General features: G+C 33.2%; 3 protein-coding genes and 4 pseudogenes across 5 annotated transcripts; 5 read left to right on the forward strand and 2 right to left on the reverse strand.

Moving 5' to 3' along the window:
• The first annotated feature begins 12,960 nt into the window (after window positions 1-12,960).
• On the forward strand, window positions 12,961-13,074 carry LOC112499114 (U6 spliceosomal RNA; annotated as a pseudogene).
• Window positions 13,075-15,810: 2,736 nt separating this feature from the next.
• On the reverse strand, window positions 15,811-18,849 carry LOC112499015 (uncharacterized). 2 transcript variants are annotated; one of them, XM_025101519.2, is made up of 6 exons: window positions 17,874-18,849; window positions 17,683-17,785; window positions 17,206-17,261; window positions 16,679-16,861; window positions 16,475-16,606; window positions 15,811-16,346 (listed from the first exon to the last, which is right to left on the reverse strand). In XM_025101519.2, exons 1-6 carry the CDS (start codon window positions 18,294-18,296, stop codon window positions 16,248-16,250), a joined length of 996 nt encoding a protein of 331 aa, XP_024957287.1. In that variant the 5' UTR covers window positions 18,297-18,849; the 3' UTR covers window positions 15,811-16,247. The 2 variants fall into 2 exon arrangements, with proteins under 2 accessions (XP_024957287.1, XP_052295146.1); XM_052439186.1 differs by lacking the exon at window positions 16,475-16,606 and having other exon boundaries at window positions 17,874-18,848.
• LOC112499112 (U6 spliceosomal RNA) lies at window positions 15,866-15,979 on the forward strand (annotated as a pseudogene).
• Window positions 18,850-24,934: 6,085 nt separating the features above from the next.
• On the forward strand, window positions 24,935-26,370 carry LOC112499024 (uncharacterized). The gene is made up of 4 exons (XM_025101594.2): window positions 24,935-25,362; window positions 25,465-25,524; window positions 25,604-25,687; window positions 25,780-26,370. The coding sequence occupies exons 1-4, from the start codon at window positions 25,311-25,313 to the stop codon at window positions 26,028-26,030; spliced, it is 447 nt and encodes a 148-aa protein (XP_024957362.1). The 5' UTR covers window positions 24,935-25,310; the 3' UTR covers window positions 26,031-26,370.
• Window positions 26,371-30,874: 4,504 nt separating this feature from the next.
• LOC102625555 (glucan endo-1,3-beta-glucosidase 8-like) lies at window positions 30,875-35,046 on the forward strand (annotated as a pseudogene).
• A 10,021-nt stretch (window positions 35,047-45,067) lies between these two features.
• On the forward strand, window positions 45,068-45,182 carry LOC112499111 (U6 spliceosomal RNA; annotated as a pseudogene).
• A 261-nt stretch (window positions 45,183-45,443) lies between these two features.
• LOC127901738 (uncharacterized) lies at window positions 45,444-46,145 on the reverse strand. Of its 2 annotated transcripts, XM_052439187.1 has the most exons (3): window positions 45,888-46,145; window positions 45,684-45,815; window positions 45,444-45,555 (listed from the first exon to the last, which is right to left on the reverse strand). In XM_052439187.1, the coding sequence occupies exons 1-3, from the start codon at window positions 46,050-46,052 to the stop codon at window positions 45,457-45,459; spliced, it is 396 nt and encodes a 131-aa protein (XP_052295147.1). In that variant the 5' UTR covers window positions 46,053-46,145; the 3' UTR covers window positions 45,444-45,456. The 2 variants fall into 2 exon arrangements, 1 of the variants encoding a protein (XP_052295147.1); XR_008053992.1 differs by lacking the exon at window positions 45,684-45,815.
• Window positions 46,146-72,089: the final 25,944 nt, after the last annotated feature.

A 72,089-nucleotide genomic window follows, 5' to 3' on the forward strand; every position in this document is an offset into this window, starting at 1 on the left:
CAATTGAGGAGGTACAACATATCAAAGACCTGAAGAAGAATCTATTGTCTTTAGGATAAATAGATAATCTTAGGTGCAAAACTCATGTTGAAAATAAGATTATGAAAATAGTCAAAGACGCATTTGTATTGATGAAGGCATAAAAGATCGGTGCTAATATCTTTATACTTAAAGGAGAAACACTATAGGAGGCTGATGCGTGGTCGCATCAAATGGAGAAGAGTCATCGATGATATAACATCTTAAACTTGGTCACATGTCAGAAAAAATTTGAAGATTCTCTTTGAGCGAAAGTTGCTTCCAAGCTCAAATTAGTGAACTTGCCATTTTACGAGTATTGTGTTACAAGTAACCAGTATAGATTAAAGTTCAGTAGATTTATTGCTAGAAGTAAATGCATTCTAGACTTGCTTCATTATGATGGTTGGTAATCACCAGACATATCCATGGGAGGTGCAAAGTACATAGTGACTTTTATTGATGATTATTCTAGGAGATATTGGGTGTATCAAATATAGAAAAAATCAGATGTGTTTTCAGTATTCAAATAGTACAAAACGCGAGTTGAGCTTGAATTCGGTAAAAGGATTAAGTACTTAAGGATAAATAATAGTAGATAGTGTACAGACGGCGAGTTTCTTGCTTTCTAAAAGCTGGAAACTATTCAGAGGCAACCACAGTGGCATACACTCTCCAACAGAATGGAGTGACAGAACAGTTGAATAAAACTCTTACAGAAAGAATAAGAGATATTTTGAGGACTGCTAGTCTACCCAACTCATTCTGGACAGAAGCAGCTAAAACTGCTTGTTATATAATAAATCAGTCTCCATTCACGGTAATTAGGTTGAAGACTTCAATGGACATGTGGATTGAAATGCCAATTGATTACTTCTATCTATATGTATTTGGATGTCCTGTGTACGTGATGTACAATGCCCAAGAAATATCAAAGCTTGATCCAAAATTCAAGAGATGTATCTTTTTAGGGTATGTTGATGGAGTAAAAGAGTATCGTCTGTGGGACCTCACTGCCCACAAGATCGTGATCAGTAGAGATTTATCTTTGTGAAGATCAACTGCAAATGAGAGATAATGATAATGATAATACTGCAAAGAAGAGGTCAGAGACTGTGTCGATATATGTGAAAAATAATCTGAAAAACGAAGATTCAGATTTTTTTGAAGTAGTACTAAAGCATGAGGAACAAGTACCAGTTGAGTCTGAAGTTCTAGAAGTTCGTCGGTCAACTCGTAAGAGACGACCGCCAGCGTGACACTCGAAGTATATCACAGAAATCAATGTTGCATATTATTTTCTAATAGAGGATAAAGAACCATCAACTTTCCATGAAGCTTTAAATGACTCAGATATTACTTTTTGAATGACAGCAATGTAAGAAGAAATTGATGTCTACCTAAGAATAAGACATGGAAACTTATATTATTACTACGTAGAAGAAAAATTATTTGTAACAAATGGGTCTACAAGATCAAAAGTGATGGTAATAACCAAGTAGAATGGTATCGTGCAAGATTAGTGGTGAAATGATATACTCAGAAAGAAAGTATTTACTTCAATGAGATATTTTCTGCGGTGGTTCGACTCACAACAATTAGAGTAGTCTTGGCGATGTGTGCTACATTTGACCTACATCAATTAATGTGAAAGGAAAACTTGAAGAAGAAATTTGTATGCTCCAACCAGAAGGTTTTGCTGAAAATGGTAAAGACGACTTGATTTGCAGATTGAACAAATCTCTATAAGGTCTTAAACATGTGCTGAGGTGTTGGTATAAGAGATTTGATTTCTTCATCATGAGTCTTGGATATAACAGACTCAATTCAGACCATAGTGCATATTATAAGAGGTTTGAGGATAATGATTTCATCATTTTGTTGTTGTATGTAGATGACATGTTTGTAGTAAGCTTCAACAAAGATCGAGTCCAAGATTTAAAGGCACAATTAGGTAGGGAGTTTTAAATGAAGGACTTGGGATTAGCAAACAAAATTCTATGGATGCAAATTCACCGAGACAAAAATAACAAAAAGATTTGACTCTCTCAAAGAATTACTTGAAGCAAATTTTGCAACGCTTCAATATGTAAGATTGTAAGCCAATTTCTACCTCACTTCTTGTTAATTTCAAATTATCCTCAAGTATGTGCCTTAGCAATGAAGCAGCGAGAAAGGATATGTATCAAGTACCGTGTGCATAAGTAATGGAAAGTTTGATATTCACTATGATATGTACTAGACCAAATATTGCACAACCAGTGGGAGCAGTCAGTCGATGCATGACGAATCCTGGTGGAGAACATTAGAAAGCTATAAAGAAGATTCTGAAATACATCAAAGGAACCTCAAATATTGCATTATATTACGGAGGATCAAAGTTTATTGTCAGAGGATATGTTGATTCAAATTTTACAGGAGGCCTTGATAAAAAAAAATTCACTACTGACTATATATTTACACTTATAATAGGATTTGTAAACTGAGTTTTAAAACTACAGACTGTTGTGGCTCTACACAAGCTTGTAAGGAAGCTATTTGGATACAAAGGTTAATGGAGGAGCTCAGGCACAAACAAGAGAAAATTCACGTGTTTTGTGACAGTTAGAGTGCCTTGCACATTGAAAGGAATCCAACTTTTTTTTGTCCAGTGCAAAGTACATAGGGGTTCAATATCATTTCGTTTGAGAAATAGTGGAAGACGGAAGTGTGAATTTATAGAAAATTCGTACCAAGGAGAACCTAGTAGATGTTATGACTATGCTAATTAATGTTGCCAAGTTTGTATGAAGTAGGTCCTCTTGTGCCTTAGGAGAGACGTAAGTAACATGATAATGGTGAAGCAATAATGATAGTGTGGAGATTGATTGATTCTCAATCAAATCTCCAAGTGAAAGTATGTCAAAATACGTGGTTGTAGCATCTAGAAGCCACATCTAGAAGAGTTGAAACAGTAAATGTTGAAGGAAATGGTGGGCCAAAGAAGAAGAAAGAAATCAATGGTAGTTGAAAAAAAAATTAATAGTCAATTTTAGCTATAAAAAAAGAGTTGCCCATTTGGTTTTGACATCCAACATTTGAGAGAAGCCATCCCACTTTTTGAGAGAGAAAAATTAATAGTTGTGTCAGAGATTAAGAGTTCTGATACTCTTGTATAATTAGTGAGTGACATAATTGGGTGTATCGGGGTTCTGGGTAGTGAGCTAAAATATTACCATACTTGTAATTCTTATTTTACTAGTAAAATATTTTCCTTTTGTCTTCACCCATAGAAGTAGACTAAAAACTGAGCCACGCAATTTTTTGGTGTCCTTTTTGTGCTTGTTCTTTATTTACTTCCAATTTTATTTTAGCTGTAGCTCTGCTTTACTCATCGATTTATTAACATGAGGAACTTTTTAAGTTCTATCAGAGAAATAAATCATAAGTACAATATACCTGAATGAAATATATTACATTCTCAGAAGAATAATTTAACGCATCAAACCCTTCAAAATTAGAAGTAGCATTACATGGAAAGGGTAACGGACATCCGGTATTACAACAAGAAAGGCATACTACAAAAAAAATATATTCCTCTTGTACATTTTTACTAGGATTAATTAGAGCCAAATACCCTAAGCTCGAACGGGGAGCAATGACCAATGATGAGTTTTAAAGCTTAATTTAAACCAGGAGAACATTATAACAAGAATTTTGTCATATCTTAAAACCTATAAAATGGAAACTCATTATTGAGAAAAATATGGTAAATATCTTATCTCATCTTTTAAATGATTCCATTTATAGATGTCCACGTACTCATGTGTTCTACATGGTTAAATGCTTCATCAGAGCTCAGACAAGACTCCATAAAGCATGAATCGTTTGAAAACTTATATAATGATTACAGGTAATATAGAACATTAAATCAAATAAGGTTTCTCCACAAGTTTAAAAGGACGCATGGACGATTTAGATTTATTGGTAGACATATCACAAATAATTTCCTTGTTGACTTCTAAGTGAACATACATAATTGGTAATCAAAATCCAAGACACTCTTAACCAACACCATAAGACTTTATTCAAGTGTGAAAATATTAATTTACCCCTATTTACTCTTAAGAAGATTAAAGAAAAAGAAAGTCATCACTATGCCCCTCCCCTTTTGCTTTCATTTTCTGCGCAAAAATGGGAGTAAATAAAAGTTTTTCAATTTTTAGGTGATAAATTGATAATTGTTATTATAAGTAGGGAGTAAAATTGAAGTTTATCCTAAAAAATATTGAAGGAAAATTCTCAAATTTTAAATAAAAACTTGAACTTGCTTGAGTGAGAGCTTCCCTCAAGACTAATCAGTTCAATATCTTTTTCTTGAAATTAATTACCCGCATTATTGTTCATTACTTAGCTTGATACAAATTTTGTTTAACTATGTTAGATCAATAAAAATTAAAATAATAGCCTTAAAATAATTAACTTGGATTGATAAAAATGATAGTAGACTTTTTTTTTAAATAATAATAACAAACTTGTGATTGCTTCTTTTTTGTTTTTAGAAGAATCTTATAATAGTTTATTACGTTGGATTTATAAAAAATATATATTTATAGTATATTGGATAATTATTAAAAAGAAAAAGAAATACTGAACTTGAATAGAACCTACATTTTTCACTTAAATTTCTCTGATTGGAATTGTAAAACACAAATTAATCATCTCTCACTCCTATTAACATATACGTATTCATAATGTTGATTTTAATGATAACAAACAAGATTTAGAATGATTAATCTTTTAAAAGCTCAAATTATTTTTCATACATTTTAAATAAATCATTATTTTCATATTATAAAGGTTTTATACTCAATAGAAAAATGATTTTATGAAATTGGTTATTTTCAAGTTAATGGTTTAAATTGAAAAAGTTTTGAGAACTTTTAAATCAACAAGTATTGCTTGAAATTCTGAAAATGGACTTTTTAAAAAAAATTTATAAAGTTTTGGGCCATAGTGTTATTATAGCAATTATTGTAGCAAACGGCTAAAGTTTTGTAGATAATTGCTAACCAATATCGAACAAAATTGGAGTTCAGTTTTTGAAAACTAATGGCGATCTGACATCTGGAAAATGGTGATCCGACAATTTGAAATCATAGCACAACGGTAACTTGCTCCAGTCAAAATGGCAATCCGATAAGAATTAACGGCGATCCGACTTTGTGCAAAAAGTCAATAATGGCTAATTTTTAGCTCCAATTATAAAAAGGCTGTATTAGATCCAAATCAAAGCAAATCCAACAAAATTAAGAGCATATTATCAACTATCCAATCTCTATAATTACTAATCATATTTTAGAAATCAAGATAACTAAACTTATCAAAGATCTAATGTGACATTTCAATATAAATTAAAAAATCTCATATGCTTAAAAATCTCGAAGTATATGTATTTCTCCCCCTTTCGATATCATTTAAAGCATGTAATGCATATTCAACAATACATCAATAAAGTACAAAATCTTTAAATAAATACTTTCAACGGTAAACCTATAACTTCTTTGCTAAAATTATAATTTAGCAACAAAAGTTAAATTTTATCAAAAGGTCTAAAATTTTGGTATTATTTTAAATATTTAAATGAATATTTACAGCAATAAACTAAAATTTTGTTGCTAAGAGAATACACATGTACCGACAAAGTTTAATTTTAATTACAAAAGATTTATAATTTAGGCATTATTTTAAATATGTAAATGAATATTTTTAATGGTGAAATTTAGACTTCGTCTTTAAAAGTATGCATTTAGCAATGAAATTTAACTTTCGTTGCAAAAGGTCTAATATTTTAGCATTACTTTAATTTATTTTTTAGTTGGCTATTATGTTAGCTCTAGTGCGCCGTCTCCCCTTCTCTCACTTTGGAAAGATTTAACAGTATTTTATTACGATGAACTAGTCAAGAGAGTGATACATTAATGTAAAAGATCGAGTGGGATCTATGAGGTTGGTTATAGTAAGGCCTGCCTGGAAGGTGTTTTTGCCTCTATCATTAGCTTAAGTAGTCCTCAACTATACCCATTCTGAAGTCGTGGGGGGAAATATAATTTTAAAACATTATTACATTTAGATAACATAAAACCAACAATAATTAGAAAACTTCACAAACAATATTACACCAAATGATAACAAAAATTCAATTCAAATTTGATTAATCGCTTAAAATTAATGTATAATTTAAAATAATATAACATTAATTAGTAATAAAATTCAATTCAATTCAATTAAAATAGAACAAAATATTATTAAATTTGGTATTGTTCAATTCAAATTCGTTTATTTAGATAATATAGTAGTATAATTCAAATAATTTTTGCTTTAACTCATCTTAAATTGTGTTATACTTTAAGCCTGCGTGACGCAACTCAACCAACGTGGATGTCGTATGCCTTGACAAAAAGTAATCATGTCATGCTGAATGAATACATGCCGTGTGTCCGTAGCTCATTGCTGCCTCATCCATTAGACATCTAGCCCTAAACCACACTCCTAATTTATGTAAGTTTTATTGTTTTCTCCAAGTGGAAATAAAAGTCGAGGTATCTACGAGTTGGGCTAGGCAAACTACGGAAGGTTGAAAGGTCCAAAGTTTTCATTAATAAAAAAGTCGCAAGAAAATTGTCTCGTCAGGTTTCATCTGTTTAATTACAATGGAAACTACAAATACCGGATTAGCTAGTTACTTGGAATTCAAGTCTTGGTATACAGTTTGCCTACAAGATTATCGTCTCTGACATCCCGTAAAATTGGAGAAATGGCTTAAAATTTTTTCACATCTTAGTCTTAAATGAAATGAAGAGTCTAGAACCGGAAACTTTCCTTTTCCCCCCTTCCTAATGCCTTACTTCTAATTTCTAAATGAAATAACAGATTGGTAGAATCAGAGGCAGCCTATGAGAATAACTGCTTAGAACTTAAATAAAATTAAGTTTCTAAAATCAGCCTATGTAAATAATTACTTTGAACTTAAATAATTAAACAGAACAAAATCAAAAATACCACATGAGAATAATCACTTTGGGGACCCGAAATGTGCCTAATTATTTTTTGAAAGCCTGTAAACGTGGGTACTGTTTTTCAAGCCCCTGATATGACAGAATGACATTTTCTTGCCGAGGGACCCAGAGCACTTTTACTCCCTGTATGCATGAAAGCCAAAAAAACATATAAAATAAATGTAAAATTAACAAAATCTACAAAATCAAGTTAGAACAAAAAAATAACAACAGTAATTATAAAATAAAAAGAAACCATCACAATATATATTCAATACCCGTATTTGGGGAAGGGGCCGAAAACACAAGAAACCAAGCACCCTTAAGGCCCACTTCACATTTACGGTGGGAGTAGATGTCGGGGATCAGAGCAGCAAAAAATGACCCTTAAGTGCAACTAAGATTGTGACCTGAGTGAAACAGTATTTGTATGAATAGTATTATAGTGAGATAATCAATCAATATCCAATAAGATGCTTACCACCACGTGTGTATCTGTGAACTGATAATCAACTTGATGCATTGTTGTGGTTTCATTTTCCAGCAGTACTGTGTTGTAAAAGATCCGCTCATTTTCTAAAAGTTGATTGAAGTGTTCTTTTTCCACTTTTCATCCTAAAAAACGACCACTGCTGCAAAAAATATCATATAATTAACTCGACCTCCAAGATAAAGAATGATGAATTAGATAGAAATGAAAATGAAAAAAAAAATTAGTTAGTGATGTAAATGAATAGAAAGATGAAATAAAATGAAACAAAAATTCAACAAAAACACTTGCTGCTTCATTCACAAAAATACCTGAACTCAACTAACCAGCACCATTCACAGAAAACGATTATATATGCATATATTGTGAACGTTATTTGGTTTGTACAGTTTTACTTTTGTTAGATCCGGCCAGAAAATCTTACTGAGATAAGGGCTTCATATATTTAAGAGAAAATAATTAATTTTATATACTTACAGGTGAATAAAATAATTAATTTTAATAAGCATTATTATTCTTATCTGGGACTGTGGTGCTCTTTTTGGTAATTAAAGGCCAAATACTGAGAAAGCTTTTAACTCTGACGGCAGCGAGCTTGTAAGAGGTTATTGCACTAAATTTGGCGGATTTTATACAACATAAATTGCGAGGAAAGTTTTGTACCGGCCGCCTTGACACTAAAGATGGGTATGTTTTGATCGGTACTGAAGTTGCTGCCATAAGAGACGAATATCAATTTTTTTTTTCCCCTTTCTTTTCTGTGGCTGCACACAAGCAGGATTTTGTTAATCCTCTTTCAGCCGTAACAAAATTAGGAGGAAAGGGCGCTATATGGCTGCACACCATTCCCTGACTTTTTCTAATATTTAACATTTAGTTTTTCAATTAACTATAATTAAAAAATTATTAAATTAATTAATTAAAAGTATTCATATTCTCAAAATCAAACAACCACCAAGAGTAAAATGGTAAAATTAGCAAAAACGTTAAGGCTCATAGAGGTTTGGATGTGCTTTAAATCAACTAAACAACAGAGGAGGTTTCACTCTTTTTCCTTGTCGACTAGTCCATATAGATTTCTTGTAAAATATTGATTGTATTATAGTTATGATTCAAAAAAAAATTAAGTAGGATTTTTTTTAAGTAAGAATTTGCACCCTTATAAGTTAATGAATCGTTTGTGTCGGTTAGAATTTGCAAAATGTTGGCTTTCAATCACAGGATTGTTAATTTCCGCATTTTTATATTATTTGGTGAATTTCATATTGGCAGCGGTGCCTATTGCATAAGTCTCAAACCTTGTAATGATTGTGAGGTCCAATAATCAGGTTGTCATCCTTTGTGTTCTCAACTTCCATTTAACAAGTTGAAATAGAGACATTAATTAATCAAACTGATCGCTTGAAAATCCAATGTGTACGATTATGTGGATATATGATTAGTGATAATTTCTTATAAGATAATGATAATTATAGGAGATAAAAAGTTGTTTGGTGAAGAGATGAAGAGTTGCTTTGATGCCTTACCCACCTTCTCTTAGAGTATGAACTTGTAATTTTATACAAAAGCACATTACTTGCCTTACTATTGCTTGACTGGTACTCGCTCTCTCTACTCTCCTTGTTTTAAAAAGTGAAATTCTTTTATTGTTAGTTTATTATAATAAGGAAAGAAATTAATAAGAGCAAAATTTCCATTTATAACAAATTAAATTTCAATATAATTACACATGTCACACCAACATTGCATTTATGACTAAAAAGTTAAAACTATAACATTTGGTATACTATTTGTTAACATTTTAAATTAAAAATTTAGTGAAAGTTTTCTACATAAATCATTTTCTCATTAAATTTTATCTTTTATATATATATATATATATATATATATCTCCCTGTGTGGATTTTCTTTCAAATTAATGGAAATTGATTTGGACATTTCTAGACCTAAATATTTAAACTTTGTTATAACATATTTGCTTTATAAGTATATACGGCACAACGAATTTAAGTTATCCTTAATCACATATTACAATAAAATTATACAATTCAAAATATCCCAATAAAAAATCTATAATTCCTAGCACCATTACGTGGCCATAACATCAAATTTAACTAATGTTGCTGGGTCGACTGATGTACGTACAAGTCTCCTTTAGAGGGAAAAATATAATAAAAACAGGGTGAGTATAAAAACTAAGTGAGTGGATAGTAGCTTTTAAAAATAAACTTATTGCAAAATACATTATATCATTCCAGTGAATTTCTTTATCGAAATACCATAAGAAAAACTTAAATGAGCTCATTTAATTATAAATCATACACTGGCGTAAACATAATATATAATACTACATAAAAATCAAAGCAATCATAACACACTGTAATCTCAAATATTGTAATTTTGAAAATTGTCATTAAACGAATACCCAGGTGAATAGTCTCGTCATACCTGGACCTTGATGGACGAGTAATCAGGAAACCGTCATGCCCCGGAGCTGCAACGGGTGGACAGGGAAATGCCATCTCATATGTCCTATATCTCATACCCGGACCTTAACAGACATGCAATGACGTACTATTTAAGTACTGTCATGCCTTGGAACTACACAGATAGGCGGGGAAGTATAATCTCATATATCTCATCATATCTCATATCCAGACCTCAATAAACAGGCAATGACATACTATCTAAGTATCATTATGCCCCGGAGCTACACGAATATACATGAAAGTATCATCTCATATATCTCATCATATCTCATATCCAAACCTCAACGGATAAGCAATGACGTACTATCTAAGTATCGTCATGCTTCGGAGCTATACGGATAGACGGGGAAGTATCATCTCATTTATATCATCATTTCTGTGCATGCACTATTTGGTCCCCAAAGGACAATACGCCCAAGTACACGGCCCAAATCCTCTATGTGTACTCAGATGGACCTCAAAGGTCTCTCATCTCATATGTATCACTATATTTGGAGGCGAAGAGTATTGTCTAATAATTTTACAAATAACGTTTTATACACATATACATAAACATATAATCACTTTTGAAATCTCATTTTCTTTTCATTTAACATATTTTGAATCTAATTCATTTTCTTTAAAAATATTATCATGCATATATTCAAAATCGGCAATAAGATCATCAATCATACACATCTTTAATAATAAACATCAATACGCAGATAACATCCATTTATAGAAAATCATTAAATCGAAGTCTTTAAAACTTATTTCGCAAACATACTTTACTATCATAATTAACTATGAAAATAAATTTTGTATATTCTACTCACAGTGACGATGTCCAAACTCGGTATCCACAATGTTCACGGGTTGATTCTCCTTCGCAGGTCCTTTTAATTGCCTCTACCGGTCAACGGTGGTCGGCAAGCTCGAGTTTGAAAGTTTCATCCATGCTGAATCTAATGGTGCTGGCAGTGACCTTCCACGCGCGGCGACGGCGGTGAATTGAAGCTCTTAAATCCGTGAGCTTTTCGGCGGTCGTTCGGGGCCAAAACGGCATCCTCGGTGGTTGTGGCTGGTCAGAAAGTAACGAGGGTGAGCTAAGGAACAAAATCTAAGTGATGGCGTGGCCTAACTCAGGTGAAATCGACGGTGACGAAAACGGGTGGAACCTGGGTTCTTTTGAGCTAAATCGCCAGTGTTATGGCCATTTTACGGCGACTAGGACGGTAAGAGTATGACCGGCGCCACTCAAGCTTCACATCGGTATCAAGATTGGTTGGAAAAATGGTCGGAAACGGAAAATACAACCGGGTCATGATTGCGGGTTTCCGGATTGGATCCGGATCAACAGGTCAGTATAAAAATTCAATTCAATTAAAATAGAACAAAACCCAATGGGTCTGTAGCCCATTGGCACGCCCATGCCCTCAACGACCTTGAGGGCATGGGTTCAAGTCCCAGCGCAGGATCAACGCTGAGACTTGACTCCTTAGTAGGCTCTCCATATTGAGGTAGAATCGATTTCCTTCCAATATTAACAGTGAAGGTAAGATCTCCTTACAGCTTGAAGTGAGAGTTGACATTCAGACTGTACTGTAATATGATTATTTATGAGAGTCTCGACTGATTTTTTATTGTAAATATTAATAGTGCTCTGATTGTAATATAAAAAAAATTAAAATAAAACAAAATATTATTAAATTTAATGTTGTTTAATTCAAATTCATTTATTTGGATAGTTGATAGTAGCATAATTCTAATAACTTTTACTTATAAAATTTGAACCATACTTTTTGTAAAATTTTTCACGTACTATATTTTGACTCATCTTAAATTATGTTGTGCCTACAAATGTAAACCCAACTCGACCAACAGACGTGTTGTATCCTTGACAAAAAGTGCTCGTGTGTCGTGTCCTGCATTCTATGAATACATGTCACGTGTCCATAGCTCGGGCCGATCCACTAGGCATCTCTAAACCAACACTCCAAATTTATATAATTTTTAGGATTCCGCTATGTTACGTTTAACGTAACGTACATCCACACACAGCAATAGTTCCCATAGTGGGACCCGCAACTATTGTTGTGTGTGGCGTACGTTACGTTAAACGTAACGTAGTACCAGCCAAAGTTTTATTGTGTTTGCACGTAGAACAAAAGTCGGGGTATCAACGAGTTGGGCTAGCAAACTACAGACAGTTCAAAGGTCCAAAGTTTTCATAAATAAAACAGTCACAAGCAAATTGTCTCCCAAGTTTAGGGTGTTTTCAATTGCCTTTAAGAAGTTTAAAAGTAATTTTAAAAAAATAAAAATTAATTTTAGTGTTTACTGATAATAAAAATATAGATTTTGAAAAATAAGAAAGAAATAATTTTTTAAAATTTAATTTTAAAAATCAATTTTATGCTTAAGACAATTCCATATATTCTCATATATATAATAAGGAATCTAAAATTATCATTATTAATTAAGAAATAAAATCACTAAATTTAAAGAGATTATTATTGTTATCAATTATATTGAGATAACAAATAAAAAAATAAAATTAATAATTAATTAATATTTATTTTAGTTATCAATTATTACATACACACAATTAAAAATATCTTTATATATATGTGTGTAAAAATACATTTTATATGTATAAATAAATTTTATTTAACGTTATGTTCAATTCAGTCATTTACATTTTTATAGCAATTTAACAGTAAGATTTATTAACTGCTTTTAAAACTCATAGTATATTTAAAAAAAAAATTTACTAAATTTTTAATTGATTCTCTTTACAACTAATTATTTTGATAGTACAACTAATAAGAATTATTTTAAAAGCTGAAGTATTACCAAAATATTCCTTAATCTAGTTAATTAGAATGGAAACTATAAATACAACATTAGCTGGTTACTTGGAATTCAAAGTCTTGGATTACAGTTTGTCTACAAGCATTATCGTCTCTGACATCCCATAAAATTGGAATGATGCAGAGAAGATTAGCAAAGCCCACACCCAAGAAGGACACGTACAAATAGAAAATTGGTTCAAAATTCTTCATATCACCGTCTTAAATAAAATGAAGAGTCTAGAACCAGTGTGTGTGTCTATATATATACACACACCCCTTGATTCTAATTTCTAAATGAAATAACGGATTAGAATAAGTGGTGAGAATAAATACTTAGAACTTCATTTCAATTAAGTTTCTAACATCAGCAGCAGCGCAGCTCCTATATAAATAATCACTTATGAGCTTAAATAAAATGAACGGACTAAAATCAACAATAGCACAGGAGAGTAACCACTTTGAGAATAAAAAATCATACACCGACATAAACATTATATATAATACTGCATAAAAATCAAAGAAATCATAACACATTGTAATCTCAAATACTGTAATTTTGAAAACTGTCACTAAACGAATACCCAGGTGAATAGTCTCGTCATACTCGGACCTCGACAGATGGGCAATCAGGAAACCGTCATGCCCGGAGTTGCAATGGGTAGATAAGGAAATGCCATCTCATATGTTTCATATCTTATACTCGGACCTCAATGGACATACAATAACATACTATTTAGGTACTGTCATGCCCCGGAGCTACACGGATAGACGGGAAAGTATCATCTCATATATCTCTTTATATCTCATATCTAGACCTCAACAAACATGCAATGACGTACTATCTAAGTATCGTCATGCTCCGGAACTACACGGATAGATGGGAAAGTATCATCTCATTTATCTTATCATATCTCGCCATATCTGTGCATGCACTATTTGGTCCCCAAAGGACAATACGCCTAAGTACACAATCCAAAGCCTCTATGTGTACTTAGATGGGGCCTAAAGGCCTCTCATCTCATATGTATCGCTATATCTGGAGGGGAAGGGTATTGTCTAATAATTTTACAAATAACATTTTATACACATATACATAAACATATAATCACATTTGAAATCTCATTTTCTTTTCATTTAACATACTTTGAATCTAATTCATTTTCTTTAAAAATATTATCATGCATATATTCAAAATCGGTAATAAAATCATCAATCATACACATCTTTAATAATAAACATCAATACACAGATAAAATACATTTATAGAAAAATTATTTAATCGCGGTCTTTAAAACTTATTTCACAAACATACTTTACTATCATAATTAACTATTAAAAATGTTTTATATATTCCATTCACAATGACGGTGTCCAAACTTGATATCCATAACATTCACAGGTTGATTCTCGTTCACGGGTCCTCCTAATTGCCTTTACCGGTCAATGGTGCTCGGCAAGCTCGGGTCTGAAAGTTTCGTCCACGCGCGGCGACAACAGCGGATCAAAGCTCCCAAATTCGTGAGCTTTCCAGCGGTCGTTCGCAACCAAAACGGCGTCCTCGGTGGTTGTGGTTGGTCGGAAAGTGACGAGGGTGAGCTGAGCAACAAGATCAAGGTGATGGCGCGACCTAACTTGGGTGAAGTCGACGACGACGAAAACGGGTGGAGCCGTGGTTCTTTCGAGCTAAATCACTAGCGTTATGGCCATTTTTTGGTGACTAGGACGATAGGAGTATGATCGGGGTCGCTCAAGCTTCAGATCGGTACCAAGACTGGCCGGAAAAATGGCTGGAAATGGAAAATACAACTGGGTCACAATCATAGGTTTCCATATTAGATCCAGATCAACAGGTCAGTATAAAAATTTAATTCAATTAAAATATAACAAAATATTATTAAATTTAATGCTGTTTAATTCAAATTCATTTATTTGGATAGTTGATAGTAGCATAATTCTAATAACTTTTACTTATAAAATTTGAACCATACTTTTTGTAAAATTTTTCACGTACTATATTTTGACTCATCTTAAATTATGTTGTGCCTACAAATCTAGCCCTACAAATCTAGACCCAACTCGACCAACAGACATGTTGTATCCTTGACAAAGAGTGCTCGTGTGTCGTGTCCTGCATTCTATGAAACATGTCACGTGTCCATAGCTCGTGCCGATCCATTAGGCATCTCTAAACCAACACTCCTGATTTATATAAGTTTTATAGAGTTTGCACGCAGAACAAAAGTCGAGGTATCAACGAGTTGGGCTAGCACACTACGGACAGTTCAAAGGTCCAAAGTTTTCATAAATAAAAGAGTCACAAGAAAATTGTCTCCCAAGTTTAGGGTGTTTTCAATTGCCTTTAAGAAGTTTAAAAATCATTTTTAAAAAATAAAAATTGATTTTAGTGTTTACTGATAATAAAAATATAGATTTTGAAAAATAAGAAAGAAATAATTTTTTAAAATTTAATTTTAAAAATCAATTTTATGCTTAAGACAATTCCATATATTCTCATATATATTATAAGGAATCTAAAATTATCATTATTAATTAAGAAATAAAATCATTAAATTTAAAGAGATTATTATTGTTACCAATTATATTGAGATAACAAATAAAAAAATAAAATTAATAATTAATTAATATTTATTTTAGTTATCAATTATTACATACACACGATTAAAAATATCTTTATATATATGTGTGTGAAAATAAATTTTATTTAACGTTATGTTCAATTCAGTCATTTACATTTTTATAGCAATTTAATAGTAAGATTTATTAAATGCTTTTAAAACTCATAATACATTTAAAAAAAATTTACTAAATTTTTAATTGATTCTTTTTACAGCTAATTATTTCGATAGTACAACTAATAAGAATTATTTTAAAAGCTAAAGTATTACCAAAATATTCCTTAATCTACTTAATTAGAATGGAAACTATAAATACAACATTAGCTGGTTACTTGGAATTCAAAGTCTTGGATTACAGTTTGTCTACAAGCATTATCGTCTCTGACATCCCATAAAATTGGAATGATGCAGAGAAGATTAGCAAAGCCCACACCCAAGAAGGACACGTACAAATAGAAAATTGGTTCAAAATTCTTCATATCACCGTCTTAAATAAAATGAAGAGTCTAGAACCAGTGTGTGTGTCTATATATATACACACACCCCTTGATTCTAATTTCTAAATGAAATAACGGATTAGAATCAGTGGTGAGAATAACTACTTAGAACTTCATTTCAATTAAGTTTCTAACATCAGCAGTAGCGCAGCCCCTATATAAATAATCACTTATGAGCTTAAATAAAATGAACGGACTAAAATAGCACAGGAGAGTCACCACTTTGAGAATAAAAAATGTGCCTAATTAATTTTCGAAAGCCTGTAAACGTGGGTACTGTTTTTGAAGCTCCTGATATGACAGGATTTCATTTTCTTGCCGAGGGATCCACAGCACTTTTATTCCCTGCATGCATGAAAGCCAGAAACATATAAAATAAATGTAAAATTACCAAAACCTACAAAACAAATCCGAACAAAAGATAACAATAGTAATAATAAAATAAAAAGAAACTATCACAATATATTCAATACCCGTATTTGGACAAAGGGCCAAGAACACAAGAAATCAAACACCCTCAAGGCCCACTTTACATCACGCTGGGAATGGACGTTGAGGATAAGAAAACCAAAAAACGATCCTTTAAGTGCAAGTAAGATTGTTACCTGAGATGAAACGGTATTTGTATGACCAGTATGATAGCGAGATAATGAATCAATATTCAATAAGATGCTTACCACCACATGTGTATCCGTGAACTGATGATTAACTTGATGCATTGTAGTGGTTTCATTTTCCAGCAGCCCTGTGTCGTTGAACTTAAACTCAAGCGCCTCTTCATTAAATTTTAAGATCCGCTCATTTTCTAGAAGTTGATTGAAGTACTTTTCTGCACTTTTCATCCTAAAAAAAAACCGGCTCTACAAAAATATCACATAATTAAATCCAATAACTCGGACTACCAAGAAAAGGAATGATGGATTAGATAGAAATAAAAATTAAAAAAATATTAGTTAGTGATATAATCGAATAGATAGATGAAATAAAAATAAATAAACATCCAGCGAATACACTTGCTGCTCCATTTACAAAAAATACCTGAACTCAACTAATCAGCAGAGTCACATAAAAACGATTATATATGTATGTATTGTGAACATTATTTGGTTTGCATGGTTTTATTTTTGTTAAATCCGGCCAGAAAATCTTACTGAGATAAGGGCTTTATATATTTGAGGCAAAATAATTAATTCTACATACTTACACGTGAATAAACGGATTTCCAACAATCGGAATGCTGAAGCAAACAAGTTGTTGTCTCTACATCCACATTAAAAGAAAAAAAAAAAAGATAATAATATATGCAGTAATTTTATGCTGATAGATTGACGTTAGGCTAAATAATAAAAGGAAAAAATCATAGTGATATACAAAGAGCCACTGATTGTATGAGGTGATAAAATTAAATTTAATATAACTATTACTTGTATAGTGATTTATTTCAAAATAAATATACACATAATATAATATTTTTTGGTTGTTGTGATGACACCTAATATCTCTATCTAATGTATCGTAGAATTTCTCCAATTTAGTGCTATTATTTTTAAGAATGATGATAAGAAACATTCCCAAAAACTATCTTAAACTATTAATTTGATGTTTAACTCCAAGGACTAAATTATAAAACTATCAAAAGAAGCTATAACAAAACCATTATTAAAAATGTAGCTTAATTTACCCCGCAATAGACGTGCGAAACCATCTCTGGTGGATGTATCAACAGTTTTTGAAATCCGATCAAGTTCATTTTGAAGACGTGGTCCATTAACACACAACCCGACCTATATAAGAAAAAGGCAAACGGTTCGTAAAAACGAGTCAATTAAGAAACTTAGAATTCAAAGTATACAGACATATATTTCCACATACCTGGAGCTTGATAACGTTTGTACAATTTTCTTTAGATTTAAAGGAGGAACGGCGCCGGAAATTAGTTATCAGCGGCCATAATATAGAAAAGGAGCTGCCACCCATTTCACCCATGGAAATAGCCAAGACAGGGACACGACTACACATCATCATTAGCAGCACCAGCATTAAAGTCTGAATTAGGGTTTTTGATGTTTTAGTAATAATTGCAGAAGCATCTGGGACTGTGGTGCTGTTTTTGTTAATTAAACTTAAAGGCCATATATTGAGAAAGCTTTTATCTCTGACGGCAGCGAGCTTGTAAGAGGTTATTGTGCTAAATTTAGCGGATTTTATGAAGCAAAAATTGCAAGGAAAGTTCTGTACCGGCCGCCTTGACACTAACGATGGGTATGATTTGATCAGTACTGAAGTTGCTGCCATGTGAGACGACTATCAAATCAATTTTTTTTTTTTTGTCCGGTGGCTGCACACAGGCGGGATTTTATTAATCCTCTTTCTGCCGTACGAAGAGGCAAAGGGAGCTAGGGTTAGGCAATTTGCGAACGTCGATCGGGCTTTTTCAAGCCCATACTCGATCTCATATTGTAATCATTAGGTTCAGGTCTTCTAAATCTATATAAGTATGAACGGACCGGGCTTAGACCGGGTTTAAACGGACCTGACCGGATTTGAACTGAACTTAGGCTTTTAAAATTTTTAATTAATTTTTTAGTAATGCACGGCTCCCATCTTTAAAGACTGGCTGTTGGTTTGCTTTTCAACTCCTTTTGCATGAATATCGTACTGGACGACAACATTCTATAAAATATAAAAAAAAAAATTCTAAATTACTACTGCCACCCACTTATCAGACATAGAAGTGCTAATGGGATCAAAATAGAAGGCAATGGAAGTGAAGAATTCAAACTAGAACAACTGGTACATTAAGGTAGTGTTTGGTTTTAAGAAAGGGGAGGAGAGGAAAAGAGTGGAATGGAGGGGAAAGGAGAAGAAAGAAGTGAAAGAAAATAGTGAAATTAAATTTTATTGTTTGGTTTGACATAAAATTTGATAGGAAAAGAAATTACAATTTTTTTCTTTCGACAAATTTATCATTTGCCTTAAATACTAAATTATCTGTATTAGTAATAAAATATAATGTAATATAAATACCAAACTTTTTTAATTTCAAAAAGTTCTAAACCAATTCATAATTTAAATATAATATAAAATATAAAATGATTTAATATACTCAACTATTTACTATAATTTAATATTAAATATAATTTAATATAAATAAAAGCCGGTCAACAGCAACGGTCAACATAAGTCAACGTCGGTCAACGACAGCCGGTGATTTTCTGGCGAAATTCTGGTGTCTTCCGGTGATGCCTAAGGGCCCGATGACTTTCAAGCAGAGCTCCGGAGGCGGTCCGGCGAAATTCAGGCAGAACTCCGGCAATAGTTAATTTATATTTATATATTTTTATTTTAAATAAATAAATAAGTTTATTTATTTTATTAAATTTCTTAAATCATTCATTAAATATAATTAATATAAATTTATTTATAATATTAAATTGATAAAATAAAATTATAAATAATAATTATTAATAGCATTAAACAAGTAAAAATATTGAAGGGCAACTTTGAAAGTTTGGGCTTCCAAAATAAGAGGAATTTGAATTCTTCACTCTTTGGTGTGGAATTCAAATTCTATATTATAAGAGATATTAAATTCTTATATATTTTGTACAACCAAACAATAAAAATAAAAGTAGAATTTGAATTACTTTTCTCTCCCCCATTCTCTTCTCCCAACCAAACATCACCTAAGAGTATCCTAAAAATGAATCTGTGACACACACAATTTATTGCAATAATACTGAAGGTGAGAAGGCGTGGCTGCCGACTGTTGGCTGTTGCTGCATTTAGTTTTTGCCGTTTTGGGTGGCTGCTAGTGCGATTAGTGTGAGTGGCTAAGGGCAGTGACGTTGAGGCATTAGGATTTGGCTATTTTGCGTTTTTTTTTTTATTTTGATTTTTGAGTTTTCTTTTTCTTTTTCTAGGACAGGGCAGGCTTTTGTTGAAGGTCCTTAACCAATTCCATTCTATATGGGCTTTATATTTTTTAAGTCACTATCCATAATTTTACCTTGAGGGCTGGCCTGTGGGCCTGGGCTGAGCTTGAGCCGACACATACTTTTTAACTAACTATAAAGGGAGCTAGCTAAAGTTAAAGAAAGAGAAAAGGTCATGGAGTTTTCAAACGTTTGGAAAAAGAAAAATAAAATCCATTAATTTTTTAGAAAAGACTTATAATTCCTATTTTTTTAATAATTCTATTTATTTTAATAATAAATTTATTTTTGATTTATAATTACTATTATGTTCCTATAATAAATAAATTAACATATTTAACTAGAGATGTGTCATTGATGATGTGTAGAATGAAATCAACAACTTTTTTAAAATTTAAAATTGAGATGTAATTACCTTTTACTAAAATTATTCACTCTAAATTATAAATATACTATTTCCAATGATAGAATGATAAAAATGATGAATAATAGATAAAATTTAAATCAAATTTATTTTCTTCGCAAATTGGGCAAAATGAGAATTAAATAGGCTTATATATGGATGAAAGGCAAATTGGGCAAATCAGAAGTAAAATTGGCTTCCTATTTCAGAATTTATTACTGGGAAGGGTATATAATTTAGATAATTTAGGCAAAATATTATTACATCTTAATGTTAAGTTTTAAATAAGAAGTTATTGATTTCATTATACACATGATATTTCTTGAGTCAATATATTGATTTATTTACTATAGTGACATAATAGTAATTGTAAATTAATAATAAATTTAATATTAAAACAAACAAAATTTACTAACAAAAATAGAAGTTATATATCTTTTCTAAAACACTAAGAAGTTTTATATCTCTTTCACTAAATATTAGAGGGCTCACTGTCCTTTTTCCTTTAGGAAAATTAGATAGAAAGGGTGCTATATGCAGCCCTAGAAAAGTTTGTTGATCAACTGGACCAAAATCAGGTGATTGTGAAAAAATAAATAATAATAACATTAATAATAAATAAATACAAACAAATAAATAAATAAAGTGTGTTAATCGAATAATTTTTTTTAGAATTTATTATATATATATAGTACCCTCAACTTACTATTCTCCAAAACATTGTATGTGTATATCTAGTTTGCATTTTATTTTTCAATTTATTAAAAAAAAATCAGAATTAATTGAAAAATACTGACCACTTCCTTATTTTTTTCTAAAATTTTGCATTTAGTTTTTCAATTAACTATGATTAAAAATATATTCAATTAATTAACTAAAAGCATTCATATTCTCAAAATCAAACAATCACCAATGGTAAAATGGTAAGATTATTAAAAGAGTTAACACTCATGGAGGTTTCGATTTGTTTTAAATCAAGAAGGCAAGAGTTTGTCTTTACTCCTTAGAAATGATTTTTTTAAAATTTTTTTTTTCAGTTAGGTGTGTAAGATTGTTGGTCTCAGTGTTCACACTCTGAAGTCTGAACTTAATTTTCACCTTTAAAAGGCTGAGTGCGATTACGAGTTAAATCTAGAGTGGTAGCTATTTGTTTCATGTCAAATTTGGGTGTATTTAAACATGAAATATTTTAATAATTCTATTAAAAATTTGAAATTTTATCCTGACACAAAAGATAAACGGGTGAGACGTGACAATCTATTTTATAACAAGATAATCATGTCACCTAAATAGAGATGACCCATAAACTAACATCAACAATATATATTGAACTCGATTTACATGAATATATATCATTAGTTCACTCATTAACCCATTTAACAGAAATTGCACCCATTTATATATCTAAACAATATTATGTATTGATAATTGCTTATTAAAATGATCAAAATAATATTTAATTAAGCTATTAATCACACTAAATTATATCTAATGGAGGTTATCGGGAAATGTGACATATATTCTTAGATGTTTTCGTAAATATAAAAAAGATGCTCATTTTTATCCAGGTTAGTGAGTCGACACAATACAATTACCTGCTTACTAATATCAATAGGTAGGTGGGTCAAGACTTGTAATTAACCCTAACTCTACATGATTATATCTTATCTAATCCAATCGAATAAAATTAAATATAATCCAAAGTGATGTGACGCACCAAAACATACCTTAAAGTGTATCAAATCTAAGATTCTTAATATATCTCTAAAAACATAAAATAAAATAATTGAAGGAAAGATTCAAATATACATGCAAATAAAGGCAAAAAATTTTCATCTATTCATCACAGCGAATTTGGTATTGAATTTTGAAAGGGTGAGGCATGCTTAAATAGTTTGAAAATTTCATACGTTGTCATGCTCACCTTGATCGGTGTTGGCGCGCCAAGCTCCGCCTCGTGTCCACCATGGTTGCTATTAAGGGCGCTAGAGGAAATAGTTATGGCAAGCAACCCGGCTATCGAAACGTACGAGTTTTTTTAAGTGTTCTTGCTCAAAGTTGCTGGCGTGGTGGAGGCCAAGACTGGGTAAAATCAGGTTTGGATCAAATTTAAATCAACCCAATCGGGTTCGGATTGGTCAGGTTGAGGAAAAATTCACATGAATTCAACCTAAACCTATAATTCGATTTGATTATCGGATCTAATTGGTTAAAAAATCGAGTTGTTGAAGCTACTGCAGTGTTGTACAAGTGCACATATAATATATAACAAAATATTTAATTCTAATTTGGACAGTCTAGCTAAATGAAAATAATCCTTGGATAATTGGATTAACATTTTAGCTTAATATTACAAATTCAAAGAATATAGGTTAATTAGTCGACAAAGAATGAAAAATTTATGCCCATTGTCTTTGAAAAAAAAAAAGAACAAATATTCCGCAAATAGCTGTTGAACATAAAATTTAGCAATTTACATTAAAATTAGTACATACTATCAAAATTTCAAAAGACTAAATTCAGGTTGCTGGATTAAAGTGGAGCTTAGAGTAACTTGGTGATGTTGGAGCAACAAATTCGATAGCCGCGGTGGCTAAAATAAATTTGATCAGATTGGGTTAGTAATCTAATCTAATCTGAACCCAATATTTTTCGGACCAGATCAGATAGAATCAGATTAGATTATTTAAACCCATCCCTAGTAGAGGTTATTTTTAAGTTCATTCACCGTGTGATGGAGGAGAAGAAGGAAAAAGTATTTAATTAATGTAATAGCTTGGTGGGTGCTGCGTATAGATTTTAGTATTGTTTACAATTTTTTTAAAAAAAATCGTTAGTTAGTTTCTCTGTGGTTTTTTGCATTCAGCAAACAAAGTTTCATGATTTCATCCCTTGAATGATTGAACAATATAAAATAAAATAAAATAAGCAAAGAAGGGAGCGACTGTAATGCTGAATGCAAAAATAAAAACTGTTTTTTTTTTCAATTTTAGTTGAATACTCGACGTGTCTTACAGTATGAAAAATATGTCAGTTCATTAAATTAGGAAAGCACTCAAATTTTATTTTTAACACCCTCCACTTGAGCTAATAAAATTACAATACTGCCCTTATTTTTATTAGCATTCACAATTACACCGGCGACCACAATAGCTCATGAAGTTTGATTCGTTGATTGAATTATGCTTCATCTTTTGCAGTTTTGTTTTTTTTTTTTTATTTCTTTTGTTTACTAATTATTACACTGATTAGCTTCCGAAAAAAATTATTAATTATCTCAAAATTTGACCAAAGCCCGAATCCACATTTTTTTAAACTATTATCTTTATTATAGCACTTAACAATTTAAATTTTTTTAAAATAAAATAAAATAGTTATAAAATTATGATTTGTCTAAAAATAATTCAATCAATGAACCAAAGTTGATGAGCTGTTGTGCGTAACTGTAAATGCTAAGAAGACAAGGGTAGTGTTGTAATTTTGTAGCTCCAGCGGCGGGTGTAAAAAGTAAAATATGCGTGCTTTTCGGGTGGGGCTATTTGAACCCACCAATTTACTCAATAAACCTATTTACTAAATAAACCCATCTTTAAATTTAAAAATTTTAAATTTTACTCAGTAAACCCATTAAAATACCTAATATGCCCTTTCTAAACCCAGTTTTTATAATAATAGTGATTTTACTCATTAAACCCATAATATTCATTTATAAACCCATTAGATTGGAAATTGATTATTAATTGAAAATTTAATAATCAATTTTGAGTGAATGGCCCTCGTTCAAGGACAAATGAATCAAAACATTCTAAATGGAGAAAATAGTTGTCATCATGAAATTATTTTTTTGAGTTATATTATAGTGGTGAGAAAAATCTTGTATGATGGTATGAAAATCTAATATGAGGAATTTGAGAAAAAATAATTTTTTCAGAATTTGGGAAAAAACAATAATTGATTATTAATTGAAAATTTAATCATCAATATTAATTAAACAATTTTGAGTGAGGGGTCATTCCCAAACGAATCATAACAATTAAACAATTAATCCTCCATAAAATCAATATCCATCAAATCAATAACAATTAATTTTGTTACTTTGAATCAACTCACATGTGCCTATTGAACAATATATATGGCTTGAGAGAAGAATCCCACCTCTTGATTGATTAGGGTTTAATGAAAATTTGATTAGGGTTCTATAAAACTATGTTGAATATAAAGATGGGTTTAAAGAGTAAAAATTCTGTTTTTTTTTTAATTATATTCTAGTGTCCATAACTGTAATTTAATTTAGGGGTATTTTAATGATAAAAAATTATTTTTAAAAGTAGGTTTATTGAGTAAATTAGTGGGTTCAAAAAGCCCCACCCGTGCTTTTCTACTGCTCTCCTCATTTTATTTTTTATTTTTATATTTCTTGGACGTCCACGTACAACAGTGGTCGCTATTTTTTCTCAGGCTCTGCAGCACAAACTTTTGATTCCAACGAAATTAAAAAATGCCGGCGCTAGCAGTTATCGTACAGCCATCTGTTTTATTTTGTTTTTGTTTTTGTTTTTGTTTCTTACGCGATCGTGATGATTGCTGGTTCAGGATCAACGAGAAAGTTGGATTTCTAATTTGTAATTTTGTATGAGACTTGAGTTTTGGGTGAGCAAATAGTTGGAGAGGGGTGATATGCATGTGCCTCCGTCTTAAGTCTCTTCCTATCATATTGTATTAAGTTACTGAGTAAGAATATTGGCACCACTCCAAATAATTCCTATTTAATTTATTATATAATATTCACTCATTTGTGTTCAACTGTGGTTGAGTTTTTTTGCGTCTAGTCTATTTATTTGTTTTAAACGTTGTAAAACAAGGAATAACCTTACTATAAAATGGGGCAAAACACAAGCTTTAAACTCCCCATCCAAAATTTTCGAAGCTCTCAGTGTCTCACTCCACCCATTTTCTTCCAAGTTTAAGACTATGTCTTCTGCAACGCTGTCCTACTCCGGCTGCCTTGTGTCTCTCCACAGAGGTATATACAACGCTTTTGGCATACACTTGGTCATTTTTAGTATTGTGTTCAAAGTTAACGTTTTTATGTTTTTTTTATTTTTTATTAATACTCTGTTTCAAGGTGCCGCTTTTTGCTCCGTCGGCAAGTCGCCAGCTTTTCCAAACTTCAGAAAATCAAAGGGTAACTCTTTTCATCGTCATTGTTACCATCTTTAGGGTTTTTTTTTTCCTACACATTAATAAAGTTTTCGTCTTTGTAGTTCCTGTGTTATTCTCCTGCTCGTCACGCTTCCCGGACCCAAAAATGGGTGCCACTACTCTCTTCTTCCCAAAGGCTCGAAATGGTAAATTTCCGAGCACACCTTATATCAGGGATGCCCTCTCATTTCCTTCGCCGTTACTAATATATTGATTGCTGTTTTGTGTCTTGTAACAGTAGCTGCTGCAGCTTCATCCAGTGACGCCTCGTTCCCGCCATGGCTGCCTCCCTGGCTTCAATGGCTGGACAGGATGATCATGGCGTTCAAGCCCATAGCTGAACGCTACAATTTCTTTGTAGAATTCTTCAACAACCTGCTGGGCATAGCAACACAATCGAGTGAAGTTTTAGCTCATGTAATGGTTTCTGTCACTGGAGCTGTCTTGTGGGTGATCCAGAAACTGGTGGAAGGGAAGAAGAAGGAGTAGTCACGTTAGTTTTCTATTTGCATTGCTTTCGCAAACTTATCTGTTTTTGTCTATATTCTAAAAACACTTGCACTTTTTAGATGTAACCCCAAAATTAAGGCCTGCAGGCCCATGCCTTATTTCATGAACGCTTACAATGTTTTGTGGCCCGTTAACATGACCACTGGATTTGCATACATGTGAGCAGGAACCTCACATGTTTAACATATCATTTAAGAGGGGTGTTAATCGGTCCACTACGTACTTAAACATATAAACTAATCAGTGCATATAGTATGCATCCACACAATTCAAACATACAAATTATCCTACCAATCATAGGGTCAAACTGGTAATCCGATTTTTACTAAGACACATTTTCTGTCATCTGACATTATTCAGTTCAATCATTTTGCAAATACTACTACTACACTCTGCTTCGTAATGGTATATGAATTGTTAATTGGGAGACTTTCCTTTTACCGAATGCCTACCGAAGAATATCCATGCATTTTCTCTTTCTAAACATACTAAATTGCTTGCTTCTTATTTTTGCTTGCATAAAAAGAATCTTGTAAATTTGAAATGAACATGGCAAATTCAGATTATTTGTTGGTCATTAGCAGTAAAAAAAACAAACTAAAATTGTTATGGGTGGTTTGCAAGTGATTTTGTGCATATTTGTAATTTACTTTGATCGTACCAAAGATGAAGTCAAAGATTATTTAATGGTACAAGTGCCGAAAATCTGACTGAGTCAATGTTTCAGCTGCTCGCAGCTAGCTAACAGACAAAGCCATTTTTCCTTTAAACCCAAATTGTAGGTCTAGCCGATTACTGAAGAGCTTATAATAACTAAATCGCTAAACAATTAAATGAGAGAGTTTGTTAAAGCATTATGTCTTTCGAAAATGGTGAATCAAGGTATTAAGGACGTAAACATGTGAAATTTAATTAGAATTACACAACTTTACAACTTTTTTTTTTCTTAAGTAGGAAGAAAAATCTGTAGGCCTCGCACACCCATCAATTAGGATATTCTTATTTAATTTACAATTAATTGCCATAATTGTATCTTCTTTTAAACAACACCTCTTAATCACAAGGGTTGTATACAAAATTAAAACCTTTCACGTTAAGCAATTGGCTTCCCAATGAATCCTTCCGGGAAATTACTTCATGAAATTTGACCCTACAGTTGGTTGGTACTAAAACTCTAGCCCACAATCATGTAAAAATAATAATAATAGAAATCCTTATTTAAAATGTAATTTGTGGATTCCTTTATTCAAAATTAGACAAACATTAATAAATTAATTTGTTATATTGGTATGGTAATAGACATGCAAGCCTTTTTCTCCCCCCTAATTGCACAAGAAAAACAAAGAAAATTAGGCTGTTACTACATCCCAAATTGACCCATTAAACAATATTGGAAAGAGTTTTCTATTAAATTACCTTTTTAACTAAGAGACGACTTACTATTTTTAGTGGGGTGGGATCCATCGTATGTTTAGTTTATTCACTGGGTGTCATTAAGATACATAATAAGTTGTTAATGAACAAGAAATTAATAACTTCCAGTTCAATGAATATATCACTGAATTTTTGTTGTTAATTTTGTAGAGAAAGGTTTCAGACTCTTCTCTTGGAAGTTGATGCTTTCATTTCTTCGTTACATAACTAAAAGTACTAATAGCCAGCAAAACGGATAGAATAGAGAGATAACATCCCCATCAAACAACAAACCTTACAACTAATTTGATACAAAATTAGCCTTCACCAACTATTATATTATCATTGAGTGAAATTATTCTTTATTTCTTTTCTCATTCATAAATATCTAAAAGAGTAATGATACAGCCACAAACTTTTGTACAAACTTATTTTGTACAAACTGACGTGGCATTAATTCATTGGTTGAATGAAAATATAAATTTATAAAAATAAATCATGTGGGCCAAGTGATATTTAATTCAACCAATCTTATCATGTCACATCAGTTTGTACAAAATAAGTTTGTACAAGAGTTTGTGGTTGTATCATTACTCTATCTAAAAGCCACATCTTCCTTTCAGATAAAATCATTTTTCATTTATGGTTTTGATTTATTATTTATTACAAGTCAGAATGTTTTATAACATAAAATGTCTTATTAATCCGAAACCCAAATTAATGTTTAACTAGAGCGGGATAAATTTTATTAAAGAGCACCCTCTTATTGTATCTCAAAAGAAGAATGACTTGCCTGCACCATAAAAAACCACCGGTGATAAAAGAAGAGTTTTCCTATAAACTTAAATGATCACAAATTTTTTGTTTTAATATTACAAATTTTCAATTATTAATAGTTTGTTTTGATAGCCCTGTGGAAGTTGAAGTGGAATCTAGTCAAAAACTTATCCCAAAAAGTGGAGAATGTTGAGAGAAAACTTAGTGTGAAAATCAATTAACGGAAAGCAAAATTTATAATCCCAATTAAAATGGATCAAATTAATAATGTATATTTAAGATTTAACTACTATTTTTTTAAAAAAAATTTGATTTAAAAAAAGAATTTTGAGTCTGAACTGAATACAAGGCACTTCATTTTCAATTTTTCATTTCCAAAGGATGATCTCCAATCATAACACATCAACAACTTGAAGAAAAGAACTAAATGAACCAGGTAGTATACTAACTTCAAAAGAATAATAATGACTCATAAAAAATTGTATGGAATCCTGTAATCTAAAAACTCAAATGACCAACAAAGAAGCAGTTGAATTAAAAAGAATTATTAAAAATAAAATGTGGGGAATGAAAGAAAAGTTGCGGATGACATTTGTGGGTCGGTATGGTGGAGGTCATGCACACTTGCTATTCTTCATAGTTTGGACGGATTTGGCACTTTTAAGATGTGTACTCATATGCTTAGGTTACACGACATTTTCTATTTTATTTTCTCGAGAAAGTGGCACATTACCAGTCGCCATGTCAGCATTTGCACTTTTACTAAAATTTGGGGAGTCATGAAGCATGAAGTAGCAGCTTTACGTAGACATATGTTATATGTTTGGGAAGTAAATGCAACTAAAAATGTGCAACTGCGTTTGAGTTGCGTCACAAACAATTGGCTCACTTCAAATTCTGAGTTGCTTCTCAATATTATCATGCGGCCAAGCATGCTATTCAAAATTAAAATGTATATAAGGAGTAATTTTCACTTTTTAAAAACATTTTTGGTAATAATAGTTGATAAAAGCGACACATTGTTTGAAATAGTATGTGGAGTTTCAGAGTTCTTTGTGTTCTCCAATTTTTTTTTTTTAAAAAGAAAAATTAGATAGATATGGGTCCTTGGCAATTTTTTTTTTCTTTTTTTTGAATCTATCCATTAGGTGAAGGATATAAATTATCCAGTACCTATTTCTATTTAATTTAGATTTTTGTTTACCGACCTCACTCTCAAGCATATAATCAAATGTGTAAGATAATCATAGAAAAACTTAAGCTTACACCGACCTTGACTAGCACGAGGGCTCTTTGATACACTTTTTGTATAATACATAATTTTTCAATCCGTTTGCTCTTTACTTCAAAACCCAACTAAAAAAAATACATAAAAATAGAATAAAAGAGATTGCTTACGATTTATTTATTTAAGGCAAGTATTATGAATATGAAAAGCCACTAAATATACAATATACAAGTGCAGTATCGCGTATCGCTCAAATTGAGTACTAAAAGGGTAATTTGGTTATTTGGGCTTTATAAAACCTTAGGTTTCTGATTTATTATTATTATTATTTGAAGAATACAAAAGGCTGAAATTAGATCAAACAGTTTATTGTGATTCGACAAAGGCAATTGTGCACAAGCAACATAGGATGTCAGAAAACAGGCAATGCCATCAAATGTGAGATTTTCTCAGCTAATTTCTATTATTATTATTTTTTTCCTTCATTTACAGGTAAAATTTGTAAATTCAAAATATTGTAAAAGGGAATTTTTCAGGCAGCTTCCTCCAACTTTGATTTAATGTTCGTTTACCCCTCATACAGTTACAGAACAACTCCATTTTTGTTAATGCGCGTTGTCGATCATTATTACGTTTCTTTTTCTCTAGAAACCATCAACGTTTTGTCGAAATCTAGCCGTTAAAGACCTCTCAAAATCCTCCGTTTCTGCTTCACAACGCTGATCACTCAACAAATTTTGGCTCCGCTTTTTATCGTTTTGTCATTTAATCATTGGCCTTCAGATAATCAGATTCTTCCCTCTCTCTCGCTCCTGTTTTGTCGTCTCTTCAAATTCAACATCGCTTTTTGAAAAAATAAAAATAAATAAATTCTCTCGCTTTTTTCTATATTCTGATTCTTAATTCAAAACCAGTCTTCTAAAACTGGTCAATACTCAAATTTGTTAACTCAAATTCGTTTCTCAAATTTTTATGTTCCAAACAATAAAAATACTTTCCTTTTTGAGGATTTAGTCTATGCTCTGCTCCTGTTTTTACTCTGTCTTATTTGTTTCTTTAGTAACTTGAGGTTTTATTTTGCTTACTCTCTCTCAAATCTTTGAAAAGATACCAAATACAAAGCAATTATTGGATTTTTTTTTTCGGTTGATATTTTGTTGGTTTCTGATTTCTATTTTCTCTCATCCTCTGTTTGAGGATCTCTTATTTTTTCGTTTATCTCTCGTACCCACCTTGCAAAAGCCGTTGCTTTTCCCTCTCTTTAGCCGAAGCTTTGTCCTTTTCTGTTTAGCATTCGCTTGTGCCAAAAACCCATCTAACAAAAACCCAATATTTCTCAAAATAATGAGTAATGCCCTGCTTCTCAATTTGTTATTGCTTTTCGGTATTTTTGGGTCCTGCGTTAATGATCTTGGTGTCAACTGGGGCACTCAGAGTACTGACCAGTCACCAGTTGCCTTCAAAAACGATAGTGCAAATGTTAAAGGATAATGGGATATCGAAAGTGAAGCTTTTTGATGCAGATCAAGACACCATGACTGTTCTTGCTGGCTCTGACATTGAAGTCATGGTTGCTATTTCCAATAAAGAACTCCTTGATATGAATAGTTGGATCCCTCTATCTTGTATGGTATGCATATAAGATACATTTTTCTTATATGAATAGTGCGTGGCCCCACATATATACTGTTCATGTGAGGAGAATATATCTTACATGCATGTAAGATAAGAATTGCCTGAATAATTATGATAGAGTCAAACAGTAGATCAAGAGAAATGTCTTTAGATACAATTTTAAAGGCGGTGTTAGCATCAAGTAAGTCGATTTTTTTTTTAATGAATTGATGATTTTTTAATTCATGAGTTGATGATGCATTAGAAGGATCCCGCTACGCTACGTTACGTTTAACGTAATGTACATTTATATACAAGAACAGTTCTCGTGATGGGGTCCATAACTGTTGTTGCTGTGTGTGGCGTGCATTAGAATTGTGGCGTGCATTAGAATTGTACATTCATTGAAAACTATGATAGTTTTCTTTGTTGATCTGAAAGTTTTGCTTTTGTGGTTGATTTGACGTGACGCAAGCCTTTTATTTTTCCTTATATAATATTATGCATTGGTTTGAATGCAAACAGTTCTAATGCCTTAATATAAGCATCTATTGATTACAGAGAGGTTGACATAGAGATTAGACGCAGGTACTATTCTTCTTCTCATATTGTACTTTTTGATTAGCAATAAGGTTGGTTTGCTTTAATTTTTGTCGCTAGATTCTGTGTTAGTGTTAATCCAATTTTTAGGCAATACTTGATGCATCAGAAATTCATACAATTTTATCCTGATGGTATGAGAGGTCGCATTATATGGATTCTTTCTCTCCATTTTTACCCTTGCTGAAATCAGCTTCTTTTTGCTAATCATTCGTAGAATCATAGACACCAAAGACTCCACTTCTGTACGGTACGTTGAGTTTATAATTAATGTGTATTCATTTTGGTGAGCAACTAGGAGTTTTTGTGTCAGTTGATTTCTAATTTTTGAATCTGACATTAGATGGCAGTTTAAGAATATTTTTATGAGCACAATTAATTGCTGATCTGGTGTGCATTGAATGGATGCCCATGACTTTACTTTAAAATATTGCCTATTTTTCAGCTGTCAGTTGGGGTATTATATTCCTTATGTCAAGCCTTTTCCGAGGATGTTGTCTTCTGAAAAGACAAGGTAATGGCAAGTGGAATACCAGGCACTTTAGAATGCTGACTGCTACTGAGGTCAGTTGTGGGAAAGATATGTATATAATTCATTAATGTTTTTATGAAAAATAGCAATAATATTCAGCTGAAAGTCGTGGGATATTTTTGATAGATTGTTTAAGGTTTAACTCTTCTCGCCAAAAGCCGATTTGCTGGCTGCTGGAGTAATTTATGCTGCGTTTACTTTTTGGATTGGAGTGGGAATCCTTGGATTAGGAGTGTAGAATGGGAGTGGGAGTAGGTTGTTTACTTACACTAGAATGGAAGCATGGAATAGAGATCAGAATTCAATTTATGTGTTTACTTTGTCTTGGATTGAGAGTAAATAGTTTCAAATTACAATTTTATCCTTATGTAAAGAATTATAGTTTTTAATTGCAAAACTAATAAAAAATATATTTAATGAATAATATTTATTTTATTATAATTATTAATATTCTTAATTATGAACAACAAATTATTAATTTTAATATAAAATGAAACCTTATTTTATTTTATTTAATATAATTATATTAATTTTATTATTATATAAAATAATAATATAATATTATTTAGTACAAAATTAATATTTTCTTAGAATAAACTATTTATTATTATTAATATTAAATAAATATAGTACTATTATTTTTAAAATAAATATAATAATATTATATTTATTAATTCTCTATTAATGTAATAGTATTATTTTAAAATAATTTTAACTTAGAATCAATGTAAATTATTATTTAGTTAAATATAATATTATTATTTAAATAAATATTATTTATTTTATTTTATTAATTATAAAATATTAAATTAAATTAAATTAAATGAAAGGGTAAAAAGGGGAGAGGTGGGAGTGGATTCCCACTCCCACCTCCCCCAATGGGAGTCTCACTCCCCACTCCAAAAATGAGTGGGGCCCACGGAGTGGAATTCCCAATCTGTGACCATTTTAAGCAAGTAAACGCTGGAGTGGGAGGAATCTACACTCCTCACTCCCACTCCAGCAAGTAAACACAACCTTAAAGGAGTGAAATACATGAGGAGTTTCTTTTCTCAGCTTCTGACTCTTTTGCTTATGTCCCTTTCATACCGTGACTTGTCATCTCTGACTGATTTGTTAGACCTCAACCAAGGATTGATCTATGCTTGTTTTTAAGGGAAAACTGATTGCGAATTGGAAGGGTTATTATTTTGTTTTGTGTGTTAAACACTAAACAGGTAATTTTCTGTGTATTGTGAAATATTACACGTAAGTAAAAGGAATGCTGTTAACTAGATTCTCCTTACTCTAAGGTTGAATGAACTATCCGATTCTTGTTCACAGTGTTATCAAAAGAAACAATCGTTGAAGAATAGACCTGGGAACTTTTTATGGTTTAAGAAAACCTTTCTCGCCAGTGGCGAAAGGAACAAGATTCCAGGCTTGTCTTTGAAAGTGCTAATTATTTCAAGATCGAAATATTGTATTATGGTTGTACTCTAGTTTACTTGTAAAAATAAGGAATATGCTTGATTGATATCACAGTTGCATAGTAGTTCTTATCCTCGGGACACTTGGTTGAGAAATTTATATTCCGCTATGAAATCATGATTCTTTTGTTGCTGCGCCTTAATTTCTTAAACTTTTTGTTGGTTGGTTGCAGTACCTGCATAAAGTGCGCAGTCCCATTTGTTTGTCACTTTTTTGAAATTTTTGGACGGATACGTCGCTGTTGGGAATGAGCCGTTTCTCAAAGCCTACAACGGCTCATTCTTAAACACCAACTTCCTGCACTTCAGAGCATTCAAAATGCTCTCAATGACGCTGGGGTTGGAGACTCTGTGAAGGCCTCTGTGCCATTGAATGCTGATGTCTATGAATCCCCAGAAAACAATCCTTATCCATCGTTTGGAAGATTCCGAACTGATATCCTTCGGCAAACGGCCCAGATTGTTAAGTTTCTGGCGAAAAACAATGTGCCTTTCGCCGTAAACATCTATCCTTTCCCAAGTCTCTATGGAAACGATGACTTCCCTTTTAACTATGTTTTCTTTGATGGGGGTAATCCCATTGTTGATAGCGGAACTCGGATTCAATACACAAATGTTTTTTTACGCCAATTTTGACCCTTTGGTTTCAGCTCTTAAAGCTGTTGACCATGGAGACATGACCGTGATTGTAGGAGAGGTTGGTTGGCCAACTGATGGGGACAAGAACGCGAAAAATGGTATGCTTACAGATTCTACAATGGGCTTTTTTACCAAGACTCGCAGCCAATAAAGGCACTCAACTGCAGCCTGGATATATTGAAGTGTACTGGTTACTTGATGAGGATGCAAAGTGTACTGATCCTGGAAATTTTGAGCGTCACTGGGGAATCTTTAGATATGACGGACAGTCTCAATCCGCAATGGTTCTTTTAGTTCAGGGTCAAAACAAAATGCTTAAAGGTGCACGTGGTGTGAAGTACAGAGTTCAGGGTCAAAACAAAATGCTTAAAGGTAAACGTGGTGTGAATTATATGCCAAGCCAATGGTGTATGCTTAATCCGGGTACCAAGGATATGAGCAAACTTGTCGATAACATAAATTATGCTTGCACTTGGTTAGATTGCACAGCACTTGGATGCGACTTTTCTTGTAATAACTTGGATGCTAACGGGAATGCTTCGTATGCGTTTAATATGTTCAGATAAAGAAGCAGGATGTCTGGGCCTGTGGCTTTCAAGGTGTAAAGCTTGGTTAAACAATGGTGTAAAGCTTTCCAACATAAAGCGTTTGGCTAAACAATGGTGTAAATATTTGGTGTTTTTGTTTGTTAAGTTTCGTAAGTAGCAGTTTGTTTGTTTGGCTGTGTATGTAGTGAAACAACACGTGGCGTGTGACTCTTACATTTCCGTCGCGCGTCATTTCATTTCACTCCAACTGATTTCATTGACCAAAAAGGTTTTTTCTTCACCGACATTTCACTGAAGTTCACGTGGGAACCAACTACTGTAACAGCATAGGGATGGCCTTGCCCTTGCATTCCAACTCCCAAGTACCCGCAATTAGGCGATGAAACCCCCATTGACTGAACATTTCAACAGTTGGCAAATATAAAATTACAGTCATTCGCATTATAAACTCAATGGCAATATCGACAAGGCACTACCATAACAAAGCATTATGCCAATCATATAATATTTAAACGGGTGAGGATATTTGAACCCACCAAACTATTCATTAAACCCATTTTAAAAAAAAAAATTCTTTAATTAAATTACAATTATGGACATTAAAATCTAGTAAAAAAAAATTTACTCTTTGAACCCTTCTTTACATTCAACATAATTTTGTCAAACCCTAATCATATTTTTATCAAACCCTAATCAACAAGAGGCATGATTTTTCTTCCAAACTACATATTTTTGTTAATTAAGCTCATGTGATTAGATTTAGGATAATAAAGTTGGTGGTTACTGTCAAATTTGGCTGCATCTAGAACCCTTGAATAAGCAAAGTTGGCTTTGACAGCCGGCCAAAGAAAATGTTGAAGAATTTGGCAGCAACAAATTTGGAATGAAAAAAAAAGAAGAAAGAAGAAAATAGAAGAATGAAGACGGTGGTAAAAATAATAATTTAATAGCCATTTTTTGGCTATAAAAGGCAGAGCTCCTCATTTCATTTTGTATTCAATTCCATCGAGAGAAATCTTTCTTTCTTTGAGTGTTGAGAGTTTTCAAGAGTTTAATAAACTCTTGCGTGTCTAGTGAGTGAGAGATTGGGTGTATTGGGATTTTGGGTAGTGAGCTAAAATCTTACAATACTTGTAATCCTTATTTCACTAGTAAAATATTTCCTTCTGTCTTCGCCCGTGGATGTAGGCTAAAAGCCGAACCACGTAATTTTCGGTGTCCTCTATTGTGCTTGTTCTTTATTTTATTTCCAATTTTATTTTAGTTGCGGTCCTGCTGCACCCACCAATTTCCTAACAGTGGTATCAGAGCCATTGATTGTATTTTTTGGAGTCACGAACTATTCACGTAAGGGGTACTATTCACGTATACGGCACTGTACACGTATACGATACTGTTCACGTATACGGTTTTGATCACATAGATGATATTATTCACGTATACAGTACTATTCACGTGAAACGGTGGAAGCGATCCAAGAATTTTGCAGTGCAAAGCAAGGAATAATGGTGTGAGTAAAGCAACTGTGTGGTTTTGTACATGTCTAGGAAAGTTCTGTCACAAAGGCAATAAAAGCTTAAGGAGTCTGGGTTTTAAGTGGGACCATTGTGACCCCTCCAGTCTTTCCTGGGAACTTTCCTGGTGTGCATCATCACACATACTCAGAACTATTCAAGGTGGTACACTAACTTGTGTACAACATTTATCAACAAAATGGCGGCAAAGTATGAAATTGAGAAGTTTAACGGAAATAATTTTTCGTTGTGGAAAATGAAGATGAAAGCTGTATTAAGGAAAAATAATTGTTTGGCAGCAATTGAAGAAAGGCCCATGGAGATAACTGATGACAAGTTGAATAAGGTAGACGGCAACGCCATTTCTGATCTACACTTGGCACTTGTGGATGGAGTATTATCCAGTGTGGCAGAGAAAAATACAGCGAAGGAAATATGGGATACTCTCACAAAATTGTATGAGGCCAAGTCACTACACAACAAAATCTTCTTGAAGAGAAAACTCTATACTCTTCGAATGACGGAATCTACAATGGTGACCGACCACATCAACACATTGAAGACTCTATTTTCACAACTCACAATGTTGGGTCATAATATAGAGGAAAATGAACGTGCAGAGCTTCTACTTCAAAGTCTACCAGATTCGTATGATCAACTCATCATCAACCTGACGAACAACAATCCAGTGGAGAGTCTAGTTTTCGACGATGTTACAACCTCCGTATTAAATGAGGAGAGCAGGCGGAAAAATAAGGAAAACAGACAAGCAAGTTCGCAGCAAGCGGAGGCGCTATCGGTGACGAGAGGGAGATCAACGGAACGTGGCCCCAGTGGGAGTCAAAATCAGGGTAGATCAAAATTCAGGAGTAAGAAAAATGTTAAATGCTACAAATGTGGCAAGAAAGGGCACGTCAAGAAAGAATGTTGGAGTAACCAGAAGAGAAAAGAGGGAAAAGAACCTGAGTCATCAAATGCTCAGGGTTGTGTAGCAAGTACTTCAGATGATGGCGAAATTCTTTACAGCGAGGCAACAACTGTTTCAGAAGGCAGAAAACGATTGTCTGATGTCTGGCTTATAGACTCAGGAGCTACCTGGCACATGACCTCTCGGAGAAAATGGTTCCACACATATGAACCTATCTCAGGAGGATCTGTATATATGGGAGATGATCATGCCTTGGAGATCGCTGGTATTGGTACTATCAAAATAAAAATGTTTGATGGTACAATTCGCACAATTGGAGAGGTACGACATGTCAATGGCTTGAAGAAAAATCTATTGTCTTTGGGACACATGGATAGTCATGGGTACAAAACTCATGTGGAGAATGGAATTATGAAGATCGTTAAAGGCGCGCTTGTATTGATGAAAGCAGAAAAGATCGGTGCTAATCTATTCATGCTTAGAGGAGAAACACTACAGGAGGCTAATGCGTGTGTCGCGTCAAATGGAGAAGAATCAACGATGATGTGTCATCTCAAACTTGGCCACATGTCAGAACAAGGCTTGAAGATTCTCTCTGAGCGAAAATTACTTCCGGGGTTCAAATCGGTAAGTTTACCATTTTGCGAGCATTGTGTTATAAGTAAGCAGCATAGATTAAAATTCAATAGATCTATTGCTAGAAGCAAATGCATTTTAGACTTGATTCATTCTGATGTTTGGGAATCACCGGATATATCCATGGGAGGTGCAAAGTACATAGTGACTTTCATTGATGATTATTCTAGAAGATGTTGGGTGTATCCAATTAAGAAAAAGTCAGATGTATTTTCTGTGTTTAAAGAATACAAAGCGCGGGTGGAACTTGAATCTGGTAAAAGGATCAAGTGCTTGAGGACGGATAATGGTGGAGAGTATACAGGCGACGAGTTTCTTGCTTTCTGTAAGCAAGAAGGTATTCAGAGGCAGTTCATGGTGGCATACACTCCTCAACAAAACGGAGTGGCAGAGCGGATAAACAGAACTCTTACAGAAAGAATAAGAGCTATGTTGAGGACTGCTGGTCTACCCAATTCATTCTGGGCAGAAGCAGCCAAAACTGCTTGTTATATAGTAAATCGATCACCATCTACAGCGATAGAGATGTGGACTGGAAAGACAGCTGATTATTCCTACCTACATGCATTTGGATGTCCTGTGTACGTGATGTACAATGCCCAAGAAAGAACAAAGTTGGATCCAAAATCTAGAAGATGTATCTTCTTGGGGTATGCTGATGGAGTAAAGGGGTATCGTCTGTGGGACCCCACTGCCCACAAGATCGTCATCAGCAGAGATGTTATTTTTGTAGAAGATCAACTGTAAATGAAAGATGGAGATGATGGCACTGTAAAAGAAAAGTCAGAGATTGTGCCGGTATATGTAGAAAATAATCCAGAAGATTCAGATTCTTCTGAAGCAGCACCAGAGCACGAGGAACAAGAACCAGTCGAGTCCGAGGCTCTAGAAGTTCGTCGATCAACTCGTGAGAGACGACCGCCGGCGTGGCACTCGGAGTATATCACAGAGATCAACGTTGCATACTGTCTTCTAACAGAGGATGGAGAGCCTTCAACTTTCCATGAAGCTTTAAACAGCTCAGATGTTGCTTTGTGGATGACAGCAATGCAGGAAGAAATTGAAACTCTACACAAGAACAAGACATGGGAACTTGTACCACTACCACATGGAAGAAAAGCCATTGGAAACAAATGGGTCTACAAGATCAAGCGTGATGGCAATGACCAAGTGGAGCGGTATCGTGCAAGATTGGTGGTGAAAGGATATGCTCAGAAAGAAGGCATTGACTTCAACGAGATATTTTCGCCCATGGTTCGACTCACAACAGTCAGAATAGTCTTGGCAATGTGTGCTACATTTGACCTACATCTAGAGCAGTTAGATGTGAAAACTGTATTTCTTCATGGAGAACTTGAAGAAGAAATATATATGCTCCAACCAGAAGGTTTTGCAGAAACAGGAAAGGAGAACTTGGTTTGCAAGTTGAACAAATCTCTATACGGTCTCAAACAGGCGCCGAGGTGTTGGTATAAGAGATTTGATTCATTCATCATGAGCCTTGGATACAACAGACTCAGTTCAGACCATTGTGCATATTACAAGAGGTTTGAAGATAATGATTTCATCATTTTGCTGTTGTATGTGGATGACATGTTGGTAGCAAATCCCAACAAAGATCGAATCCAAGAATTGAAGGCACATTTGGCTAGGGAGTTTGAAATGAAGGACTTGGGACCAGCAAACAAGATTCTAGGGATGCAAATTCACCGAGACAGAAATAACAGGAAGATTTGGCTTTCACAGAAGAATTACTTGAAGAAAATCTTGCGGCGCTTCAACATGCAAGATTGTAAGTCAATTTCTACCCCACTTCCTGTTAATTTCAAATTATCCTCAAGTATGTGTCCTAGCAATGAAACAGAGAGGAAGGAGATGTCTCGAGTACCGTATGCATCAGCAGTGTGAAGTTTAATGTTCGCTATGATATGTACAAGACCGGACATTGCACAAGCAGTGGGAGCAGTCAGTCGATACATGGCGAATCCTGGAGGAGAGCATTGGATAACTGTGAAGAGGATTCTGAGATACATCAGAGGAACCTCAGATGTTGCATTATGTTATGGAGGATCAAAGTTTACTGTCAGGGGCTATGTGGATTCAGATTTTGCAGGAGACCTTGATAAAAGGAAATCCACTACTGGTTATGTGTTTGCACTTGCGGGAGTAGCTGTAAGCTGGGTTTCGAAACTGCAGACCGTTGTGGCATTATCTACAACAGAAGCAGAATACATGGCAGCTACACAAGCTTACAAGGAAGCTATTTGGATACAAAGATTATTGGAGGAGCTCGGGCACAAACAACAGAAAATTCCTGTGTTTTGTGACAGTCAGAGTGTCTTGCACATTGCAAGGAATCCAGCCTTTCATTCAAGGACAAAGCACATAGGAGTTCAGCATCACTTCGTTCAAGAAGTAGTGGAAGATGGAAGTGTGGATTTGCAGAAAATCCATACGAAGGAGAACCTAGCAGATGTTTTGACCAAGCCAATAAATGCTGACAAGTTTATCTGGAGTAGATCCTCTTGTGGCCTAGCAGCAACGTAGGCAACATGATTATGGCGAAACAGAAAGGATGGTGTGGAGATTGATTGATTCTCAATCTAATCTCCAAGTGGGAGAATGTCAAATTTGGCTGCATCTAGAAGCTACTGCATCTAGAACCCTTGAATAAGCAAAGTTGGCTTTGACAGCCGGCCAAAGAAAATGTTGAAGAATTTGGCAGCAGCAAATTTGGAATGAAGAAAAAAGAAGAAAGAAAAAAATAGAAGAATGAAGACGGTGGTAAAAATAATAATTTAATAGCCATTTTTTTGCTATAAAAGGCAGAGCTCCTCATTTCATTTTGTATTCAATTCCATCGAGAGAAATCTTTCTTTCTTTGAGTGTTGAGAGTTTTCAAGAGTTTAATAAACTCTTGCGTGTCTAGTGAGTGAGAGATTGGGTGTATTGGGGTTTTGGGTAGTGAGCTAAAATCTTACAATACTTGTAATCCTTATTTCACTAGTAAAATATTTCCTTCTGTCTTCGCCCGTGGATGTAGGCTAAAAGCCGAACCACGTAATTTTCGGTGACCTCTATTGTGCTTGTTCTTTATTTTATTTCCAATTTTATTTTAGTTGCGGTCCTGCTGCACCCACCAATTTCCTAACAGTTACATCTTTGTTTGCGTTTGACAGTGGGCAACAATCAATGTCAAGTAGTGTTGTTGAAAACTTCTCTAAACCACTTCTATGCACTTCAGCCCCTGTCGCCATCAAAAGTTGCAACGAAATATTGAGAAGGTAAGAACGCTCAATATGCAGGGGAAGAAGGAAAAAGAGAGGATCTCTTGGTTGCTGGGCCAAATTACAAGAAAACCTACATGACTCTGAAGAAGCCAGTATCTTCTGCCATTGGCATGCCTTTTTTTAGAGCCTAAGGGATCTTAAATAAATGGAAATTTAAAGTACATAAAATGTCATATATTTCTATTGAATAGATTGTATTTACACATTTTAAGCAATAGTCGGCAACATTGATCATTTTCGAATTTCTAAAAACTGGAGTGTGACAACAAGAGTAATTAAAAAAAAAAAGACAAATAGTGTTGTACACAACCATAAAACGATTCTTATTTTTGCCATAAAGCAATTCTTTTTTATGTTGGTGATTACTGCACAAGCAATGATAGATATTGTTTGTTTGTTGCCTCCATGAAGAATTTGTATAATTTTCATCTTGAATCAAAGGTTGAGACATTGTTAAACGGTGTAAAATAGGTTGAAAAAGGTCTAGTAGTTACTAATTGTGCTGTAATAAATTTCTTTTTGAAAAAAAAAATAAGAATGATGAATATGTGTTGTAACTATTTTTTTAGAATCATATTCATAAACAAAATCTTCAGTTTAATGGGAAAAATAAACATTTATTAAGGGTTTATAAATGAATTTAATGGGTTTAATAAGTAAAAATAGTATCGTTATAAAAAAAATGGGTTTAATAAGAGTATATTGGGTATTTATATAGGTTTATTGAGTAAAATTTAAACTTTTAAATTTTAAATGTGAGTTTATTTAGTAAATAAGTTTAATGAGTAATTTAGTGGGTTCAAATAACCTCACCCAATTTAAACCATTCAACCACAAATTTATAAATATTTCAAGGGAGATTGTCAATTACCCCCTTATTATTTGTAGTATGTACCAATTACCTCCCTACTATTTCTTTAATACTCCATCATCCTCTGACCATTACCTTTGTTATTGTTTAAATTTCCTTTAAAGGGTAAAATTGTATTTGCTGTTGAAGCAAGTTCTGTGTTAGATTTAATGGGCAACTCATATATAGACAAAATGCTGGGTGCCATGCACCAAGTGCATGGTAGTTGGACCCGTAAATTTTTTATAAATAAATTTTTCTGAGATATGGTAGATTTACAAAAATTGTGGAGTGCAAATATTCTCATTTTTTTTTCTAATTTGTTTCCTTTTATTATAATAAAAGTATAAAAGTTTTACTGATAATGAAATTTGAACTCAAAACTCAAGCCTATTATATAATAAATAAAAATTAGATAAATTATAGGATTTCTAATAACTTTTTTCAGATTTAGCTTAGCTATCTAAATGTTTTAGATGGCTGTTACCTTAGCTGTAGCATGACCTTTTTTTTTTATGATGACGTAGACGAAAAAGTCGGGTAAAGATTGAGTGGGATCTATGAGGTTGGTTATAGTAAGGCCTGACTGGAAAACTTTGTTGCTTCTATCCGGGAAAATATAATTTAAAGAGTAATGATACAGCCACAAACTCTTATACAAACTTATTTTGTACAAACTGACGTGGCATGATAAAATTGGTTGAATGAAAATATAAATTAATAAAAACAAATCATGTGGGCCAAGTGATATTTAATTCAACCAATCTTATCATGTCACGTCAGTTTGTACAAAATAAGTTTGTACAATAGTTTGTGGCTGTATCATTACTCTAATTTAAAACCTGAGGCTATTTGAACTCATCAATTTCTTCTTTTTTCTTTATTTTTTAATTAAAATATTTATTTTCAAATTAATTTTGATAAAATTACCTAATTAATCATATTATCTCTCTCTCTCTCTAAATTCTTGGTCACCTCTAACCAATTCCTTCGATTTTCTGGTATGTAAATGAATAATCGAAATTAATTAATTTGCCTATAGGCTACAACCAATATCAGATCAATGCTCAGTGGCTCACTGCTCCTTGGGTCTGCTTGCTTTGCTTAGAAATTTTAGAGTCTGAATTACGAAATTCGCAAACCATTTGGCTCACAGATTTTATTCAAAAGCTCTTTGAACAGGAGCATAATAATAATAACCACTCTCTCTTCTTCAATTTATGGGAAGAAACCCACCATGTAAAAATGAGTATCAAGAATTTTAAATAACCATGAAAACTTTAATTTTTTTTATTTTTCTTATAAGCCTGTGTAAAGTTTCTGAGCGAATTCTATTCGAAAATAAAATTTAAAAAAAATCTGAATTCAAATGCCACAGAATAAAATGCAGTGGAATTTATGAAGGAAAAGAATCCATGGCAGAGAGTGAAACAGTAAGTTTTTAATTTTCAAGAAGTGATATAGAGAGAGAGAACAAGCATACTTAGAAAGAGAAGGAACTTAGTGGCAATTTAGCCAATTTGAAAAAAAATTACATTTACATAACATAAAACCAAGAATAATAAAAAAACTTAACAAACAATATTACACGAAGTGATAACAAAAATTGAATTCAAATTTGATAACGACTTAAACCTAATTTATAATTTAAAATAATATAACATTAATTAATAAAAATATTCATTTCAATTAAAATAGAACAAAATATTATTAAATTTAATGTTGTTTAATTCAAATTTATTTATTTGGATAATTGATAGTAGCATAATTCTAATAACTTTTGCTTATAAAATTTGAACCATACTTTTTGTTCAATTTTTCACGTACCATATTTTGACTCATCGTAAATTATGTTGTGACTACAAATGTAGACCCAACCCCACCAACAGACGCGTTGTATCCTTGACAAAGAGTGCTCATGTCCTGCATTCTCTGAATACATGTCACGTGTCCATAGCTCGTGTCGATCCATTAGACGTCTCTAAACCAACACTCCTGATTTATATAAGTAAACTACAAACAGTTCAAAGGTCCAAAGTTTTCATAAATAAAAGAGTCACAAGAAAATTGTCTCCCAAGTGTAGGGTGTTTTTTTTTTTTAAAGGAAACTTCCATTAAAACGAAGAAGAAAAAAGATACATCAATTGTGAAGGGTAAGACCCCATCCAAACAACATTTTCACATTTCTCTAATGCTAACTTAGCTAGAGAGTGGGCAATGGCATTACGAGATCTATGAGTATACTTAATGCTAACTAGCTCAAAGTTCCTCATTAAGTTTTGAATCTCCGAAATTATCCAAAAGATCTCAAAATTGCTGCCTTGCTTGAATTGCCTTTAAGAAGTTTAAAAGTAATTTTAAAAAATTAAAAATTAATTTTAGTGTTTACTGATAATAAAAATATAGATTTTGAAAAATAAGAAAGAAATAATTTTTTAAAATTTAATTTTAAGAATCAAGTTTGTACTTAAGACAATTCCATATATTCTCATATATATTATGAAGAATCTAAAATTATCATTACTAATTAGGAAATAAAATCATTAAATTTAAAGAGATTATTATTGTTACCAATTATATTGAGATAACAAACTAAAAAAAATAAAATTAAAAATATAAAATATTTATTTTAGTTATCAATTATTATATACACACAATTAAAAATAACTTTATATATGTGTGTGTAAAAATAATTTTTATATGTATAAATAAATTTTATTTAACGTTATATTCAATTCAGTCATTTATATTCTTATAACAATTTAATAGTAAGATTTATTAACTGCTTTTAAAACTCATAGTACATTTAAAAATAAATTTTTAATTGATTCTCTTTACAGCTAATTATTTTAATAGTACAACTAATAAGAATTATTTTAAAAGCTGCAGTATTACCAAATTATTCCTTAAAATACTTAATTAGAATGGAAACTATAAATACAACATTAGCTGGAATTCAAAATCTTGGATTACAATTTGTCTACAAGCATTATCGTCTCTGACATCCCATAAAATTGGAATGATGCAAAGAAGATTAGCATAGCCCACGCCCAAGAATGACAAGTACAAATATAAAATTGGTTCAAAATTCTTCATATCACCGTCTTAAATGAAATGAAGAGTCTAGAACTAGTGTGTGTGTCCATATATATACACACACCCCTTGATTCTAATTTCTAAATGAAATAACGGATTAGAATCAGTGGTGAGAATAACCACTTAGAACTTCATTTCAATTAAGTTTCTAACATCAGCAGTAGCGCAGCCCCTATATAAATAATCACTTACGAGCTTAAATAAAATGAACGGACTAAAATCAACAATAGCATAGGAGAGTAACCACTTTGAGGATAAAAAATGTGCCTAATTAGTTTTCGAAAGCCTGTAAACGTGGGTACTGTTTTTGAAGCTCCTGATATGACAGGATTTCATTTTCTTGCCGAGGGATCCACAGCACTTTTATTCCCTGTATGCATGAAAGCCAGAAACATATAAAATAAATGTAAAATTACCAAAACCTACAAAACAAGTCCGAACAAAAGATAACAATAGTAATAATAAAATAAAAAGAAACTATCACAATATATTCAATACCCGTATTTGGACAAAGGGCCAAGAACACAAGAAATCAAACACCCTCAAGGCCCACTTTACATCACGCTGGGAATAGACGTTGAGGATAAGAAAACCAAAAAACGATCCTTTAAGTGCAAGTAAGATTGTTACCTGAGATGAAAGGGTATTTGTATGACCAGTATGATAGCGAGATAATGAATCAATATTCAATAAGATGCTTACCACCACTTGTGTATCCGTGAACTGATGATTAACTTGATGCATTGTCGTGGTTTCATTTTCCAGCAGCCCTGTGTCGTTTAACTTAAACTCAAGCGCCTCTTCATTAAATTTTAAGATCCGCTCATTTTCTAGAAGTTGATTGAAGTGCTTTTCTGCACTTTTCATCCTAAAAAAAACCGCCTCTACAAAAATATCACATAATTAAATCCAATAACTCGGACTACCAAGAAAAGGAATGATGAATTAGATAGAAAAAAAAAAAAATTAGTTAGCGATATAATCGAATAGATAGATGAAATAAAATAAAATAAACATCCAGCGAATACACTTGCTGCTCCATTTACAAAAAATACCTGAACTCAACTAATCAGCAGAGTCACAGAAAACGATTACATATGTATGTATTGTGAACATTATTTGGTTTGCATGGTTTTATTTTGTTAAATCCGGCCAGATAATCTTACTGAGATAAGGGCTTTATATATTTGAGACAAAATAATTAATTCTACATACTTACACATGAATAACCGGATTTCCAACATTCGGAATGCTGAAGCAAACAAGTTGTTGTCTCTACATCCACATTAAAAGAAAAAAAAAGATAATAATATATGCAGTAATTTTATGCTGATAGATTGCATTTATGCTAAATAATAAAAGGAAAAAATCATAGTAATATACAAGGAGCCAATGATTGTGTGACGTGATAAAATTAAATTTAATATACCTATCACTGCATAGTGATTTATTTCAAAACAAATATACACATGACAAAATATTTTTTAGTTGTTGTGGTGATACCTAATATCTCTATCTAATGTATCGTAGAATTTCTCTAATTTAGTGCTATTATTTTTAAGAATGATGATAAGAAAGATTCCCAAAAAGTATCTTAAACTATTAATTTGATGATTAACTCCAAGGACTAAATTATAAAATTATCAATAGAAGTTATAACAAAACCATTATTAAAAATGTAGCTTAATTTACCCCGCAATAGACGTGCGAAACCATCTCTGGTGGATGTATCAACAGTTTTTGAAATCCGATCAAGTTCATTTTGAAGACGTGGTCCATTAACACACAACCCGACCTATATAAGAAAAAGGCAAACGGTTCGTAAAAACGAGTCAATTAAGAAACTTAGAATTCAAAGTATACAGACATATATTTCCACATACCTGGAGCTTGATAACGCTTGTAAAATTTTCTTTAGATTCGAAGGAGGAACGGTGCCGCAAATCAATTATCCGCGGCCATAATATAGAAAAGGAGCGGCCACCCATTTCACCCATGGAAATAGCCAAGACAGAGACACGACTACACATCGTCATTAGCAGCACCAGCATTAAAGTCTGAATTAGGGTTTTTGATGTTTTAGTAATAATTGTAGAAGCATCTGGGATTGCTGTTTTTGTTAATTAAACTTAAAGGCCATATATTGAGAAAGCTTTTATCTCTGACGGTAGCGAGCTTGTAAGAGGTTATTGTGCTAAATTTAGCGGATTTTATGAAGCAAAAATTGCAAGGAAAGTTCTGTACCGGCCGCCTTGACACTAACGATGGGTATGATTTGATCAGTACTGAAGTTGCTGCCATATGAGACGACTATCAAATCAATTTTTTTTTTTTTTTTCGTCCGGAGGCTGCATACAAGCGGGATTTTATTAATCCTCTCTCGGCTGTATGAAGATGGAAAGGCAGCTAGCCAGGGTTTAAGAAAATTAGAAGGAAAGGGCGCTATATGCAGACCTAGAAAAGTGTGTTGATCAACCGGACCAAAATCAGGTTATTGTGAAAAAAATAATAATAACATTAATAACAAATAAATACGAATAAATAAATAAATAAAATTGTTGATACTTGATCGAATGAGGTTTTTTTTTCCAGATTTATTAAAAAATTAAATGCAACTTTAATATACATATACATATGTGTGTATATTCTCAACTTATTATTCTTCAAAACATAATATGTGTATATCTATTTTGTATTTATTTTTCAATTAATTCTGAAAATTTTTCAGAATTAATTGGAAAATCATAACCATTTCCTTACTTTTTCTACTATTTTACATTTAGTTTTTCAATTAACTATGATTAAAAAAATTATTCAATTAACTAAATAAAAGTTTTCATATTCTCAAAATTAGACAACCATCAAGGTTAAAAAGGTAAGATTAACGAAAATTAAACACTCATGGAGGTTTGGATGTGCTTTAAATAAAGAGGGTCGGTTTCAACTAAACATCAGGAAAGATTTTGCTCTTTTTTCCTATCGATTAGTCCATCTTGTAAAACAATATTATAATTGAGACTTATATGTTGGGTCATATTTAAAAAATATTATTTGTTGGGAAAGGGACTCACAAAAGCAACTGCAAATTAAGCGAATACAAAATTTTTTTCCTCTTTGTGTGATTAAAATAGGATGTGCACCACAAACAAATAGGCAAAAAAATAAACCAACAAATCCAAAGCAATAAATCAATCATAAGAGACACCGATTTTTACGTAGAAAACCTAAATCAGGAAAAATCACGGGACCGTAGTCCAATATAAACTTTCACTATATTAATGGGATTACAACACAAATTTTTCTCCAGGTAACACTAGAGGCTAACAACATCAAGATTCTCAACAATCTTGGCTTACAATAAGAGATCTAATATCTATTTCTCTAACAAGTGAGTATTTCAAATAACAACTATCGAGAAAATAAAGTACAGATCAACACTAATAGAAATGTAGCGGGCGATATCAGGAACTTACCCTCCAAATTTGTGAGAAATCAGAGTTAAAATCATATTCTGATCGTTTAATCAAATATTGAAACCCAAAGAAATACCTTTGTCTTTCTCTCTTGCAACATCTTCTCAATTCGTGAAATGGCTATAGCTCTCGTGATTCTTCATTTATTTCCATTATATATTTTCTACTTAATTACTTCGAAGTCCAAAATTTTGCAATAATTACACATCAAGTAAATTATTTTGGACTTTGGACTTTTTGGTCCACCGAAGTGAGATGGACCCTATAAATCTCCCCCTTCATCTTATCTGAGGGGCACCACCAAGCCCACTCTCTTTTTACAGCTTTCCAGCTTCTCCTTGGACAATGACTTTGTCATCATATCTGACTCATTCTTCGTTGTATGAATTTTCTCAAGCTGCAATTGTTTCTCCTCAAGCATGTCTCCTATCCAATGATACCTCACATTAATTTGCTTCGATTTCGAATGATATATTGAATTCTTTGCCAAGTGAATGGCACTTTGATTGTTGTAGTACACAACATAATTGTCTTGTTTAACACCCAACTCTAGTAGAAAATTCTTCATCCATAAGGTTTCTTTGCAACTTTCAATTATTGGAATACACTCTGCTTCTGTGATAGACAAAGCAGCACACTACTGAAGTCTGAACTGCTATAAGACTACTCCCCCTGTAAAGGTGAGTAAATATCCTGATAGAGATTTTCTAGAATTAACATCTCCTACTATATCTGCATCTGTGTATACTTATAACATAGGTTTGTCACCACAAAAATATAAACATGCTTTGGAAGTGCCTCTGAGATATCTAAGAATCAGTTTCACTGCTATCTAGTGTTCTTTGCCCAGATTGGAAAGAAATTGACTGACTACACCAATTGCATGAGCAATATTTGGTCTTGTACAAACCATGACGTACATCAAACTACCAACTACTAAAGTATAAGAAACTCGTTTCATCTTTCGTTTCTCTTTCTCACTTGTAGGACAATGCTCGAAACTAACCTTGAAATGGCCCGCAAGTGGAGAACAAACAACAGATTTTACATTGCTCATGTTAAATCTTTCAAGAACCCTTTCAACATATGCTTTTTAAGATAACCATAACTTTCTAGATTTTTTATCGCGGGAAATATTCATGCCAAGAATTTGTTTTAACGATCCCAAGTTCTTCATTACAAAAGACTTGCTAAGCTCTCTTTTCAGATTGTCAATCTTACTTGTATTTTCGCCAACAATCAACATGTCATTCACATAAAGCAAACGAATGATTAAATCATTATCACCAAACTTCTTTACAAAAACACAATGGTAGCACATATTCTTATTAAAATCACGATTCTTTATGAAAGAATAAAATTTCTTGTACCACAGCCTTGGTGCCCGTTTTAGCCCATACAAACTTTTCTTCAACTTGCATACTTGTTCTTCTTTACCTTTGACACTAAACCCTTAGGTTGCTCCATGTATACTTTCTCTTCTAAGCCACTGTGTAAGAAAGCTATCTTTACATCAAGCTGTTCAATTTCCAAGTTCAAGTTAGTTGCTAATCTCATAACTACTCAGATATAAGACATATTAACCACATGAGAAAATATTTCTTCAAAGTCAACACCTTTCTTCTTATCGAAACCTTTCACAACCAATCTATCCTTATGCCGCTGTTGTAAGTTTTTTTCAGTCTTCAACCTATAAATTCATTTGTTCTTCAATGCCCTCTTTCTCTTAGACGGCTTTACAAAGTCATAAGTGTGGTTCTCATTCAAGAATTTCATCTTCTCTTACATGACTTTAACCCACTCATTTTGATGTTGGTGAGACATGACTTCTTCAAAATACTCTGCCTCCCCTTCATCTGTAAGCATCACATACTTTTATGGAGGATATCTAGTGGAAGGACGTTGTTATCTAGTGGATCTTCTCGATTATGGCTCTATTAGTAGTGCTAGTGGTTCTGAAAGAGCTTGCTCAATTGGTTCTGCTAGACCATCATTACTATCCTCTCCAGCTTCCCAATGATTATCATGAACAATAGGTGGAGAAATTAAAATTGGAATAATATCAATCTCTGGAGATGATTGAAACTCATTACTTTTCTCTTCATCACTAACTATTTGATCTTCAAGAAACGCAACATCTCTAGTTCATATTAATTTTCTTACTAATGGATCCCATAATCTATACCTAAATTTTTCATATCCATAGCCTAAGAAAATGAATTCCTTGGCTTTATCATCAAGTTTCGATCTTTCATCTTTAGGGATGTGAACATATACTTTATACCCAAACACTCTCAAGTGTTTATAAGAAACATCTTTCCTAATCCAAACTCTTTCAGATACATTGCCATCTAATGGAGCTGAAGAAGAAATATTAATCAAATTAAGCGCAGTGCGCATAGCCTCTGCCCATAATAATTTAAGCTTGGCATTAGAAAGCATACACCTAATCCTTTCTTCAAGTGTTCTGTTCATTCTTTCTGCAACACCATTCTACTAAGGGGTCTTTGGTACATTTTTCTCAAGTATGATTTCATGAGATCTGCAATATTACTTAAATGGTCTTCTGTATTCACCATCATTATCTGCCCTAACACATTTTAATTTTCTTCTTATCCCTATCTCAATATAAGCATAGAAGAACTTAAATATATTAAGCACCTGGTCTTTAAATTTCAAAGCCAAAGCCCACACTTTCCTTGAATAGTCATCAATAAAAGTCACAAAGTAAAGTGCATTTCCTATTGATCTACTTCACATCATGCAAACATCAATGTGAATCAAATTAAGAATATATGACTTTTTAGATTGAGAAAAACTTTTAAAAGCTATTCTATGTGTCTTTCCAATTAAACAATAAACATAAGTTTTGAGGGATGTACCTGCAACGCTTGGCAGAAATCCTTTTATGGCAAGAGTTTCTAACGCTTTCTCACCAATGTGACTAAGCCTTTTATGTCATGTCTTAATGTCAGAATCTTTTACAGCCACATTCACATCTTCTTTCTTGATCTTGGCTTATATTACGTAGAGAGTGTTCATTTTCTTTCCTTTACCCAACACTAAAAAGCCTTTGGTGAGCTTCCATTTTCTTTCATCAAATTGGTTAACCATCATCATTAAGTTTTTTTGTGGAGATCAAATTAAAGTGAATATCTGGTACATATATGACATTTTTAAGGAATAGCTTACATCCAACATTAGCTTCCAAGCAAATATCTCTCATGCCCACAATCTTGGATGCCCCTTCATTTCCCATCCAAACATGACCATAATCACCATTAATATAGGATGTGAAGTAATCACGATGTGCAGTAATATAAAGTGAAGCACCTGAATCAATTACTCAATCACATGTATGACAAGTGAGATTTATAGAGCTATAATCATAAATAATACCTATATCACCATCAACTACGGCTATAGTATTCTCTTTGTCATTTTTCTGACCATCATCTTTTTCGTTTGCATGTTCTCTTTTTCACAATCTACACTCTCTTTTTACATGACACATTTTCTGACAATAAAAACACTTGACGCTTCTCCTCGCAACTTAGATTTTCCTCTAGGGTTATCATTATTTTGTTGACAGAAATTTCTGCTTTGACTTCTCCCCCGTCTTTCTTGGTTTTTTGAAATAAGTGCAACTGACTCAGAGGGAACTACTTCAGCATTTTTTTTTTTAGATTCTTCATTTTGCAGTCTATCTGTAACCATATCCAAGGTTAATTTATCATTCGGCGTAGAATTATTTACTTACACTACTAATGTCTCCCAACTGCCTCGCAAAGAACTAAACAACATCAGTGCTTGTAACTCATCATCTAGAATGATTTTTATAGTAGTCAACTAATCAACCAAGCCTTAAAATTCACTAGTGTATTCAGTTATACTGCGGCCCTCCTTATATTTCAAGTTAACAAGTCTTTTTATTATATTCACTTTATTTTGTACTGTCGGCTGCTCATAAATTGTTTCTAATTTTCTCTAAAGAACATCATCTATGGATTCCTTCGCGGCATGATGGTACATACTCTGATCAATCCATGACCTAATAATACCTACGACCTTCTGGTTCAATAAGCATATTTCTTATCATCTAAATCAGCAGGTTTAGCTTCGTCGCCTTCAATAGGTTCATGTAAATCTTTCATGTAGAGCGGATCTTCCATTCTATTGAAGGCGGTTAAGCAACCTGACGCTCTGATATCACTATGTTAGGAAAGGGACTCACAAGAGCAGCTGCAAATTAAGCAGAAAAAATATTATTTCTCTCTTTATGTGATTAAAATAAGATGTGCACCACAAACAAATAGGCAGAAAAATAAACTGAGAAATCCAAAGCAATAAATAAACTACAAAAGACACCGATTTTTACGTGAAAAACTCAAATCGGAAAAAATAATGAGACCGTAGTCTAATATAAACTTCCATTATATTAATGAGATTACGGCACAAATTCTTCTTCAGATAACACTAGAGGCTAACAACATCAAGATTCTCAACAATTTTGGCTTATTATAATAGATTTAATATTTATTTCTCTAATAAGTGGGTATCTCAAATAACAGTTATTAAAAGAATAAAATACAGATCAACACCAGTAGAAATGTAGAGGGCGATGTAAGGAACTTACTCTCCAAATTTATGAGAAATCAGAGTTAAAATCACATTCCGATCGTTTAATCAAAAATTGAAAATCCAAAGAAATACCTATGTCTTTCTCTCTTGCAACGTCTTCTCAATTCGTGAATCTCACGATTCTTCACTTATTTCCTTTATATATTTTCTAGTTAATTTCATCCAAGTCTAAAATTTTGCAATAATTACACATCAAGTAAATTATTTTGAACTTTGGACTTTTTGGTCCACCAAAGTGAGATAGACCCCACATTATTAACGTAAAAGATCCTACTTTCTTTTATTGTTTATTATTATAATTAATTTTATGTTATTATGGTGATTTCGATGAAAATAGATATATAAAATAGATGATTCAGATAATATTTTTTTGGAAAAAAATCAAATAATAAGCTCAAACTTTAAGAAAAATAGAAAATTATTCTTGCATTTATCTAAAAAAAGAACAATAGAGAATTATTCTTCTTACATGTACATGATAATAACACGAATATATTAGATATTTTCCTCAGTAAATATTATGACAACGCAACACCTATATAAACAACGCATGTCACCAATTACAATTTTTCTAACAACTTGATTAGCATGTCTTCATACACGCGTTGGACCGCAAGCAAAATTCCTGTGCTTTATGAAAAGTCTCATGCGAATGCAAAAGTTTGTGTTTACTCTTTAGAAGTGATTTTTTTTTTTTTTTCAGTAGTTATGTATATAAGATTGTTGGTCTCGTTGTTCACACTCTAAACTCAAATTTCACCTTCAAAAGGTTAGGTGTAATTACGAGTTAAGGCTAGAGTCGGTTGCTATTCATTTCATGCCAAATTCAGATTTATTTAAACATGGCGCATTTAAAATCTTATCAAAAATTTGAAATCTTAACATGACATAGAAGATAAATGAGTAAGACATGACAATTTATTTTATAACAAGGTAATCATGTCACCTGGACAAGAGATGACTCAAAAACTCATGTCAATAATATATATTGAACTCGATTTACATGAATATATATTACTAGCTCACTCATTATTTAACAAAGATTGCACGCATTTATTTATCTAAACAATATATGTATTGATAATATTATCCAATATACATGGTTATTAAAATGATAAAAAATCATATTTAATTAAGCTATTAATCATATTAAAGTACATGTGATGGTGGCTAACGTAAAATGTGATGAATATTCTTAGATGTTTTCGTAAATATAAAAAAATCCTCATTTTTATATAGGTTAGTGAGTCGACCCACACAACTACCATTTACTAATATCAACACATTGGTGGCTCAAGACTTGTAATTAACCTCAACTGACATGTTTATACCTTATCTAATTCAATCGAATAAAATTAAGTACAGTCCAATCCAACGTGACATACTAAAATATACCTTAAAGTGTATCAAATTGAAGATTCTAAATATACCTCTCAAAACATAAAATAAAACTATTTAAGAAAAGATTCAAATGTAAATGTAAATAAAGGCGAAATAAATAAAAAAATGGACTAAACGCAATAAAGCCACCCACAATTAACTATAGATGAATGAATATTATATAATAATTAAAAAGGGAAAGAAATCATTGTAGTATAAAAGGGATATACAATCAACGCCTGACAAAATAATAAATCACACACACTTGATACTTATTTATGAAAAATAATTAATTACGATCGCTTAATTAATATAAGCAAGTAAGCAAGCAACAAGAATAATGGTGGTAAATAACAAAAGGTATATGGTCTAACCCAGCCTACGCTTCTTCAGTAAAACGAGTGATTGATTGAATGTGTACTAGATTAAGAAGCAAATAAATATATCAAACTTGGAATGGTCCCCATTGATCTCATGCTAATCAGCGGAGAACATAAAAGTCTTGAATACCTAAAATTAATTAATTAGTTCACTAACTTAAGCAATGACCCTGGTAGCAGTTTTATTCATAATTAAAAGATATAAAAAGTTGAGAAATGAGGCAATATTAAAGAAATACATCAAGTTAATGAAAACAATAGTTTGGACTTCCCTTGATGTCATTGAGAATTAGTTTATGAATATCGATCGGAGGAGAATCCCACCAGATTATCCGAAAATAGTTTAGTCGTATATTTACAAATGTGTCAGCCACTAAATTTCCTTCTCGATAAATATAGGAGGAATAGAAATTTAGGTCGATAATTTGAGACTTGCAAATTTGAAATCCAAAAATATTAGTATGAAGCCTTTAAGGAGAACAGAAGTTATCATTATGAAGAACCAATGTTTTTTATGTCATATGTAATTTTTTTTCACTTCATTGAAGAATGAAGATAATCAATCGTACGTGTATTTCTCTGAGTAACTGTTGTGCTTTGATTTCTAACATAATAATGCAACCTTAATTTGGAGTAAAGAAGTACTACTTTATGCAATTGTCCTTTCATTTGTAAAATTTAATTAAGAATAGAGTAAAAGAAAAAAGAAATTTAAGCCTTTGTTTGTCTGATCTGCTATCGTCTCACTCACATCATTAAGTGCTTGTACTCTAGAAGTCGAGCTGTTAATTTCACAAAGATAAAATGAAAGATATTATCATTTTATCAGATGATGACCAATTCTTCTTTTCTTACTTTAATAGGGAAAGTAGATCCAACATGAACATAAACAAAACATAAGTAACTTAGAAGGCGATTCCACCACCTCATCCTTCTGCATGTGTTACTCATATTTATATTGATTTGGCTAACCGTAAACTATTGGAAATGTAACTTAGTAAGAGCCACATGGTAAATGCAAGTCGTTGACTTTTCTTCCTTCTTCTACTTCTTCTCCTTCCCCTCCCTCACCCTTACCACAAGTAACCATAAAAAAATGTGCTTATGTTAAAAAATGATGATTATTTTTGTTCCAAAGTTCTACGTATGATTGAAAAAAAACTAATAACAATATTATTGCTACATTGGCATAAACTAAAATGATATTTAATCTAAAAGCATGCATGCTTTAGAATTAATGTTAAGCATGCATTGATATTTAATGTAAAAGCATGCATTAGAATTAATGTTGAGCATGCATTGGCATTTAATGTAAAGCAGGCATTAGAATTAATGTTCAGCATGCATCGGCATTTAATGTAAAAGCATGTAGAAGAATTAATGTTAATGAAGAAATGAAAGCTATAAATAGTAAGCTTAAGGCGTCAATCATTTTAGTTAAGAAAATCCAACAAAGAGTCTAAAGAAGAACATTTTCCAATTTCTAAAACCAATTTCTAAACACACTTCCATATTCATTTCCCATAAATGTTCCGTTTTCTCACATTTATCGTAATTACAATTGCTAGACTACAACAATCCTAGAAAAATAATATTAAACTACTGGTTCTCTATTATTCATTAGTATACTCTGCTCTCACATCACTATTCATAGCATGTGTTATTATTGTTTGAGTTCAAATCCATCTAGACTACAACAATCCTAGAAAAATAATATTAAGCTACTAGTTCTCTATTATTTATTAGTATACTCTGCTCTCACATCACTATTCATAGCGTGTGCTATTATTGTTTGAGTTCAAATCCATTACTCAACAAAACAACAAACATCGTTAAAGTTGCAATTGGAGCTTATTTAAGCCATATCAATGCTTGAATATGCTCTTGGACCTTACTCTCCAAACCACACAACAGAATCAGGCGGATCGCAGACCATTAAGCTCGAATTTCAAATTAAGCCTAAATGTATTTCAATCTAGAAAGAGCCTTTTCTTATGACACGTGGCTTGGTGAAATTCCCACCCCAAACAAAGAGTAAAGGCATTAGACATGGTGGATTAAATTCATATAACCTCACTAATTAATTTCGTGACCCAAAAAACAGAATCCATTTTGCTCTAGTTAGGCTCCAAACTTTGAATATAATATGGTGTACATTTAGTAGATAGTATGTTGTGTTAGTAGATTTAGCTAAAAGGGACTACAACTATTGGGCTGACCACTCCAAACTCATATAAGAATTACAAATAAGAGGGTGATAACTGACAAGAAGAAATATTGTTAGAAATAATAAGTGACTTTGCATTCCTATTCAATATGTCCACCACATGGCTACAAAAATGCTCACTTAGCGGCCAAGCTTATTATCTTCCTTACTACTCTGGAACCGGAAGTGGCTAACTAGGCAACCGTGCTTATTATATTCCTCACTAGTCTAGAACTGGAAGCAGCTCACTCGGAAGGCTAATGGTTACTATGGCGTTTCAAGGTAGAGAGAGTAAAAGCAAACAACTTTATGTCCACTTAATTCTTAAGAAAATTAATCTGCCCTAAAAGATCAGATCTTTTTTTTAAAAAAAAACATAAAATTAAAGTTGTCTTTTTTATTTAATCTACCTATCACAGTAAAAGTGGTGCTGAATCTTGAAAGGGTTAGGCATGCTTGAACAGTTTTGAAAATTTCACTGTTGTCAACGTTACCATTTTTAAGTTCTTTTCCTACAATAATAAAGTTATAATCTTTTCAGTTCCTACGTTATTCTCCGACAATGAATTGTCACGCTTTCCAAACCCAACAATGGGTAGTTCTTTTCCCTTATCAAAGTTACTACTTTTAAGCTCTGTTCCTAATTCTTATAGATAATAAAGCTTTTATTTTTAGGTACCACTACTCTCTTCTACCCAAAGGCTTCAAAATGTAATTTTCTGAGTGCACATTACAAATAATTTTATAATTTAATATTATCATTAAAAGATATTCTTCAAAATACCCCTATCTAATTAATTAATTTTCATCCTTACCTAAATAAAATTTAATAATTATTATTATTACCCATTTCCATAACTCGTGATAATACAGTTGTAAGACTATTACTATTTTTATCTTTTTGTTTTCTTCAAATTAGCTTTATTTATCTTTATAATTTTTTATGAATATTTTTATAAAAAAATCATAAACTACAATAAAATCGATTAACATATACTAATTTAGAATATTAAAGGGTAACATGATTTATGTTATGATAATATATTATCTTATTTATTTTCTTTGAAATACTTATTATTTGTCAACGTTTATAATTTGTAAGTGTACAAACGTAAAAATACTAATTTTCAGATTGTTTAAGTTAACAAAATAAACAACTTAATATTTATTTTTAGTAATTTAGAAAAAAAAACATATCATTTAGATTCAGACATTCAGCTCTATTCAAAATTCAGATTAATTGAATTCTATTTAGATCTCAGACCCCAAAAAGAAAAAACACCTTAGCCTAGCTAACTAAAATTTTTTGTTGGCTATTATGTTAGCTCTAGTGCGCCTTCTCCCCTTCTCTCACTTTGGAAAGATTTAACAGTTTTTCTTACGATGAACTAGTCAAGAGAGTATGATACATGAATGTAAAAGATCGAGTGGGATCTATGAGGTTGGTTATAGTAAGGCCTGCCTGGAAGGTGTTTTTGCCTCTATCATTAGCTCAAGTAGTCCTCAACTATACCCATTCTGAAGTCATGGGGGGAAATATAATTTTAAAACATTATTACATTTAGATAACATAAAACCAACAATAATTAGAAAATTTAACAAATAATATTACACCAAATGATAACAAAAATTCAATTCAAATTTGATTAATCACTTAAAATTAATGTATAATTTAAAATAATATAACATTAATTAGTACTAAAATTCAATTCAATTCAATCAAAATAGAACAAAATATTATTAAATTTGGTATTGTTCAATTCAAATTCGTTTATTTAGATCATATAGTAGTATAATTCAAAACAATTTTGCTTTAACTCATCTTAAATTGTGTTATACTTCAAGCCTGCGTGACGCAACTCAACCAACGTGCATGTCTTATGCCTTGACAAAACGTAATCATGTCATGCTGAATGAATACATGCCCTGTGTCCGTAGCTCATGCTGCCTCATCCATTAGACATCTAGCCCTGAACCACACTCCTAATTCATGTAAGTTTTATTGTTATCTCCGAGTGGAAATAAAAGTCGAGGTATCTACGAGTTGGGCTAGGCAAACTACGGAAAGTTTAAAGGTCCAAGGTTTTCATTAATAAAAAAGTCACAAGAAAATTGTCTCGTCAGGTTTAACCTATTTAATTAGAATGGAAACTATAAATACCGGATTAGCTAGTTACTTGGAATTCAAGTCTTGGTAAACAGTTTGCCTAGGAGATTATTGTTGGAGAAAAATTCGGTTTTTAAAATTTTATAAAACCTTTTAAGGACCGCTCTCATATAATATATAGGAATACGTAATTCAGAAATCGTACCTTGAAAATCTGAGTTGGCTTTTTCCGCTGAAGTGATTTAGGCTCCTAGATCACGATCCGCCACCACGACTCCTGTTAGATCACGATCCGTCACCACCACGCTTGTTAGATCATGAACTGTCTCCAATGATCTTCCAGGTTATGACTCAGGTTCGATCTGCACTTGACGTGTGGGCGCCTTTATCACTACCAAAGCAACTAGCACGAGAAAATTTTTCTCTCAATAATGGAGAGAAAAATCTTTTTCTCTGATCTGTATAAAGTGGCTTCCTCTTTTCTTTAGAGAAAAATAAACCTTTTATATCACCCTTTAGTGAAAACCCTAGGCTCCAAATAATCAAAAATCAAAAATCACGTTATTTGCTTTTTTAATAGGGGACCTACCTTGTAAAATAACATAAGGCCCCTTATACAAAAGCTAATTAAATGGAGCCTCCCACTAAATGATATGTTTAGGCTTTTGACCCAAATTGCTAGTTATCTTACTTATTAGTCCAGTAGTGGTGCAATCAATTAAATGAGCTAACCCGGGGATCATTTGGGAACATACAATAGTGGCTACAATAATTAGGCATGTAATTAAACTAGCCCAATTATTTAATTCCAAATCTACTCCACTAAAAGATTGGAACTGACTTCCATAATTGTATGCTCGAATAATAATTCGTCCCAAGCCACATTGATTTCTTTACTGCACAATCCTTTGTACCACATCGTTAATTAAATTGATATCTCAACTGTCCAATCAATTTAATAACATCTTATTCCTTGATCCTTACTGGTTTTCTCTAATGATCATTTTCAACATACTAAATATGTTGACACACTCTGGCCAGAGAATTCTATGATCAAGTACCGAAAACCCATCAAGAGATGTGTTGTACAAGTTCTATATTGTTAATCCATAACTCCAATACTCATAATTGCTCCCACCAAGATACCGGGTAATCTTGACCACAAGGATGTGTCGTGCCCGTTGGTAACTCAAATGGAATAACAATTACAATCATGAAATCATAATTAACTCAAGATTAAGATTACAGTAAAATCAACGCCTATGAGATTTAATAAGTCTGACAGTTATTACAAAGTTAATTAAATCTCATATGTGATCCTGTTCAATGTAGTCGCACTACATCAATAAATTCATACATGATTAAGACAAATCATTCAATGAATTTATTACAGTCTATACCTAAATAAAGTGCCCAACTTTATTTATCAACTGCGAACTAAATTTATTTAATCATAAGATAACTTGTATTTATGTCTTCTGTGAATCCACATGGTGATCACATAAATACATATAATATGATTAAATGGACTTTAATACAAATATTAATGCAATTAAGATATTTGAATAAAATACCTCATTTATTTTATTAATCAGAAAATTGTTTATTACAATTAAATAAACACATATGCTTTTAAAGAGCATATTTTCCCAACAATCTCCCACTAGCTCTCAAAGCATATTTGGCATCTCACGCATACCCATGGAATCTAAGTGCAAGTTAAAAGGTTTCCCAGGTATGGCCTTAGTAAAAGGATCTGCCAAGTTTTGCTGTGACGCAATCTGAGTAACCTCCACATCACCTCTCTGCACTATATCCCTTATAAGATGATACTTCCTCTCAATATGTTTTTGTTTCTTGTGGTTCCTTGGTTCCTTAGATTGAGCTACCGCACCACTATTATCGCAAAATAGTTTCAAGGGTGCAGTTACAGCATGTACCACCTCAAGATCTTGTAGGAACTTGCGGAGCCATACAGCTTCTTTTGCAGCTTCGGATGCAGCCACATATTCAGCTTCAGTTGTGGAGTCTGCGATACAAGATTGTTTCACACTCCTCCAACTAATAGCTCCACTTCCCAATGTAAACACATAGCCGGAAGTTGATTTTCTGGAATCCTTATCTGACATAAAGTCAGAATCAGTATAACCCACTGGAATGAGTTCATCACCAGAATACACAAGCATATAATTTTTAGTTCTTTTCAGATACTTCATTATATGCTTGACCGCAGTCCAGTGTTCAGGTCCAGGATTAGATTGATATCTACTAACCATCCCTACCGCAAAACAGATGTCTGGCCTAGTGCAAAGCATGGCATACATAAGACTTCCCACAGCTTCTGCATAGGGAACTCGTCTCATTCTCTCTATCTCTTCAGATGTTTTAGGTGATTGATCCTTAGAGAATGTAATTCCATGTCTGAATGGTAATAAACCAGTCTTGGAATTTTCTATGCTAAATCTAGCCAATATCTTATCGATATAGACCGCTTGAGACAAGGCTAAAGTTTTATTCTTCCGGTCTCGTAGTAACTTGATACCAAGAATATAACTTGCCTCTCCCAGGTCTTTCATATCAAATTGTTTTGCTAACCAACTCTTTATTGTAGTCAATACTCCTATATCGTTTCCAATTAGGAGAATATCGTCTACATAAAGAATTAGGAAGGCTACAGATTTTTCTTGAATTTTCTTGTACACACATGGTTCATCAATGTTCTGAATGAATCCAAACGATTTAATCGCTTGATCAAATCTGATGTTCCATGACCGGGATGCTTGCTTCAATCCATAAATGGATTTCTGCAACTTACATACCATGTGTTCTTGGCCTTTTTGTATAAATCCATCTGGTTGCTGCATGTAGATGTTTTCTTCAAGATGCCCGTTAAGAAAGGCAGTCTTGACATCCATTTGCCAAATTTCATAATCTAGCATTGCAGCAATGGAGAGCAGAATCCTGATGGATTTAAGCATAGCAACCGGAGAAAAAGTTTCCTCATAATCGATTCCCTCTTTCTGAGTAAACCCTTTGGCTACTAATCTTGCTTTAAATGTTTCCACCCTTCCGTCTACTCCTCTTTTTCTCTTGTAGATCCACTTGCACCCTATAGGTTTTACCCCATTTGGTGCCTCTACAAGTTCCCAGACTTTATTGGAATACATAGATTCCATTTCTTGATTCATGGCCTTTTTCCAAAATTCAACATCTCTATCTATTAGAGCTTCGTTGTAACTAGTGGGATCTTGTACATGTTTATCTGAGATAGCCGTATAGGTTTCTCCCAAAAGCATGTATCTCGCAGGTAACCTAGTTACCCTCCCACTACGACGAGGTTCTAAAAGTGATGGATGTTCAGGGTTAATCCTGTGTTGATCATCTGGTTGTTGATGTTCTTCCTGTTCTGTAACAGGCGTTGAAAGCTGAGCATCAACCTGATCACCTGACAGCTCTTCAAGTATTACCTTACTCTTAGGTTTGAAGTTATTCATATAGTCTTCCTCAAGGGAAGTGAAATGTGTGCTCACGATCACTTTCCTATCTTGAGGACTATAAAATAAACCTCCCCTTGTTCCTTTGGGATACCCCACAAACATACAAACCTCAGAACGTGAATCCATTTTGTCTGCCTTTGGTTTCAGCACATGTGCTGGTGATCCCCAAATACGGACATGTCGTAAACTTGGTTTGCGACCTGACCATAATTCTATTAGGGTTTTAGGCACTGACTTAGATGGAACTAAGTTCAAAAGGTAAACTGCAGTTTCCAGTGCTAGTCCCCAAAAAGAGATTGGTAATGACGAATAACTAAGCATAGATCTCACCATATCCAAAAGAGTTCTATTTCTTCTTTCAGCTACCCCATTTTATCATGGAGGTCCCTATGGTTCTATAATTTGTATTTGGGCAGTCAAGTTTTAATTTTTTGCATTTAAGTCTAAAAACAGTTTTGGGCTTAAAGAATCCTAGTTTTAGGCCCAATTGAAATTTGGGCTTAATGGATTAAAAATGCATAGACAAAATTAAATACATTAAATTTATTTTTGGACCAAAAGTTTTATTTTAATAAAAAATAAAAAATAAAATTATTTAAAAATAAAATTATTTATTTATTTCCTTTCAAAATTAAAATTGGACCAATTATAAATTTAAAAGCCCAATTTCCCCTAGTCCATTAACAAAAACAAGATTATGGAAGATGGACATTGACAAGAAGCCCAATGAAGATTAGGCTTAGGATTAATGTATTTTTCATTATTAGGAAAGCCATGAATTAAGATTATTTAATTGTTTTTCTATATGTTATGTTTTGGATGATAACATGCCATGATAACATGTCATATAGAATAGGTAGTGCCACTCTATGCATAATGATACATGTCGTTCATTAATTATGAATTTCATTATATTGTTTGAAATTTGCATATGCTTAATAATATTTGATATCATCTAGATAATATTATAGGAAGCATGCAATTAACAATATGTATGTTTTAAAAAGGAAAAACCAATTTTAAAAGATTGAGTGGGAGAGGGAAAATTCAAGATAATTTTCCCACGGGCTCCATTGTTAGTTCAATAATAAAATTATATATATACCTCGACTTCATGATACGGTGATGCTCCCTTCGGAGGGTATATATATTAGATATTTTATTTGATGAACTTCTTCAAAGATAAAATTGAAATATTTTTTAATCGATTGTTCACCCCAACGGTGACTATTGATATGAAAAATATCTAAATTGAAACAATGGTTATACACTCAACTAAAATTTGTTATTAACCTTCCCAACGAAGCTCTGTTAACAAATTTAGGCCCAAAAAGGATAACGATAATTATTTATCATGTCTCTACATGAAAGTAAATAATCCAATGGGTAATTGGGTCTAGTAAGTATAGACATGACTTCCCCACCGGATAGCTTGTCAAAGCGGAACTAGATTATCGTTACAATAAATTAAAATGCATTTATGGTTTTATGCATTTTTGTCATTTATTGTGAATATTATTTCAAATTATTTATGCATGGATGTTTTATTTTTCAGAAAATGTCTTCCCTGAGCCCACTTACTATTATTCTGAGTCAAAACAAACTCACTGGAGAGAACTATATAGATTGGAAAAGAAATCTATTCATTGTCCTGATTACTGAAAATTATAAATATGTCTTAACCCAGCCATGCCCCCCAGTTCCAGCAGATGATGCTCATAGAAATCAGAGGAGGCTTTATGAGAAATGGCAAAAGGCCAATGAAATGGCAAAGTGCTACATTTTAGCCTCGATTTCTAATATTCTACAGACCAAACATCAGAACTTGGAGACTGCCACTGAAATCATGGATAGTCTCCAACAGATGTTCGGGCAGAGTACTCGCTCTGCGAGACAAGCAGCGCTGAAAGGAATTATGAACAGTAAAATGGGGAAGGGCACAAGAGTTCGTGATCATGTCCTCAAAATGATGGACTATTTGAATGAGGCTGAGATTCAGGGAGCACAAATCGATGATAACTCAAAGATTGACATGGTGCTAGAATCTCTGCCAGAAACATTCAAGGAGTTTAAGGTCAATTATAACATGAACAAAAGAAACATGACCTTAACTGAATTGATGAACGAACTCCATTCTGCTGAAGAGATCTATCGTGCTGAGAAATCTCTGGGAAGCATAAATATTACTGAAAAAAGTTCATCTTCTGGGCCTAAGCCGAAAGGCAAAGGTAAGAAGAAAGCTGGGAAAAAGAGACCGTCTACCAAGCAAGATGGCAAGCCGAAAGGCAAATGCTTCAAGTGTGGACAGAAAGGTCATTGGAAAAAGGATTGCCCTAAGATTGTGAAATCAGGTATGGGAAATCTTTTTGTAATTGAGGCCTGTTTAGTTCAGAATCCTATTGACACTTGGGTGTTGGATTCAGGAGCAACTAATCATATTTGTAATTCACTTTATTGGTTTCAGGAAACCAGGAAAATAAGTGAAGGAAGCGTCAAGCTGCAGTTAGGGACAGGACAGTTCGTGTCAGCAGTGAAGACTGGATCTGTTTTATTATCTTTTAATAATGAGACTTTAGTTTTGAATAATTGTCTTTATGTTCCAGACATTAAGAGGAATTTAATTTCAGTAGCTTGTTTGTCAAAGCAAGGGTACACTGTAAATTTTGGATCCTCTGTTTCTATTTTTCATAATAAGAGACTTATTTGTTCTGGTACATTGGAAGATAATTTATATCATTTAAGTCCTATGATCCATTCTATGCATGACACAGTGATAAATAATGATGAGCATACACATTTATCTAAAAAAAGAAATATTTCTTCCAACCAATGTTACCTCTGGCATTTACGCTTGGGTCATATAAACCAAAATAGGATACAGAGAATGATCAAAGATTGGCTCTTGGGTCCATTAGAAAATGAATCATTGCCACTCTGTGAATCCTGTTTAGAAGGGAAAATGACCAAAAGGCCATTCTCGGCCAAAGGAGTACGTGCAACAGTGTCACTTGAATTGGTACATACAGATGTATGTGGACCAATCAATGTACAAGCTCGAGGAGGTTATGAGTATTTCATCACTTTCACTGATGATTACTCAAGATACGGTTATGTTTATCTGATGCGTCATAAGTCTGAAGCTCTTGAGAAATTCAAAGAGTATAGGACTGAGACAGAAAAGTGATCGTGAGCACACATTTCACTTCCCTTGAGGAAGACTATATGAATAACTTCAAACCTAAGAGTAAGGTAATACTTGAAGAGCTGTCAGGTGATCAGGTTGATGCTCAGCTTTCAACGCCTGTTACAGAACAGGAAGAACATCAACAACCAGATGATCAACACAGGATTAACCCTGAACATCCATCACTTTTAGAACCTCGTCGTAGTGGGAGGGTAACTAGGTTACCTGCGAGATACATGCTTTTGGGAGAAACCTATACGGCTATCTCAGATGAACATGTACAAGATCCCACTAGTTACAACGAAGCTCTAATAGATAGAGATGTTGAATTTTGGAAAAAGGCCATGAATCAAGAAATGGAATCTATGTATTCCAATAAAGTCTGGGAACTTGTAGAGGCACCAAATGGGGTAAAACCTATAGGGTGCAAGTGGATCTACAAGAGAAAAAGAGGAGTAGACGGAAGGGTGGAAACATTTAAAGCAAGATTAGTAGCCAAAGGGTTTACTCAGAAAGAGGGAATCGATTATGAGGAAACTTTTTCTCCGGTTGCTATGCTTAAATCCATCAGGATTCTGCTCTCCATTGCTGCAATGCTAGATTATGAAATTTGGCAAATGGATGTCAAGACTGCCTTTCTTAACGGGCATCTTGAAGAAAACATCTACATGCAGCAACCAGATGGATTTATACAAAAAGGCCAAGAACACATGGTATGTAAGTTGCAGAAATCCATTTATGGATTGAAGCAAGCATCCCGGTCATGGAACATCAGATTTGATCAAGCGATTAAATCGTTTGGATTCATTCAGAACATTGATGAACCATGTGTGTACAAGAAAATTCAAGAAAAATCTGTAGCCTTCCTAATTCTTTATGTAGACGATATTCTCCTAATTGAAAACGATATAGGAGTATTGACTACAATAAAGAGTTGGTTAGCAAAACAATTTGATATGAAAGACCTGGGAGAGGCAAGTTATATTCTTGGTATCAAGTTACTACGAGACCGGAAGAATAAAACTTTAGCCTTGTCTCAAGCGGTCTATATCGATAAGATATTGGCTAGATTTAGCATGGAAAATTCCAAGACTGGTTTATTACCATTCAGACATGGAATTACATTCTCTAAGGATCAATCACCTAAATCCATATTTTTCTTTCCCCAGCCGCCATCATCACAAAGGCTACTACTGTTCAGAGACGCCAGCCATCTCCGACGCATCTCCGACGCCAAACCACCCGTCGCCACGTCACCGGAAATGCACCAAACTCGCGCGCGGAACTTGCTGCTCGTGCAGTGCGCGCTGCTGGCCACGCTGTTTTCTGCGCGAGCAGCCTGTGCCAGCGCGTGCTGCGCGCACAAGCCAAGCTTCCTGCGCGCGCTGGCAGCATGTGCTGCGAGCCGCGCGCTGCTGCCTCTGTGCGTGCAGCGCGCGCTTGCTGGCAGCATGTGCTGCTAGCCGCGCGCAGCTTGCTGCTGGTTGCCGCTTTCAAAATTTCCGACCTCCGTCGCTCCGATCTCATTTTCCAGTGATGAATTACAAATTTCCTATGCCAATTTTGGCTTACAAAATTTCTATAACAGTAAAATAAATCAAGAGGGAAACATGGTGATAAAAAACCGCCCCTCTTGTTACAGATCCAAAGGAAAAATACAACAGAAAATTTAACCATGAATTAAGACAAACCAAAACATGCTTTATTCATATATTAAACAAATAATATATATCTGAATAAATTGTGCCACTCTAATACATAAATATCAAGAATGATTTCATACGAAATTCTTATATATTAATATGAGATGGCTCTGATACCAATTGTTGGAGAAAAATTCGGTTTTTAAAATTTTATAAAACCTTTTAAGGACCGCTCTCATATAATATATAGGAATACGTAATCCAGAAATCGTACCTTGAAAATCTGAGTTGGCTTTTTCCGCTGAAGTGATTTAGGCTCCTAGATCACGATCCGCCACCACGACTCCTGTTAGATCACGATCCGTCACCACCACGCTTGTTAGATCACGAACTGTCTCCAATGATCTTCCAGGTTATGACTCAGGTTCGATCTGCACTTGACGTGTGGGCGCCTTTATCACTACCAAAGCAACTAGCACGAGAAAATTTTTCTCTCAATAATGGAGAGAAAAATCTTTTTCTCTGATCTGTATAAAGTGGCTTCCTCTTTTCTTTAGAGAAAAATAAACCTTTTATATCACCCTTTAGTGAAAACCCTAGGCTCCAAATAATCAAAAATCAAAAACCACGTTATTTGATTTTTTAATAGGGGACCTACCTTGTAAAATAACATAAGGCCCCTTATACAAAAGCTAATTAAATGGAGCCTCCCACTAAATGATATATTTAGGCTTTTGACCCAAATTGCTAGTTATCTTACTTATTAGTCCAGTAGTGGTGCAATCAATTAAATGAGCTAACCCGGGGATCATTTGGGAACATACAATAGTGGCTACAATAATTAGGCATGTAATTAAACTAGCCCAATTATTTAATTCCAAATCTACTCCACTAAAAGATTGGAACTGACTTCCATAATTGTATGCTCGAATAATAATTCGTCCCAAGCCACATTGATTTCTTTACTGCACAATCCTTTGTACCACATCGTTAATTAAATTGATATCTCAACTGTCCAATCAATTTAATAACATCTTATTCCTTGATCCTTATTGGTTTTCTCTAATGATCATTTTCAACATACTAAATATGTTGACACACTCTGGCCAGAGAATTCTATGATCAAGTACCGAAAACCCATCAAGAGATGTGTTGTACAAGTTCTATATTGTTAATCCATAACTCCAATACTCATAATTGCTCCCACCAAGATACCGGGTAATCTTGACCACAAGGATGTGTCGTGCCCGTTGGTAACTCAAATGGAATAACAATTACAATCATGAAATCATAATTAACTCAAGATTAAGATTACAGTAAAATCAACGCCTATGAGATTTAATAAGTCTGACAGTTATTACAAAGTTAATTAAATCTCATATGTGATCCTGTTCAATGTAGTCGCACTACATCAATAAATTCATACATGATTAAGACAAATCATTCAATGAATTTATTACAGTCTATACCTAAATAAAGTGCCCAACTTTATTTATCAACTGCGAACTAAATTTATTTAATCATAAGATAACTTGTATTTATGTCTTCTGTGAATCCACATGGTGATCACATAAATACATATAATATGATTAAATGGACTTTAATACAAATATTAATGCAATTAAGATATTTGAATAAAATACCTCATTTATTTTATTAATCAGAAAATTGTTTATTACAATTAAATAAACACATATGCTTTTAAAGAGCATATTTTCCCAACAATCTCCCACTATCATCCCATAAAATTGGAGAAATGGCTTAAAATTTTTTCACATCTTAGTCTTAAATGAAATGAAGAGTCTAGAACCAGTAACTTTCTTTTTTTCGCCCTTCCTAATGCCTTACTTCTAATTTCTAAATGAAATAACGGATTGGTAGAATCAGCGGCAGCCTATGAGAATAACTACTTGGAACTTATATAAAATTAAGTTTCTAAAATCAGCCTATGTAAATAATTACTTTGAACTTAAATAAATTGAACAGAACAAAATCAAAAATAGCACATGAGAATAACCACTTTGGGGACCCGAAATGTGCCTATTTATTTTTTAAAAGCCCGTAAACGTGGGTACTGTTTTTGAAGCTCCTGATATGACAGGATTTCATTTTCTTGCCGAGGGCTCAAGAGCACTTTTACTCCCTGTATGCATGAAAGCCAAAAAAACATATAAAATAAATGTAAAATTAACAAAATCTATAAAATCAAGTTTTTTTTTTGAAGATAAATTCATTAAATAAACTCAATTACAAATTGTTCATTAACCAACGAGGTGGAACAACACTCCACTCGTTAGGACCTGACAAAGAACCCCCCACCCTAGCGACTCTATGGGCAGCAACGTTCGCAGATCGACGGACAAAAGAGAATTGCACTTCTCCTAATTCATGAGCTAAGAAACGGCATTCCTCAATTATGAGGCCAAAGCCATTGGGACTTGAAAGATTCTCGGTTAAAGCCTTAAAAACCTGCAGATAGTCCACTTCAATTATCACACGAGGAAGGTGCAAACATTTCAACCAGCTAAGAGCTTCCCTAACACCAAGCGCCTCTGCTTCTCTAGCCCCAAAACTTCCAGCAAAACAGTCACATTTTGCAGCCAAGAAAGTGCCCTCAAAGTTGCGAACCACACAACCAAAGCTAATCTTCGACTGATATGAAAACACAGCAGCATCAACGTTTCACTTAACCCATCCATCATGAGGTATTTCCCAACACACAGCCCCATGACTCAAACTACTCCCAACTGCATCATCAAACAGAAGCTGTTTCCTCCAATATTGCCACTGGTGAAGAAGGTGACCAGCTGAGTTAAGAATTTGATAAACCTGACCACACCTGCTGTTCCAAACTTTATCATTACGCTGAACCCAAATCCTCCAGCAAACCATAGCTGCAAGCTCACACTCTTCTTTACTACAACAGTTAAATATAATGCCAAGCCATTCCATAAAGGAGGAAATGTGACCAATGTATCCTATCGGAGAAGCAATCCAGCAAGCTTTGGCAAATCCACAGTCCACCAATATATGAATAATAGATTCATTACAAGTATTGCAGACAACGCAAAGAGGCAGTACCTGAACTCTACGCCGAAGTAGATTATCATAAGTAGGTAGCACATTCGTAGCAGCACGCCAAAGGAAATTCTTCACTTTGCTCGGCACATCCAATTTCCACAAACGTCTCCAAAAACTCAAAGAAGAATTATTAGCATCATAAGTCATCAGCTTATAACAGCTACGCACTGAAAACACACCCCCTGGATCAACCAACCAGTGCCACAAATCATGATCCCTACGAACACTAAGGGGAATTTTCAGAATGAGATCTCTATCCCTGGTATTAAATAAATTAGTTACAACATCATAATCCCACCGACGCTCATCAACCACCATCAAGCTACACACTGGAGCCATCACAATTTCCTCAGGTAGCTCAGAAGTAGTGAATCCATCCTCAAGGTCAGGGAGCCACGGATCTTTCCCAATAATAACATGCTGCCCGCTTCCAATCTGAATTCTGCTACCCCTTATAACCACATCCTTCGCAGCCATTATGGAACGCCAAATAAAGCTCGAGTTAAATCCCAACTTAGCATCAAGGACTGAGGATCGAGGGAAATAACGAGCCTTAAGAACCTTTGCAACAAGAGAAGTTGGGCTTGTCAATAGTTTCCACACCTGTTTACCCAACATTGCAACATTGAAAATATGAATTTGCTTGAAACCCATCCCTCCAAAATCCTTCGGTTTGCACATGCGTTCCCACTTCATCCAATTCATTCCACCCCCACCATTACGCTTCCCACCCACCAAAATGAATTCATCATAATCTCAAGCTCTTTGCAAAGATCAAGCGGAAGAAGGTAGACATTCATCACATAGTTAGGCATTGCTTGAGCCATTGTTTTCAGTAAAACTTCTTTTCCTGCTCTAGATAACATCCTTATATTCCACATTTGCAACTTCTGCCAAACTTTGTCTCGAATGCTCTGAAAACAGCTTTCTTATTTCATCCAATGCAGGAAGGAAGCCCCAAGTAAGCACCATGATCAGAGGTAACATTAACAGCCAACTCCCCACACACCTGACTAGCATCATCAACATGCACATTAGCACTAAACGAAATTGAGGATTTGCTGAAATTTACTTTTTGCCCAGAAGCACGACTATATGAAGCTAGAATATTCCTCATTAGCACTGCTTCCTGCTGGTTTGCTCGGAAAAACAGAAAGGAATCATCGGCAAAAAATAAATGGGACACTGTTGGAGCACTTCTAGTAACCTTCACACCATGAATCAAACCAGCCTTTTCATTCACTCGAATCAGGGAACTCAACCCTTCAGCACACAAAATAAACAAGTACGGGGATAACAGATCACCTTGGCG

The sequence above is a fragment of the Citrus sinensis genome, chromosome 4 (assembly GCF_022201045.2).
Source record: "Citrus sinensis cultivar Valencia sweet orange chromosome 4, DVS_A1.0, whole genome shotgun sequence".
Classification (NCBI taxonomy): Eukaryota; Viridiplantae; Streptophyta; class Magnoliopsida; order Sapindales; family Rutaceae; genus Citrus; species Citrus sinensis.

What these genes read in the sequence shown, in the direction of transcription:
- LOC127901738 (XM_052439187.1), bottom strand. Translation starts at nt 46,052, where the DNA reads ATGAAAAGTGCAGAAAAGCACTTCAATCAACTTCTAGAAAATGAGCGG. An exon ending in TCACGGATACACAAGTGGTG is followed by an intron (nt 45,816 to 45,887) that starts GTAAGCATCTTA and finishes CTTTCATCTCAG; the next exon opens with GTAACAATCTTACTTGCACT. An exon ending in GGCCCTTTGTCCAAATACGG is followed by an intron (nt 45,556 to 45,683) that starts GTATTGAATATA and finishes TCATGCATACAG; the next exon opens with GGAATAAAAGTGCTGTGGAT.
- LOC112499015 (XM_025101519.2), bottom strand. Translation starts at nt 18,296, where the DNA reads ATGGCAGCAACTTCAGTACTGATCAAATCATACCCATCGTTAGTGTCA. An exon ending in CAAACGTTATCAAGCTCCAG is followed by an intron (nt 17,786 to 17,873) that starts GTATGTGGAAAT and finishes TTTCTTATATAG; the next exon opens with GTCGGGTTGTGTGTTAATGG. An exon ending in TTTCGCACGTCTATTGCGGG is followed by an intron (nt 17,262 to 17,682) that starts GTAAATTAAGCT and finishes ATGTGGATGTAG; the next exon opens with AGACAACAACTTGTTTGCTT.
- LOC112499024 (XM_025101594.2), top strand. Translation starts at nt 25,311, where the DNA reads ATGTCTTCTGCAACGCTGTCCTACTCCGGCTGCCTTGTGTCTCTCCAC. An exon ending in CCTTGTGTCTCTCCACAGAG is followed by an intron (nt 25,363 to 25,464) that starts GTATATACAACG and finishes CTCTGTTTCAAG; the next exon opens with GTGCCGCTTTTTGCTCCGTC. An exon ending in AAACTTCAGAAAATCAAAGG is followed by an intron (nt 25,525 to 25,603) that starts GTAACTCTTTTC and finishes TCGTCTTTGTAG; the next exon opens with TTCCTGTGTTATTCTCCTGC.